The sequence below is a fragment of the Ananas comosus genome, linkage group 8 (assembly GCF_001540865.1).
Source record: "Ananas comosus cultivar F153 linkage group 8, ASM154086v1, whole genome shotgun sequence".
In the NCBI taxonomy this organism is placed as follows: Eukaryota; Viridiplantae; Streptophyta; class Magnoliopsida; order Poales; family Bromeliaceae; genus Ananas; species Ananas comosus.
This window is the reverse complement of record NC_033628.1, coordinates 9,516,384-9,588,472: the sequence shown is the minus strand read 5'-3', so window position 1 is coordinate 9,588,472 and position 72,089 is coordinate 9,516,384. Positions and strand designations below refer to the sequence as shown.

Here is a 72,089-nt window from a genome sequence, read left to right as displayed (position 1 = left end):
AGAAATGGACTCGGCGCACTCAAATAAGCAAAACTGGAGTTTTGCTAAATTCGAGTGCCCAGAACTCGCCTTGGGTTGCCCAGAAGTTGAGTGCAGAACTGGACAGAACTGGAAGCCAATTCGGATCCATGTTTCGGGCACCCGGATGTGGGTCCGAAAGTTCACCTCGTGAGTATCGTTTGCGCTGACACGTGGCTGGTGGTAGGTGAGGTCCGCCGAAGCCGGTTATGGGCGCAGCACACCGCGGCGATGGAACCGAAGCGCAACTGTAGAGCAGCCTCGATGTTTCGGACGCCCAAAAAGGGGTTTTGGGTGCCCGGAAATGGGGATTTCTGCAGAGTACCAGATTTGCAGCTTGTGTTCTTGGGGCTTAGTGGACCATCCTACGGCCCTATAAATAGGTGGGAGACGTCCCTGGTAAGCGCTTTTCCTCTCTTTCTCACAGGGAAGCTTACAAATGCATTCCAACCCCTCCAAATCACTCAAATTGCATCAAAGGTCCACAAATTCAGCTTGAGGAGTGCTGATTCTGCAGTTTTCCAGCGACGACCATCGGTGTTTTGGCTCGTGTGCGTCGTAGGAAGGTCAGATTGCAGTGAAACTTGGTTTGCTGGATTCTAGACTTCCAGAGGAATCCAGGAAGCCCAGAATTGCAGATTTTGGTTGAGGTTAGCTTGGTCGATTCTATATTTTTCTGGACTGTTGGTGACTTTGAGCTGAAAATCTATTTTTTGGGTTTTCTTGATGCTATCTTTGGAAGCAGGGGAAGTTTGGACCTGAGTTAGATATCTCAGTATGTTTAAGATAAAAAAAAAAAATCAAATTCAAATTGACAGCATACTTTGCTTGAGATATAAAATTCAAATTCAAATTCAAATTGAGGATGTAGAAGGAAAGAAATTAAGTTGTGATTTAATTATCACTTTCCTTAGAAGATTAGATGCCAACAAGGAAAGAGATAAAGAAAATATCAGTGCCTTATTTTCAAAATATTTTAAATTACTTCCCAAATTGAAAAGGTCCTAAAGCCACTATAAATAGGACCATGAATTCAAGGGAGAGGATTTTTTTTTGGAGGGAAGGTTTAAAAAAAAAATGAAAGCAAAAAAAAAAAAAGAAAAAGAATAAAAAAAAAAAAGAGAAAAGAGAAAGTAAAAAAAGAAAAGAAAAGTTGAAGCACAATCACGATGACGACGGCTACGACGATTCTGACGACGACGACGACGACGACGACGATGGCGGCGGCGATCTTGGCGACTTCCCCAACGACAATCACGACGACTTCTACAATAATAGGAGATACGCATGCATACGCATAGCGTAAGTTCGATCTTTTTGTTGGTTTGATCAACCCGACCATCTTCGTGATAGGTTTCGAACCGATCAAATCTGACATTAAATCATCACTTTCGTCGTGCGTATGTATTGTTAATCTCTATACCGTGCGGCCATTTTCGTGATCGGCTCGACATGGTCAAAATGATTGATCGAATCGGATGTTTTATTATGTAAGCCGTGCGGCCATCTTCATAATAGGCTCGACATGGTCAAAATGGGTGATCGAGCACCATTTATCTTGTTACGAAAACCGTGCGGCCATCTTCGTGATAGGCTCGACATGGTCGAAAGCGTAAACCGTGCGGCCATCTTCGTGAAAGGCCCGACATGGTCGAAAAGATTAATTAAGCGGCCATCTTCGTGATACGCTCAACACGATAAATCTGCGTACTTGAACAAAACGTGATACAATAAATGATAATAAAAAAATGGACAAGAACTGTTTTGATTCGCCATCTTCGTTCGATTCGATCATATTGCTTGATGTGTAAAATTTTGTATAAAAAAAAAAAGACGAAATTTCAAATATCTGGACAAATAAAAAAAAGAGCAAAAAAGCAAAAAAAGAGGAGTTTGACTTCTCTCTATCCGACAGTCAACACAAAAAAAAAGAGAAAAGAAAGAATAAAAAGAAAAGAAAAGAAGAACAAAAAAAAAAAAGAAGATGACAGAGAGGGAGTTGGGTGTCTCCCTCTCTCTCACAGTCGGCACAAAAAAAAAAAAGAGAAGAAAAGAAAAAGAGAAGAAGGATAAAAAAAAAAGAAAAAATAAAGAAAAAATAAAAGAACAAAAAGAAAATTTTTTTTGAGAATTGAATTTGAGTTATTTAATGGTCCAATTTATCAGTTACTCATAAGCCGGTTCAATTCAAATCAAACTGAGACTCAAAAACTTTGAACTAAATAATGAACCGGTTCGATCTGGACGGAATTACAAGTAGGTTCAACTCAAACTGAACCACATGAGGATCAAGTAGACCGAACCACGAGTTAGTTCAAATTGAATTGGACCACAGAAGGGTTCTAAGTCAAGCAGAACCAAAGCATATGCCGGGTTCAACTCAAATAAAAGCACAGGAGATTCGAACCAAGCCAAGTCGAACAAATTACAAGTCGGTTCAGCTTAAACCGAGCCATAAGGGATTTGACTAGAACTAAAGTTAATCCGATCTGAACTGAACCGAACCGGATCCGAACCGAACTGAACCATAAAGGATTTGACTTGAACCAAGGTGAATCCGATCTGAACTGAACCAAGATGAATTCGGTCTGAATTGAACCGAACCGGATCCGTACTGAACCAAACCAAAAAGGAGTCAACTCGAACCAAACTGAATCCGGTCCGAACCGGATCCGAGCCGAACCCGATCCCGTCCAAACCAAACCATAAAGTATTCAATCTGAGCCAAAGTGAATCTGATCTGAACTGAACCAAGCCGGATCTCATCCGAACCGAACGGGATCCGACTTGAACCGACTCAAGCTGAATTCGGTTCAATCCGATCAGGGTCCGACTCGAATCAAAGTAGGTCCGGTCCGAACTAAACCATGAAGGGTCCGATTCGAACCAAACTATGAAGGATCTGACTCGAACCGAACCAAACTATGAAGGATCTGACTCGAACCGAACCAAACCATGAAGGATTCGACTTGAACCGAAGTGGATCCAATTCGATTCGAACCAAACCGAATCCTGTCTAAACCGAACCGAACAGGACCAAGGTGAATCCGATCTGAACTGAACCGAACCGAATCCGAACCGAACCGAATCATAAAGGATTTGACTTGAACCGAAGTGGATCCGATCTGATCCGAACCGAACCAGATTCGGTTCGAACCAAATCATAAAGGATTCGACTTAAACCAAAGCGGATCCACTCCGAACCGAACCAGGAAGCATTTGACTCGAACTGAAGTGGAGCCTATTCGAACCAAACCATAAGGGATTCAACTTGAAATGAAGCTGATCTGATCCGAACTGAACCGAACCGGATCCGGTTTGAACCAAGTCACAGAGGATTCAACTTGATCCGAAGTGGACCCGACTTGAACCGAACCAGAAAGGAGTCAACTTGATCCGAAGTGGATCCGACTTGAACCGAATCAAAAAGGAGTCAACTTGATCCGAAGTGGATCCAACTTGAACCGAACCAGAAAGAAGTCAACTTGAACCGAAGAGGATCCAATCCGAACCAAACCAGGAAGGATTAGACTCGAACCGAAGCGGATCCGATCTGAACCAAACCAAATGGATTCAACTTGATCTGAAGTGGATTCGATCTGAACCGAACCACAAAGGATTTGACTCGAACTGAAATGGATTCGATCCGAACCGAACCACAAAGGATTCGACTCGAATCAAAGTGGATCCGATCCGAACCGAACCAAATGGATTAAACTTGATCCGAAGTGGATTCGATCCGAACCGAGCCACAAAGGATTCGACTCGAACCAAAGTGGATCTGATCCAAACCGAACCGGAAAGGATTCGACTCGAACCAAAGTGGGTCCAACCTGGACTGAACCTTAAAGGATCCGATTCCAACTGAAGTGCGCCCGATCCGAATCAAACTACCAAGGATTTGACTCGAACTAAAATAGGCCCAATCCAAACTGAACCAAAGCATAAAGGATTCAACTTGAAGCAAAGTGGATCCGATCCGAACTCAACCACAAAGAATTCAACTCAAACCAAGTATTGATGAACCAAAGCATAACGGTTCAACCCAAACCAAGTCTTGATGGGTCTCGAACCAAAGCATAACGGTTCATCCCAAACCAAATCCAAAGCGACCAAACAAATTTAAGGTCGCCCAACTTAAACCAAGTCTTGATGGGTCCCGAACCAAAGCATAACGATTCATCCCAAATCAAATACAAGAGGTTTAAGCCAACCCAAAACCAAAGTCCACAAATAAATCCCAAAACCAAAGTCCACAAATAAATTCCAAAACCCAAAATCTACAAATAAAATCTCGAAACCCAAAGTCCACAAATAAAATCCCAAAAACCTAAAGTCCACAAATAAAACCCCGAAATCCAAAGCCTCTCAAATCTAAACGACCGAAATGTCGCTAAATTAAACCCAAATCCAAACGACCGAAACGTCGTTAAACTAAATCCAAATTCAAATGACCAAAACGTCGTTAAACTAAACCCAACGACCGAAACGTCACTAAACTAAACCCAAACTCAAACGACCGAAACGTTGTTAAACTAAACCTAACGACCGAAACATCATTAAACTAAACCCAACGACCGAAACGTCGTTAAACTAAACCAAACGACCGAAACATCGTTAAACTAAACCAAACGACCGAAACGTCATTAAACTAAACCCAACGACCGAAACGTCGTTAAACTAAACCCAACGACCGAAACGTCGCTAAACTAAACACAAATCCAAACGACCGAAACGTCGTTAAACTAAACCCCAAATTCAAATGACCGAAATGTCGTTAAACTAAACCAAACGACCGAAACGTCACTAAACTAAACCCAAACTCAAACGACCGAAACGTCGTTAAACTAAACCAAACGACCGAAACGTCGTTAAACTAAATCCAACGACCGAAACGTCGTTAAACTAAACCAAACGACCGAAACGTCGTTAAACTAAACCCAACGACCGAAACGTCGTTAAACTAAACCCAACGACCGAAACGTCGTTAAACTAAACCCAATGACCGAAACGTCGATAAACTAAACTTAACGACCGAAATGTCGTTAAACTAAACCCAACGACCGAAACGTCGTTAAACTAAAACCAACGACTGAAATGTCGCTAAACTAAACCCAAATTCAAACGACCGAAACGTCGCTAAACTAAACCCAAATTCAAACGATCGAAACGTCGCTAAACTAAACCCAAATTCAAACGACCGCAAAGTCGTTAAACTAAACCCAAATTCAAATGACCGAAAAGTCGTTAAACTAAACCCAAAACTTCAATCGACCATCAAGTCGCTAAATTGAGTATCTAGTCTTATAAAATTTCAGTGGGGGTATGCCCCTGCTTAAGCCATGTACAAGGCAAATCATATTAATAAAATTTTATTTGCCTGCTTGGTCTTTTTTATAAGCATTCATATTCGGTCTCTTAATCGAGGGTTCCTTAACACTAAAAATGTAGGGTAATTAACAGCAGATTCTTGAATCTGTTGGAAGCCATAAACCTATAATCCTTATTTCAAAATAAAACATAAACAAATTTAACCTCTACCATGAATGACCACTCGCCCTAGAAACACCCTACGGCGGGGCCGGTTCGTTCGCGGCAGACACAGTATACTCCACTGGATTTGAGACCCTTCTCGCCAGATTTGGATGTGATTAGGTGAGTTTTGACATTGGAGTTGGATTAATTAAGCTTAAGTGCTGAAATTAGCATTGTTATTGATGCAACTTGGATATCCTGAGTTCAGATCTGGGAAGAAGGGTAGTTTTGAACCTGAGAAACTTACATCCAATTCACTGCTGAGGGAACCTTGCTACTGCTAATTTGAAGGTAATCTAGTGAAATTAGCATTGTATTTGAGCTAATTTAAGCTTAAGTGTTGAATTATTGAATTTTTGTGGATTTCGACGCTAGATCCTTCAAGTATTCCAGTCGCTGTTTTCGTGTGATTTCGGCTGAGTTTCACAGCAGTTCCGAGACCTCCTTGCTGTCAAGAAAGCGCATTTGAGGTGAGTGTTTCATCGATTTCACTCCTAAGTGCATGTGTAGTTGACATGTATGTTTCGGTTCTTGTATATCATATTGCAGCTCAAATTCATTGATTGTAGCATGTATGAAATCTGAATTGGGAGCATGATTATTAATTAGATGAATATACATGTTAGACTTGAAACTTGACTTAGGAGAAAACCAGCGATTCGATATGTCATATGATTCTACTACCTGATTTAGCTCTAGGAGCCGTGGTTTGATTGTATCACTGTTGTTTCAGCTCGGTGGATACCTGGGGTAGTTTAGAATGCATTTACGGTCGTGCTGGGATGTCGAGCTTATTTTTACAGCAGAGTTTAGGCTGTTTCAGATTGTCAGGTGCCGTCGGAGTGGACGGTGGACCTAGATTTCTGTTTTTGGTCTCAGATTGTACCGAGGGCACGTGGGTTTGGTTTCTAAACCTGTTTTGACCCTAGCCACTTGACTTTGGCTTGTTAGAGCCTGATTGAGCTCGACAGAGATACGCTGCATACTCGGTTGGGTAGCTCCCACGAGTGCCACTCCGGAGACGGGCGCTGTGCTTTTGCGTTGGTGTCATTCGTGCAGGTTGGACTTGCTCTCCACGGACTGGTTAGTGTGGAGGTAGCTGTATAGTCGCAATCAGGCGGGACGGGTGTGTTCACAGTCCCAGGAACGGGTATAATTACAGTCCTTATTTGAGATTGGGTCTGAGTTGACATTGTTCTACAGAGGGTTAGAGTTAGAGTATGATAGTATAGCGATATTTAACTGTAGATTTGTTCCAGCTTTCTTTACTATTCCTGCTTATCCCTGTAGACTTAGTGGGTGGACCGATGAGCTTGAGGGCGGTACCCACTGAGGACTACTTCTTTTGTAGTAGTTCTCACGCCCAGTTGTTACCACTGTTTTTGAAGAACCGTCACCTTCGGCTGCTGCTATTGGCTGATCTTGATCGTGGCAAGGGCATCGCGAGCTAGAGCCCTTCCAGTCGAGTCGCAGAGCTAGAGGAGCACTAGCTACAGATAGTTGTAGTTTTTGGGTCTTTACATACAGTTGTTGTTATCTCGTCAGAGCGAGTATTTATATACTGGATCACATGTATGTATTGAACCACAGTTTTTATATATGGTTTATTTTCCTAGCTGCTCTATACTACTGTTTGTAGTATTGTATGATTACAGGTACTACTTTTTTTCGCTTCGTATACAGAGGATATACCTATGCATACGGCGGGTCTGTTAGCGAGTCCGGAAAAACGAGTAATCCGGGGCGTGACATAGAGCCTCGTACTCATAAGTTGTTTTCAATAATAAAGTTTCCGAATCGACGATCCACTCCATTAAATATGATCTACAGTATTTGAAACTTCTAGAAAAAAAATTTCGTAAATTTTCGAAATCATAATAAAGTCCATCAAGTGGGCATAAAATGAACGGTCAAAATCGAACGACGTTCTAAAAAAAGATGATCGAATCCTTCAATTTAAGATCGGAATTATTGATCTTTATCTATGTAGTGAATAAAATTTTCTATCAAAAATTCAACAAATTCTGATTCTTTTACACCGTTAAACTAGCAAGTATCCCATACCGGTCGTTAAAAATTGTCAAATTTGTGACCTCTTGATCGTAAGGTAAATGATGTCGAAAAATTATAAATTTTGATTTCTAGAAGTTTTAAATGCTGTAAATAACGCTTAACGGTGTGGATCGTCGATTCGGAAGCTCTATTATCGAAAACAACTTATGAGTACAAGGACGGTCGTACTCATAATAGTATAGTAGCCGGACCCCTATATATATATATATATATATATATATATATATATAGCAGGACTGCTGTGCTCAGGAGCATGGAGGCCTTCGTGCTCCTGAGCCGTTTTCGATAATGGAGTTTCCGAATCGACGATCGGCTTCATTAAACTTGATCTAGCACATTTGAAGTTTCTAGAAAATAATTTTTGTCATTTTTTGATATCATTTAACTAGTGATCGAAAGAATTCAAAATCCATAATTTTTTTAATAGTTGATATCTGCCATTTTAAAGTTTAACGGTGTAGAAATATTCAAATCACATGAAATTTTGNAGAGAGAGAGAGAGAGAGAGAGAGAGAGAGAGAGAGAGAGAGTCCAGCTATGGTGCTTGTAAAAGCACTAAGTGCTTGATGCTTGTAAATTTTTTACCATTAGATCTACCTCTTTGATTATTTCTACCCGTTAGATCATACTATTTAATAGTATATAGTATGATAGCACCAATGACTTGGTGATATTAATAGTATATTAGCCTAGTTCTATATATATATATATATATATATATATATATATATAGAGAGAGAGAGAGAGAGAGAGAGAGAGAGAGAGAGAGAGAGAGAGAGAGAGTCCAGCTATGGTGCTTGTAAAAGCACTAAGTGCTTGGTGCTTGTAAATTTTTTACCATTAGATCTACCTCTTTGATTATTTCTATCCGTTAGATCACACTATTTAACCAACTACCCACTTAACCCTAGTGGTCCCACATTATCCTAACCACACATTTCTTAATTCAATGGCCAAAAATCCACACGCACCGATATGAATGGCTTTTTCAAATCGACAATCGGCACCGTTGAACATAATCTACACCACGAAGTATTTAGAAATCAAATTTTAATTCTTTTTGACATTGTTGGCCTCACCCTTTGCCGCGGCCGTCGCCCCCACCCCCGCACTGACCCCCTCTCCCTCTGAGCCGTCCTCAAATCTTGCGGCACTCTTATCGATGTTGCTATCCATGGCTATGCTCTCCTTTGCAGCCTCACCTCTGGGATATATCCCATATCCGAACCCTTGTCACTGCTATATTGAGCTCTATTTGCTAAAGTTTAGAGTGTCTAATTGCCATTCATATGGCTGTTTGCAAGTGCTAAATTTCATGAGGGCTGTTTCACGTTATTTCATATGTATCAGAGTAAGAGCTTTTTAGTTAAATTACAAATTCGAATCCCACTAGAATACTAATTTCATACAAATTTTTTTTTTAATTATGTTATGCCTTTGGTCTATTAAATTTATTGAGACCGGACTTGCAGAATGCTGTTGAATATCGAGTCTCCTAACAATTCTTTCCCAGATACACTGCCTATCAGAGATGTGAGGAATAGTATTGAGTATAGAGTCCTCTCTTCTAGAAAGAAATATCTAATTTTCAAAATGTCTTGAGACTAAACATAAGAAACAGCGAGGAATGCGGCATCCTCCGACAGTTCTCCTCCATTCCTCACTTCCGACTTGTTTTCAAAATGCCGTGGGCCTATTACTCTCACCGAAGGTGAAATTCAGGTCGAAATGCCTTGAGCCTATTACTCTCACCGAAGGTGAAATTCAAGCTGAAATAGATTTCCGAATGGACTGGAGTTTAGGTAAGCTTATTTTTCTTCCACTATTTCTGTATAGAGTTATAGAGTCGAAGTTCTTCCAGTTCTACTGTTTGCTTGATATATAGAAAGTAACTAACAAAAAGATTAAAAGTGTAAAAAAATAGTTTAAAATTTTGATATTTTTACATAATTGGTTTCGCTGTAGAATTATAATTTTGATATTTTTAAAAATTTAAATTTTGACAAAAAATTAAATTATTATAAACTAAATTAAAAAAAAAATATTTACAATCCAAAATCACTTCACTGTACCTTTCGTGCATGCGAAAACGCAGTGGATGAGACAAATGCTTGCGCAGAGAAAGAGTTAGAGGTGGGACGTACGTGAGGCGTGGCCAATGGGCGACCGTCACGTAGCAGAGAGAAGCATTTCATCTTTTTCCTTTTCTTCTGAAAAAGCCATTAAATCAAGCATGCGATTCCCAAAGCGCACTACTATCTATACTCTTTTTTTTAAAAAAAATAAATATTTATAAAAAATTAAATATTAAAAAAAGGTTCGACTGCCGTGCTTTCGAAAGTACTATCCATACAGTGCGTTTAATTTTTTAATTATTTTTTTAATTTTTAATTAATATTATTTTTTTAGAAGAAATATTATTATTTTAATTTTAAATTTTTTAATTTAAGAGCCAAAAAAACGAAAGCACTAGTAACTTATACTTATATATAAAAGCGAATAAAAAGTTTTTAGTTAACAGGGAAAATCTTAATTAAAATAAAATGATATTCTGATATAGATTATAAAAAATTAAGATAATTAATTAACTAAAAATAAATCATGTTAAAAAAATTGAATGGTTTAAAATACGTACTGCCAAACCAACAACTGTTTAAATTTAAATAATGAATTCAAAATTAACTTATACTTTAAATTTTTAATTTGATTCATATATTTAAATCATTAGTAGAAGATTAGTCATTAGTGGTTTTTATTTACGCTGCTAAAAGATTAACGAATGCTGCTAAAATTTTTAACAATATATGACACTAAATATTGCTTATGCTAATGTTGTTAAAAGCATTAGCACTATTTATAATGAATGCTGCCAATATAAATCAATTATTGTCGTTAGGAACATGCCGCTAAAAAGAATATTAAATGCTAATTTTATTTTTAAATTTAAATTTGAATTTTTTTTAGAAAAAGATAGCATGCTATCCGCTTTATTTATTTCTTCTAGAATAAACTTATTTGAAAATGTGATTCAATTAGGATTCAAACTTGGAACTCGCATATCAACCACCAATCCTTTCACCACTTGCGCTAGAGACAGTCGTTAAATATATTTATTTTTTTATATATTATATTTTAAGTTTTTAATTTTAAATTTTAAAATTTTTAATTTTAATTTCTATATTTAGATACTAAATTTAAATTTTTAATTTTCAAACATCAAATTTTATGTTTCAAAATTTTCAGTTTTAAATTTAATTTTAAATTTTAAATAAAATTAAAATTTAGAAATTAAAATTTAAATATAAGTTTTAAATTTTAATATTTTAAATTATTAGTTTAATTTTTAAAATTATAAGTTTTTAATTTTAAATTTGAAAATTCTTAATTTTCAATTCTATATTTAGATACTAAATTTAAATTTTTAATTTTCAAACATCAAATTTTATGTTTCAAAATTTTCAGTTTTAAATTTATTTTTAAATTTTAAATAAAATTAAAATTTAAATATAAGTTTTAATATTTTAAATTATAAGTTTAATTTTTAAAATTATAAGTTTCAAAATTTTAAACTTTAATTTCAGGTTTTTTTTAATTCTAAGTATAAAATAGGATATATTAATAATTATATATTAATTAGTGAGGACATTTCGTTATAAGCGCTATTATTTTGTTACATTTAGCATTCACTGATTTACGTTGCTAATTTATCATATTTTACAACATTAATAGTAAATTATTGCTAAACTATTAAATCTAGTGACAATTATCAAGTAATGTTGTTAAATTTATTAATTAGTATGATTCAAATAAATGCTGGGGAATAAATACCGCGGCATTTAGCAATAAGCGCTGCTATTTTGTTATATATTGTGTCATTACTAAATTTAGTAGCAACTATCATGTAATGCTGTTAAACATATTAATTAGTATGATTTAAATAAATGCTACGGAGTAAATGCCGCTAAATCACGAATTTGTTTTAGTAAATCTAAATTAGTTGAAAATTTAAAAACCGATTTAATTAATAAAATTAGAGAAAAATAGTAGGTTTTTTTAACTGAGTATAAGATTTTTGCCTAGTATATAAATATATAGACAGCATTGCTCTTTCATCCAAGAACTATATTATAATCTACAGCTTATACTATGCTGATTAAAAAAATAAAATAGTTTAACACTATCTTTTTTAAAAAAATACAAAAATTAAATTTTTTCTCTGAGTAGCCCTTAAAAAAAGATTGTCTACCGTGAACAACCTTCTAAAAAGGGGGTGATCAAGATATAACAAGTGCATTATGTGTGTTGTTGAGCTCGAGATAGTAAATCATTTATTAGTGGGGTGCGTCATTAGTAGGTTTCTTCTTATCTCGCACTTTCTTCTTATCTCGCACATTGGGATGTACCTCGTCTTCCCCTTTATTGAGAATATCAATATCGTTTGGAAGCGGATGTTGGAAAGATGTTCGCGGACCAACGCTTTGAAGGCTCTAAACTGGTGGCAGTCACATGGTGGATGATCTGGCGAAAAAGAAATAATAATATTATTTTCAAAAATCTACCCACCGATATTATATTAACAGCTCATTGTATTGGAGTGTTGGTAAAGAAGTAGGCCGAATTCTGTAGAGCTAGATGGCATCTGTTTTTTGGTTAGACTCATTGTTTTGATTATTGTGTTGGTTTTTCTTTCATTTTTGTTTTGAGATCTTCTTTTCTTATACTTTTTCGTCCTTCTGAGGTTCTGACGGTCTCAAATAGCTAAATTTATACTTTTAATGAATGAAGCAGATAGTATGTTATTTTTTTTCAAAAAAAATATAATAAAAACTTTTTTTTAAAAAAATCAACAGTATAGCATAACGTACCTAAACTTATTGTATATATATATATATATATATATATATATATATATATGATGTGAAAAATTTTGTATAGTTTAAACAAGTTGATTATAATCTTAAATGAATTGATAAATGTACAAAAACACTTATCGGGGAATCTCTAGGTACATGTCCCACACTATGAAAGGAGACGTGAGGAAGTAGACAAAGTATCACCGTACAATTGCTCGTACGGCAGATCACAGCCGTTGGTGTTGGCTTTTGAGTGACCGCCAACTTGCTCCCTCGGGCCCAGGCAGCTGGAAAAAGTATAGAATGTGATGGTCTCCGGCAGTGTTTTCAGTTAATCAAAATATTATTTTTAAATTTATTCTAGACAAAATTTTAAATACTATCTCTATAAAATTTTAAATATTATTTTTACGGTTTCATACTTTCTCACTTTAATATCATGTGGTTTAAATTGTATCACTTTCGTACCAGATGATTTTATTTTTTTCTTTTTGTTATCCTTTTTATTAATTTTTTTTATTAAATCAATAACAAAAATAAAACTCAAGGGTACTTAAGTGAGTATTCGATAAATTATAAGTGGGGTATCTGAAATTTTTTGTATATGATTTAATAAAAAATTAACAGAGGGGGTGACGAAAAGAGAAAAATAAAACCACAGAATACTAAATTAATACACTTTAAACCACAAGGTATTAAAGTGAGAAAGTGCAAAGCCACAATGGGTGGTATTTAAAGTTTACCCTTAATTCTATCTCATAATAATTTTTAAGCAATATTTTTATTATATTTTTATTCTAAAGAAAAAATATGTTTGGCTAGTTGTATATTATGAATGCATTTAGTAGACTTACTCGAATGCCAACTGGCATGAATACTCAAAATTTTATTTGTATCTGAATCGTTATTCAAATCTGAATATGAATTCGAATGCAAATGAGGCGGGCTTATTTAATATTGCACGGATATATATGGTTTCGAATAAGGATATAAAATAAAAAAGTTTCCCAAATTCGAATTCGAATGTTGATGTTGCATGTACGTGGTCTAACTCCCAACCCGACTTGAATCCTAATTTATTTTACCTTATATAATGTATATGAAGTTTTTAATAAAAAATTTGAATTTATTTTAAAAAGATTATATTTTAGTATAATATGTTTTGAAATATGGTTAAAAAAATGATTATTTCATATTCGGATTTCAGGGGTCGAGTAATGAATTTTGAAAATCCATCAAATTCGGATTTTAATTTTGATTGCCGGATTCGGATTTGAGTTGTTGAAAACCCACTCATTGATGTCCCTACCTGCAGGATTGTAGCAGTATCAAAAAGTTTTCTTTTTTTTTATTAAGTAAATTTTAATTTGCTCCCATTTGGTTTAACATATGCTTATTTTAGAACTCTTTGATTCATATGTTATGTTTAATTATTTTGTGATTTTATCTTTACTTTAGTGTGAATTCTAATAAGTAATTTGGATGAAAATAATATTTTTTGTCAACTACCATCTCGTACAATATAACATTTTACCATCCTATAATCTATACTTTGTTATTTATGATTAATCATTTATAGTTTTACAAAAGTATCACTTTGGTATCTGCTAAATAGCAGATCCATTCGTGGAAACAAAATAAAATAATATAATAGTTAAGTATGACTTTTTGAATTATATAGTGGCAAAATAAAAACTCGAAAAACTTCCTAGCATAGTATTTTTCGCACATTAAGGGCCTGTTTGGATACATAGTAAAATATCTCCACGAAATTTATAAATTGTGATTTCGGTCTAGATAAAATAGAGAATCCTGCAACTCTAAAAAATTCCACGGATTCAATTTTTAAATTGTTTGGATCCGCATTTTACAATTTCACAGGATTTTTCTAAATTTTAAGATTAAAAGTTAAAATTTAAATTTTCAAAAAAAAAATAAAATTTAAAATTTGATTTGTGAAATGTGAAATTTTGAATTTTGAATTTTAAATTTTAAATTTTTAAATTTGAAATTTACAATTTAAAATTTAAAATTTAAAAATCCAAATTTAATTTTTAAATTTTTAAATTTTTTAATTTAAAATTTAAAATTTGAAATTTGAAATTTAGAATTTTAAATTTAAAAAATAAATTTAAAATTTAAAGTTTAAAAAATAAATTTAAAATTTAAAGTTTAAAATTTGAAATTTGAACTATGAGACTTGAGATTTGAAATTTAAAATTTAAAATTTAAATTTTAAATTTTAAATTTTAAATTTTAAAAGTTAAAATTTAAAATTTAAAGTTTGAAATTTAAAATTTAAAATTTAAAATTTATATTTGAAATTTTATTTAAAATAAAATTTTAAAATTTTAAAATTAAAAAAAATAAATTTAAAATTTAAAGTTTAAAATTTGAAATTTGAAATTTAAATTTGAAATTTGAAATTTGAAATTAAAATTTAAATTTGAAATTTAAAATTTGAAATTTAAAGTTTGAAATTTTAAATTAAAATTTAAAATTTAAAATTTAAAATTTTAATTTAAAATTTCAAATGTGATATTTTAAATTTCAAGTTTTAAATTTTAAATTTTAAATTTTAAATCTATGTTGAAATTTAAAATTTTATGTTAAGTTAGAACTTGATGCATTTTTTTAAATAAGGGAGCTCAAGAATGGTGAAATTCTTTTCCTTTGGTTAGAGTGGATTATACTTTTACTCTATTTTTTGGAGTATAGTTTAACTATACTTCAAAAATTACGTTACTTTTTTTCTTCCCGAACGCTTCATAACATATTTTTCCTACCGCCGTAGCATAGTTTAATTATGCTACGTTTTCAAGAGTATCCAAACGGGGCCTAACTTTTATATTTGACCAACCGTTCCTAGAGCAAGTGGCAAAGGGGTTGGTGGTTCGTATCCGAGGTCCCAAGTTCGAATCTTAGTTGATTCACATTTCCAGCTAAGTTTATTTCTAATTGAAATAAACGAAGCGGGTAGCATGCTATCTATCTCTCTCTAAAAAAAAAAAAAAAAAAAAAAAAAACATTTGAAACATTACTTTAAATTCGAGAACTACAGCAAGAGATGAGAAAATTTACTACCATGAATACCAGGTTGGTGGATCCCGAATATTTATTTGATTCATGATGTTCATTAGTTTTTCTCATTTAATTACTTTTAATTCGTCGCTTTCGTGGAAAAAAGGCTGGTCGGTGGATGAAATTATCATGTGCCAAAATTTGGTACCGACATGCGAAATAGCGTTTGTGCCGACGTGAAAATTTTCACATGCTTTTTTAAATTAATGTTTTGATGAGAGAAATTTAATTTAAACACTTATGAAAAATAACAACTGCTGTGGCCCACTGCAGGAGCAGATTCTCGGGGGAGTCTTTACGCAAAAAGAAGGATAATTTCAAATATACCCCTCCAAATTATAAAAATATCATTTAAATTATCAATATCAATATTACCTATATAATTCTAAAGTAGAGTTATTATACTATCGGAAATATAGAGGATTTAATGCTTCTGACTCTTTGGCCCTTATATCAGTCTTTTTAATCATTTCTAATCTTTGGATTAATACTATTACCCTGTAGGGACCATACAATCATTCCAATCGTACAATTTTTGATCCAACACTACAACAAAAACGGTCTATAGCGACACTTTTAAATATAGGTACATGTCAAAAAAGTGCTACTAGTTAAAATTACCGACACTTTTAAAAAGTGTTGCTATATGTGGGGTCGCTAGGTATATAGTGACAGTTAAAGAGTGTCGCTATAACCTAAAAGAATGTTGCTAATTTACCAACAACTTATTTAAGCATTTAGCAACCGCCGAAACTCTATCTCGTTGGCTGCGGTGGCGGAGGAGGACGACAGGAATGGCTCTTCGTCTTGAATTTCAGTGGATTGAGTGAAGAGAGAAGAAAATATGGTAATTAATTTTTCTTTTTTTTTTTCTTTTCTGTTTGTAATCGGGCCAAATGGACTGGGTGTGGTGGGTTGAGTAGAGTAATCTTTTATTTTTGGTTGGATTGGGCTTTATATTTAGGCATTAGTAGATATTTTTTTAAGTTTTAGTATAAATGGGACACTTACTCAAAAGTGTCCCAAACATGTGTCCCTATAACCTAATTCTGTTGTAGTGCAAGAGTCGAAAAATCGGAAGCATCAAATGCTTTATATTTCCGATAGTATAGTAGCTCTATACATAATTCTATATATTATATCATAAATGCCTTTTTGGTCAGTTTTTAAAAATTTTAAATTATAAAATGATCTATTTACCCATCATAATAGTTAATTATCATATAATTTATAACTTTAAGTTTAATTTATGTTACTTAGAATAGTTTTTTTTTATTTATCAGGAACAAAATGATACATATAAAAATAATAAAATTAAACTATAAAAATATACATTTTGAAATAAAAGTATGGTTATAAGATAAATCAAAGATAAAATAGAAAACTATGAAATTATATATAATATAATATAAAGATTTGAAAAGTATGCAAAGTAAACTATACAAAAGACAAATATGAAAAGAAGACTCATCAAGCTGAAATGAAGAATTTTCAAACTACATCTACAACAATATAAAAATCTTAAAATAAATCTAACAAAAAAATATCTAATTCTTCCATTTGTAATTGAACAAATAAATGAATATATACTAATTAAATGAAATAAAATAAAGACATATTAAACTAGTCAAAATGAAGACATGTTAAAATAAGGGTAAATTTCAAATACCACCCATGTGGTTTCGCACTTTCTCACTTTAGTACCTGTGGTTTAAAGTGTATCAATTTTGTACCATATAGTTTTATTTTTCTTTTTTCGTCAGCCCCTTCGTTAACTTTTCGTTAAATCAACAAAAAAGCTTCAGATATCCCATCTATAGTTTATCGAATATTCACTTTAATACACTTTAATTTTAACTTTGTCACTAATTTAACGAAAAAAATTAATAAAGGAGATAATAAAGAGAGAAAAATAAAACTATAGGTACGAAAGTAATACATTTTAAAGCACAAGTTACTAAAGTGAGAAAATGCGAAACCACATAAGTAATTAAATTAAACTAGAATAATACTTATAATAAACACATATTATCTTGATAATAAAATATGCATTACAATAGTGGTAAGAATGAGAGAAATAAAATGGGCATTTTAGCCACATTATTTTTTGAAATACAGATAATATGGATAGTTTTGATAATTTTACTAAATTTGAGAGGCATTTTTGATATTAACAACTTTTGGAGAGTATGTATGTAAGCAGGGGTGGGAGAGAGGGCACTCATGAAATTAAGCCCAAAAAGAAGAGCTATGCCTGTCTGCACTGGCCCATCAGTCCCCCCCCCCCTGCTGCACTGAACAGCACTAATGCCGACAGCGCAGCTTTGGTGCTTTGGAAGAAAGCAAAAATTCGCGCTTCTGCATGAAGTATCAGCCTCATATGAAAAGCACCTCCGCAAAATCTGGTTATGCTCTTTATTCATATAATAATCAGTAAATACCAAAAATTCTATCTTATTGTGATCTTTCATACCTGGAATGTTATTGAGAAATGCTCTTAAAAAATCCTTTAATAACCTTATCCTAGTTTAGATTATGTTTAATCTTAATATAAATATTTCCATTATTCTATTAATTTGGTACAGCACGTGAGGGAGAAGTACGGATGTATTTTGAAGGCTAAGGTTTTCGTGAGAGAGATATGTTTTATATTCTACTTTGATTATAATAAAAGTCACTACTTTGTTTTCGGCTGGGAACAAAAATCAATAGTCGAACCATATAAATATTTATATATTTTATTTTTCTTCACTTTTTTTAATTCTCTTTTAATATTTTCGTACTTAACAAACTAAATATTTTTCGCTTCTGTCGTAATAAACTGGTATCAAAGTACATTAGGTATCAAAATAAGTTGCGGATTCATAACATAATAGTCACTTTGTTATCACAACTATAGATGGGCTGTTGCGGGGAAACAATCTCATTCTTTGCATATTTCAGTCGCAATGGGCACAACATACTCTCCCATAGAAATTCTCAGAATCAACGGAAAAAAACCTGAAATTTGAGTTGTAAAAAGTGAGTTTTGCAAATCGCAAAAAGAACAACAATCCAAAGTGAAGAAATTATATTAACCAAATAAAAAAAAAAAAAGTTACACCACAAAGCTAATAACACAAAAAATTCTCAATGCCTAACACTCGGCTTCTAGAACAGTTTATCTACCAAAGAACAAGGAGTTACGCATTTGCAGCAACAAAAGTTCAGAACATGATGTTGAGCAGGAACTGAAGCAAGTTTCGGAGCCTAACAAGGAGCCAACTCGAAGCTTTTGCTTCAACTTCAGCAGGAATCTGTTGGGAATATTTTGAGTAAGGAAGCTGTCAATTTGGTATACAATTTTCTTAAACAACAGTTCCGCAAAAGCTCCAGATGACCATTGGAGAGCCTCAAAATAGGCCAAAGAGAATATGCTAGGACGAAAAAACTGCAACCCTTTTAACCCCAAATAGCACGCCGCTCTAATTACGAAAAATTTCCATTTAACTGCATGTTAGAGTACTCGGGCAAAATGCTGTAGCACAATAAAGCATGGAACCAAACAGCAACTACAATATATTATTAAGTACTGCATTTGTATAACCATTAGGGTGCGTTTGGTTCGCGCTATCTTTTAAAGATTCCTAGTAATCCAATGGGAATAAAAAAATATGACGGTGTTTGGCTAAACGCACTAAGTAATCTAGTTGGTAATATTGGATTCACTTGGAAATAAGATTCATCCCAAATACTAATCTCATTCCCTTGAGGGATGGTGGGTATTCTCATATTAATGGATTGGGGTAATCATAATATGTCTAATCTCTTTCTTTCTTCTTAACCGCCGGCTAATTGATATTATTTTTCTTTACACTCTAACCTTATATCTCTCCCTAAACTTATTTTTCTCTCTAAAATTCAACTTTTTTTTCTCTCTCTAAACTAAGCTTTCTCTCTCTCTCTCTTTCTAAAATTTCAACTCTCTCATTCCCTCTAATTTTGACTATATTTTTCTTTCTATTTTTTTAATTATGCTCTCTCTCTCTAACTTATACTCTCTCTCCCTTTTTCTAAAAAGATGTTGAAACTTTTGGTAACATTATCTAAAATTAAATTAATTAATTAATTAATTAATTGTATATTTTTTGTAATATTAAATAACATGGCTAATTAATATTACCGTGCGAACCAAACACAAGAATTCCACATTCTTAGTAATAGGATGAATAGGAATAAGATTCTCGGATTTCTTTTATTCCTAGTAATCTTTCATAATGCGAACCAAACGCACCCTTATGGAAAAAGAAGATAGACTGTAGGAAGTGTATCCATTTATATTCAGCATAATCTCTAGAGCCTGAAGTGATTAGCTGTCCATCTTTCATACCACTGTTCTATAATTTTCCAAAGTGTAGCATAAATATCATTCTAATAATCGCAATGATATTCCAGAGTGACGAATACAGGAGGGAACCATCCTCATGTTGTCTTTGCTTTTGCTCGAGATGGAAGCAACTGCGCATAAAGATGGTACAAGTGAAATTAGAAACCACAAGATAGAAAAAGAAACTACAACAAAGAAGAAAAGACTCTCCTGATTTCTATGGAATGGTTACCTGATAGCAAGAAATAAGCGAGGTTATGAATCCAAATGCACCTGTCACTCTCGGAGTGACGTTCTTTGGCGCCAGCTGAAGCAGCCCAACAGCAACCACTATATCCATAGATGCTTTTATCAATGACAGTAGCCTTTCATTTGACTCTTTCACTTTGTTGCGGTATTGCTCATCCTAAGCCCACCGTGTTTGAGTAAACATCAAGAATTAGGCAATTACGAATCAGAAGTAATGAACGTTCAGTGAAGTGACACAGGAACATACTTTGTGTTTATCAGCATTCTTTAGCTCCTTCCCTAACTTCTTCATTGATGCAGATAACCTAGCAAGCTCTGCCAGCTGGATAAAAGATAAAAGACGGTGAAATCACAAAATATGTGTGAACACAACTGGATTACTATGTGCATATTGACACTATGATGCTAACTCCTTATAAATAGGTTAAGGATTAATAGATATAGTAAAAGCGAGTCCGTAAATATAAATGCTGAGCTATAGTTCATATTTTTATCCCTACATAGTGGTATTTTGAAGGGGGGTGGAGTTAAAAATTGGATATCAGATGTATCTGAAAGAGCGGAATCTCTTCTGCTGCCAATTAATGCACGAGCTGCTGTCTTATTACTACATAGGTAAGCCAAACCAACCAACGACCAAAGCCAGCAAAAGAGACATGGTAAAATCAACTCCGATGGTTGAGAATTTCTCTCAGCAGTAAACACATCACTATGCACATGTAGACTCTTTAACACCACAAAAGAATTAAAGGAATCTACCTCAACTAAAGTCACACAAGCAGAGGAACCCATCCAACAGAACAGTGAAATCCTGCCAATTAGTTCTGCGCGTTCTTTGTTCTGTAAAACACCAACAAGGCAAATGAATTCCGGCTTTACAAAGAGAAAAGAAAGATGAAAATTGTAACTTCGAGCGAACATTGGAAGTTTACCTTGTAAATCCCAGTTCTACCAGCCCACACAATTTGATCCAGGAACAAGAAAGTTGATAGCAATGCGTTTTTTGACTACAAAAAGGTTTACATGTCAAAAGCAGTGATTAATAGCATAAACAATAAGATACTAGATACCAGCTATAAAATAAGTAGGATGTAAGGAACCTTTCCAAGTAAGATAACTGGAAGTGGAGTTTCCTGAGAAGACGGGCTTATAAGAGCATGCAAATCGTTAACAAACTGCAAGGGTGAGGAGAAAGTGGATATCAGACTACGCAATAGAGAAAATGTCACACTTTATGGATCTTATCCTTAATTTTTTTAAAAAAAAGACCTTCAGAAGCCGGAAAACTTTCCGTGCCAAGGTAGTTGATTTGTCAACATTTTGTGCAGTACCAGGCTGTCCATTGCTCAAAAATTTCGATCCATATTGAATAGTCCTACAGATCTTATCTCTGGCCTCCGCTTTGTTCAAGTACAAAACTACGAGAGCAAGCTCTGCTCTAGTTGCATCTAATGTGCTCATCTTTTATCCTAACCAACCCTGCTGTATTAAACGAGCAACCAAAACAGTTAGAAGAGATGATGGACAAGAAAAAAGACTAGATTGGCTCTTAGCCTGGCTGTTTCAGCGACTTCTCTGCATGAGAACAAAAGGCAACAGCCATACTTTTGGAACACTTTGGTGCCTATGGGCACAAAGGTAGAATCAGCTTATAGGCCGTGAAAGCAGAATAACTAGCTTGAAGCTCAAGAAGCTGTTGGGGGCATTCTTAATGCACTAGCTACTAGGGTTCTAAATTAGATTTAGTGGATGTCCATGAATATCCCCTTGAAGATTTCCTACTGTGGTTAGAATCTTGAAGCATAGTTTTCAGGTTGGAGCTTCAGCATATGGGCCGAATTCAGATTCCAACTTCTGTTAGAAAAGCTCCAGATTTTTGTTTGCCGAATGCGCTCGACTTCTACTTCTCATATAGAGAATCAGTAGAAGCAAACCAAACAAGCACAGTTTCCAGCCAATTACTCTGACTTCTTGGACATTAGATCAGAAAAACAAGATCATTAAGTGTAAAATACTGAACAAAACATATGTTTGCTCTTAATGGATAGGAGGTATATGTTTGCTTTGTAATCCTTTCTTTTCAATGAATATGCATAAGGAATCACCCAATGTTTTAAATTCAAGAAAACAAAAAAACTGGTTTTATTTTTTTGTCATTATACTATTTAGATGATCATATAGCAATTTTTTCTCCCCTTGAAATTTAAACATAAGGTGATTTCCTATGCAATACAGATCATAAAACAATCATGTTCTCTAACAAATATTAAAACCATTGAATGAAGTTCAGGGGCAAGAGGAAGTTGATGAAGTTACAAAGTTCAATAAGTTAATTCCTGAGATATAATGTCTCTCTGCATAAGTTCAACGACTGGCTTGCAGGTAATACTAACTTGCATTAGTAATTATCATAAATTGGCAGGTTTCAGTTTGAAATTCACATGCAGAGCTAAATGGTTCTTAGACCTGAACAAATGAGATAAGCTGCTTTATCAGCCAAATAAAACCACGGAATATCGCAGCCATTACTCTAAACAGCATGTTAAACTAAAATTAGTATAAATTGTCCTGGTCTCAGCTGCAGTTATACCTAGCTACAACACATGGGTTAAAGTAATAGGAAACACAAGTGAAACACTAAATAAGATAACCGCAGACTTTCGCATTTGTAAGTTGATGCCAAATAAAAGAGAGATTGAAAAAGAAAAACCCCATCTTTTAGAAGATACACTTTTTATCATCAATAGCACTGCCAACTTTTCCGTAGTAATATACAAAATTAGACGCCATAAAACGTAGGGTTGATTGCATTTGGTAGCCCCAAACTTTTATCAAAGTTTCACTTCGCATCCTATTCCTTTAAAATGAACTTAATGCCGCCTAGTCCTATAAATATACCAATTGGCCTATTTTGTTATTCGACGTTGATTTTACTGATAAAAAAGAAAGAAAATATCACAAAGCCAAGTAAACTGTTTCTGAACTCATGTATGCACTAAAGGCGCGAATTAGAACTAATCATTTAACAAAAAGGATGGTTACAATTTTTTTAGAAAAGCTCATTTAAACAACAAATGCCCTTTTCAATGTAGAAAGAAACCTTTTAAGGTCAAGTTTTTTTTTGTCAAAAAACACTTAGTGTTCGTAACTTCGCACTGCAACCTTGTATCGACGAACTTAACATCAGATGATAGAACAGACTAATTTAACATATTATTTGAAGTTCAGGAGCATTAAGTTCACTTTCAGAGAATAGGACCAAAGCAAGACTTTGGCAAAAGTTCAGGCAGTTACTAGTGCAATTAATCCGTTATTTTACGCCAAAAAATAAAGCAAAGTCCAAACTTCATACCGAAAAAAAATGGAAAAAAAAAATGTATAAAGACCCTGACTTTAGCTCTTTTGTTAGCAGGCAATCTGAACTTACAATTTTAGCAATTGGAGCCCTTAAACTTTATCAAATAGTTCAATAAACCACTCTCTTCACTTAAACTTATAAACTACACAATTGTTTTGGCCGTATGTATGGCATACAATTCTATAAAGCTTCAAAACACAAAAAAAAAAAAATTTAATTTTGTATCCTAACATGTGAAATAAGCGATAAAAACTGAAGGTTAGTTCAACCTATTCTTCCATCATTGTACTTAATTATCAAAATTGAAAAATAATATATATATATATATATATATATATATATATATATATATATTGAACTCTTATAAGATTAAACTATTTGTAAAATTTAGTGTTGGGGTAGTGATATCAAATTCACTTATTAGCATAATTGATTTTATTTTGGGTTTGGTTCAATAATTCATGTAATGGGCTAGTTAGTAATTAGTTTGGACTTTAGTTGACCCATTTGGTATATTGGGCCAAATGATGTTAAGAGAGATTCTCTTTGGGTTTAGAAAGAGAGAGTTCTCATTTTGTTTGCTCTCTAAGTTTTCCTTTTCTTGAGATAGAGAAGAGAGGTGTAGAGAGGGTTGAAGAAAGAGCTCTTTTGTTCTTCTTGCTTGATTCAAAAGCTTCCAAGGTTGATTGGAGGAATTCTAAGAGGCATTTCGAAGCGGGTTTCACGGATTCGAAAGGTGCTTAGATGAAGGTGTAGCAAGAAGGGTTTTTTCCAATTAGAAGGTTGCAAACTTATTGTAATAAAGTAGTAATCTCTAACCAAATCTTGTAATCTCCTCATTTGATAGTGGATTTGATCTCTTCGTACCCGTGGATGTAGTCCGGTTTGGGTGAACCACGCAAATCTTGTGTTGTTGTTGTGGTTATGTTTGAATTTTTCTCATTCAACTTCATTTACTCCAATCTTGTATATTTTGATTATGGATAATTTAGATACATCATATTTATTTACTAGTGTGATTAGTATCTTCATAGTGAGGGTTTTGTCATTAGCTCACTACATTTAGGAGAAATGATTGTCAAAATTAAAAGCTTAAGCGCCTATTTACAAGAGCTAAAGTTTAGGAGGCCTCTGTACATTTTACTCCAAAAATAATTAAAAGCCCAAACTTTTGCCTCCTTTTTATTTTTTGATTCCTGAACAATCCACCCAAACATAAACCTAAACAACGTAAGAAAAAAAAAAAAAAAGGATTGTTAATAATCATATGATTCCTACGGATCATCAAGCTCTAATTTAGGAGAAATTGGTGCTAGAACCACAAAAAAAAAACTACAAATTTATAAATTCTAAGATCAATCACCAAACGCAAAACCTTCATAAGATCAAAAACTCGAAAGCGGAGGGAAAGAGAAGAGATTAATACCTCAAAAATAGCACAAAAAATAAAAAGAGGATAGATTAGGGGGGAAACGAATCGCTCCGCGACCACTTCTCCTCCTCACTACGCGATGGTGTGGATCGAGTAGGAGATGATATTTGTGGGGACGAGATTTTTCGGGGGTTTCTCTCCGCAATTTACAAATAGCCCCCTTGCACTTTAGCGTGTCTCGATTCCGTCCTCTGCGACTACTAAAAATTGTACTAATTATTTTTTTACAATTTTACCATTATTTTAGATAAGTTAAAAAATTGAGATAATTATAAAATTTAGCTGTAAATTTTACAAAACTATATTGGTGGATAAAGTCATCTACAGTTAGGGCATGTTTCGATTTTTAAGATTCGAAACAGAAATCTAGGTCGGTGGAGCTCCTCCCGATCCGCTCCGGAGAGGATACAAATGGATCTAGGTCGGCGGAGCTCCCCCCAATCTGTTTCAGGATAGGATAATAAGTGGGAACAAGAAATATAGAAAAATGTAATCCGTTTTGAATCTGTCTTGATCCACAAAGTAAATGAAATGGGAAGCAGATAACCCCTTGCTTTCATTTTTTGATTCGTCCACCCTGATCTGCCTCCAATATAGCGATAATTAAATGAAGCCCAAAAGGAGGATTAAAATTAATCAGCTTCAAAACTACTCTGATTCGATAAGAAACGAAGCAGAAGGTGGAAGCCCTTCCGCCCCCGGATACGCTCTGTTTGCATCTTTAAATCGAAATTATTCATTTTTATTATTAGTGTTTGATTTGAAAGATTGACATTTGAATTTTCGTTACAGAAAAAATCGAAACTCGAAAATGATTCCTCTTATGGATGTTGGAATCAACTTTGATTCCCAAAGGCATTTAAAAAAGAATTCTTTTCCTTCACTATAATTGTAAATCCAATATTACTCTATATCTAGTGTTAAACTAGAATTTTATATTTGATTTTGAATTATGGATTCAAATTTTAATTTTAAAGGTATTAACTTCCAGTTTAAAATTCTTAATATAAGTTTAATATTTGAATTTAGTTCTAAATTTAAGTTTTAACTTTGAACTTGAATCTGAATTATAAATTCAAATTTAAATTACGAACTTAAGTAGTAAATATAAATTTTAAATTAAAATTTAATCTTTTTGAATTTCAATTTCAGCATGATTTTAATTAGGGTTCCTTTTATGAACCAAACAAATTAGAGTTTTTATCATTTCGTTTTCGTTCAGTTCATTTTCACTTTTATTTCGATTCTGATTCCCATTCTTAGCCAAACAAGCTCTTAATACAGTAAAATTATATAAATATAAAAAATATAAAATACCAGCAAAATAGTAAATCTCTTTTCTTGATTTTCTATCTTTTTTAAGTCATAAATAAGATAAATTTTGAAATATAAAACAATAAAATATATCAATCTATTTTAGTAAATTTTTATAATCTAGCTCGCTAATAATCTTTAAATTTTTAAATTTGTTAAAAATAATATAATTATTATAATTTTTAAGATAATGAGGTATATATACTCTAAAATGTAAGGGATCCCTTTGTAATTAAAGTCGTATTTTGGACTGTTTGTTTATTCGTCACGAATTGCTATTATGACAAATGTGGTCCATAAAAAACACGAATTTTTTTTAAAAAAAATAAATTTTTTTTATTTGAGAGTCGTGAAGAACACAAGTTGGAGGTGACGTGTAACGATAAACTTTGGACTTTTTTGTATTTGATATTATCAGATTTTTTTTAATTGTTTAAATAAACCTTTTTTATAGAAACTGGTATCAAAAAGAAGAAAAAAAAAAAAAAAAACGTTACAATTAAGAAGCCCTAATTCTTCCTTACGTTTCATTTTTATTTCTATTCGAATTTTTTCTCTGATTTTTAAAATTTTTAAAAAATTTTAGTGTTAAAAATGCCCAACGAATTATGGGATGGAGTTGTTGAAACGATTCGCGTAAACTACTAAAGAGAAACTATCAGTAATATTTGTATGTGTAATAATTCGTCCAAAAATTAATTGAATTTTCATTTGACCCTCATTTGTTGGTAAAATATCTTTTTAATTAACCCAAATTTTTTGCCTTTAAAGTGTTATAAATATTGTTAAATGTATATTAAAATATAGGCCGGAGTGCTTTTAGAAGCACGGAAATATCCGTATTATCAAATCGTTTTCAATGATGAAATTTTGAATCGAGGATTAGCTTTTGTTAGATTTTATCTAGAATGTTTAAAATACCTACAAATTAAACTTAATAACTTTTTAATATTATTTATCTTGTGATTGAAAGAGTTAAAATTAATAATTTTAATGATCAAAGTGAACCTTTTCGGAGAAATCAAATAGCCCCTAAAAGTGAGAGAGCAAAGTGCACTGGTCTCTTACTTTAAAGGTGGGCTTGTAGCCCAAGTGAGTAAGATAATTGCGGCCCAGCCCGTCAATATAGGGATATGTTTCGCGGAACACAATATTACGTACGGAAACAAATAGAGTATTTTTCCAAAGTACTTTCTCACCGCACGTAACGTAATCTCTCCGCAATTCCAAACGAAGTCTAAAATACAAATATAAAGACTCATTCCGCCGGCACTAATAGCTGTCGGGCTATTTAATCATAATTGCTATTACTAAAATTATTGATTCTTATATTTTCATACATAATTCTTTTTCTATTCCTTTTCCATCCGCCCAAAATACAAAAACCTAATTATTGACCAGCTACTAACACACCAACAACTTGTTGGGCGCAAATTACCGTTCCAAAATATTTAAACTGAATTATTATTATTGAAATTCTTAAATGTCCTCTTCTTGGATGGCACATGTCTCACTATTTTCAACATTTATGCACAGAAGGATAGTAAATGTACAATCTCCTAGGTTTGCAATAGTTTCCATAGTACATGTACTTGTCAAAAAAGAAAATAAAAAAAAAAGGTTTCCATAGTGCATGTACTTGTCAAAAAAGAAAATTTTAAAAAAAAAGGTTAAAATGTCTAGACACCTCATAGACATTAACCTATTTTTGAAATCGACCTCCCCAACTTTTCTTATTTGATTTATGCTTTGTGTAGTTACTAAACATTTGATTTAGCTCCTTTTGTTAGCAATTTTATTGGGTTCTATTATAATCAAAACAAATGTCCGTGAAAAATCTCCCAAATTGCTATTAGGAGTTAAATTAAACAGGTAAAAAGTAGAGAGAGTGGAAATCAAATAAAAAAAAAGGTTCAGGAGATCAATTTCAAAACAGGTTAAAGTTCTCGAGGTGTTTACACATTTTAACATTCAACAGGGCAAGTTTTGATTTAGTTATTCATTTCTTTGATTGAGTAATATAATATGTAATATACACCTTACTATTCGCAATTCGAGCAATACGAAGCACTAAGGTTGATCATGTTTACAATCTTGAGCAATCAATGCAACCTAACTTTTCATAACACTAAATCCACAAATAGACACTCATACATTAATGTTATCAACTGTATCATCTGTAGCAATGTTCTCTGTGCTGTGCATCCTCTGCATAACCTAATTTAACTACGCAAATTTACATGACAAGTTAACTTAAGTAACACTCCATCATTACATTATGACAGTAAAAAAACAAGATGATTCTATACTTTGTTTGTTCTTTTGATTATGGATCTTACAATGATAACTTTTGTTATTCCAATCCGAATTCGACTAATTTTATTCTGGCAATAACAAAACAAGCTCTAAAGATGTCAATTCACCTGCTCAATTGCTTTCCTTCCAATCGACACAGTGATGATTACTTCATGATGTAGGGAATGAGTTTTGGTATCAACAAGATTCCGCAATTACAACAACAACAACAACAACAACAACAACAACAACAACTGTACATTTATACATACCTTCAGAAAAGGGTCAAATGTTGAGTGACAATAACTGCATCGCCGAACTTTGTGTTGCCGACGGATGTCCACCAAATATTAACATTAGGAAAAGAAAATGTTATACTTAGAAACCAAACAAGTAGAAAGAATCCTTACTGCAAGTAATCCAGTGCCTATCCTTTTTGTTATAATTATATGCAGGTTATGGGGTCCATCTCAGCAATACAAGCCGAAAGAGACTTTCGACCTAATGATCACAGCAGCAGCAAATGAGATCAAGGTCGAAAATGAACAAGATGGTTTAAATATTAGTAGATTAACAGGTGGTAAGTCCACTTCTAAAGTCCCAGTATCAGTAATCGATTGAACAACATCTACGTATAATCATGGCGAATCAAGCAGGACAATTATTTCCAATTCAAAAACAACAAGGTTAGCGCAGTGATCAGCTACAGCTTTGCGCATTTCATGTATTCATAGTGATACGTAATGAGTACCCGCAAATAGCAATAGCAATTCTAATGAAAGTAAGTTAGCAGGATAAGAGTATTTCAGGAACTCACAAGAACAAGAATTAGCTGAAGAAGACATATAAGATTACGAGCATATATTACATCTCGAGAAGAGAAAGTAATTTACCAAGGTCGCACAGCGTCAGAACTGTTTCATAGAGACCATGAAACATAGATTTTATACAAGTGACAACAAAACATTGCAGAGGGAGAAGAGGGAAAAGCGCTTACACATGAATCTACTTTCGACTGAACAAGTTCCTCAGCTTCCCTCTTTCTAGTCTCTCCAGCAGCTTCTTCGCGCCGGCCACATCCATCTCCGATAGCTTCTTGAGGTACCCGATCGCGCCGTGAGAGATCATCAGCTTCTTGCATCTCTTGCTCGAGGAGAGCGACAAGAGGCACGAAATCGCGTACTTTTTTGCGGTGTTCAGCGGGCTAGGATCGAGCAACTGGACCAAATTCGGCACGCTCTTCTCGTCCCTTTTGATATCCCTCGAGTTCTGCGGGTAGCTGATCAAGCTGGCGACGGCTTGCGCCGCGACCTCCCGGGCACCGTTCGACTTGGCCTCGAGCATTTTTACGAGCAGTTGCGTGCATCCGAATTCCCCGACTAGTTTCTTCATCTCAGCCGAGCTCGAAATCCGGCAGATGGCCGAAGCCGCCGCCTGCTGCGCGCCCAAAGATCCGTCCTTCAGCACATGGACTAACCGCGGGAGGAGGCCGAGAGAGACGAGGCTGTCGGCTGAAACCGAATTCACCAGATTCCTCAACGCGCCGACCGCGGATTCCTGCGGCAACGGCCCGTCGAGGTAGGCCAAGAGGCTCCTCAGCCCGCCCTCCGACACCACCGACCTTCGCAGGCTGTCGTTGGAGGCGGTGAGGTTCTGCAGGCACTCGGCGGCGTATTCCTTCGAGCCGAGCACGATGCCGCAGTCGAGCAGATTGATCATCACTCGGATGATCCCTTCCTCGGCGAGCGCCTGCCGCACTTCGGGGACAGCGGAGAGGTTCTTCAAGGCGCCAGCGGCGGCGGACTGGGAGATCGAGTCTCCGGTCTGGCAAATCTCGATCAGCGGGCGGACGCCGCCATGCCCGACGATGGACCGCGCGGTGTCGGCCGACATGGACAGCCGCTGGAGGACGCCCTCGGACACGAGAAGATTCTCGCAGCTGCCGGACTCCCCGAGCAGGCAGACCACGGCGGCCGCCTTCTCCCTGACCTTGGGGGCGGTGGCGGTGAGCAGCTGGATCAGGGCGGCGGCGTTGCTGCGGCCGAGGACGGAGAGCACGCTCTTCTCGTCCTCGCGCATGACGTCGAGGAGCCCGTCGACGGCGCGGTGCTTGGCCTCGGCGTGCCCGATCTGGAGCCGCGCGAGCAGCTCCCGCACGCTCTGGTGCGGCGGCGGCTGCTGCGGCTGCGGTTGCTGCGCCGCGGCGGAGGCGTCGCCGAGGAGGACGCCGGTCTTGACGAGCAGGGCGCAGTCGCGGAGGTTGAGGTCGAGCTTGCCGGAGACGGCGTCGAGGTCGCTCTGCATCTGGAGCTTGCCGAGGGCGGCGGGGTCGGCGCCGCGGTGGCGGCGACGGACTGGAGGAGCTCGCGGCAGAGGGCGTTCTTGGAGAAGCAGGGATGGCTGGAGAGGTCGGAGAGGCAGGCGGGGACGCGCTCGACCTTCGAAATTATGGCCTTCCAGCGGCCCGGGAAGCCCGGCGCCGCGCGGGCGCTCTCGACGGCGGCCGGCACCAGCTGCCGGGCGCGGAGTAGCCACTGCTCCGCAGAGTCGGCGAGGACGGGCTCCGGATCGTCGGCCATCGGTCTAATGACGACGGACTGAATGTGATCTGGAAGCAAATATTTTAGCACTTAAAAGAATCTTTAAAGAAGAAGAAGAAGAAGAAGAAGAAGGGAGGAAGCGGAGGAGGTCGAGATGATTTGTTTTATTTTATTTTATTTCAGGGGGACAAAAAGGAAAGGGGAGGTCGACTCGGTGGGATTAAGTAGGCGAGAGGAGATCGAATATTAAAGAAAAATATATAGCATATAACAAAAGCAAGTTTAGTAGTATGCTAGAAGCTCTATCTCTCACTGTGGCTCTTACTGGGAATCTCCACTGAAAATAACGTAGGACCAGCCGGTGCACGGAAGTGTGCTCTAAAGCCACTGTGCTGATAGAGAAATATTTATCTCATTTGAGTAGAGGTGGGGGGTGGAGAGAGAGAGTTATTTTAACATTTTTATTGTAATTTCAATTCACTAACCTCTCATTTGATATGAGCTAATTTAGATTTGGACTCAACATGGTTTAGATTTGGACTCAGCATCTCTAGAGAGAGAGAGAGAGAGAGAGAGAGAGAGAGAGAGAGATTGCATGTTCACTTTCAAGTTTCAACTACATGTGACACCGTATGCAACTTTATACACACAAGTTGGCTACAGCAAAGGGGGCGCTGGACGATATGCGTGTCTTATGTTTACTTTTAAGTAGGGGTGTAAACGAGCCGGACACGAATGAGCTGGGTTCGGCTCGTGTTCAGCTCATTTATTAAACGAGTCGAACACAAGTTGGCTCGTTAAAATATCGAGTCGAAAAATTCAGCTCGTATTCGGCTCGTTTATTAATTAGCCGAACACGAACTGGCTCACGAGCTGGCCAACAAACAATAAATTAAAAAAAATAGATTAAATATATATATAAAATAAATTTATAAAATTTTATCTATTAAACTTTGATCTAACAGTTGAAACTTTACATATAAATAAGTCTTTTTATAATTAAACTCGCATTTATATTTTTATTCTGCTAAAATTAATAATAAAAATATTATAATATTATATATATATATATATATATATATATATATATATATATATATATATATATTCAAGCTGTTATCGAGCCGAACACGAGCGAGCTGACCCATTCGTATTCGGCTCGTTTACTAAACGAGCTGAAAAATCCAGCTCGTGTTCGGCTCATTTTACTAAACAAGCGAGTCAATCTCGAGCTCATTTCGATCGTCAACACGAGCTGGCTCGCGAACAGCGAGCTGGATTGCCACCTTTTTTTAAGCACAGCAACAAAGGAGAGGACATTCATTTCCCTAATAATTAAGTACCATTTTTAACCAATACACCCCCATACACAGCAATAGAGTTTGGCTGCTATAAATTTTTTGTACAAGTGTTTTTGAATATAGAGTTTCAGCATCGACTCTCTATTTCAGTTATATATAATTTAGATTACTTAAACATTCTATAAGTTAAATTTTATAAATTTTGAACATCATAGCTTTATGATTAAAACCTTCAAAATTGATAATTTTTATCGAATTGTTGACGCTAACCATTAATTTCAAAAGCTCGAACTTTTAGAAATATACAACTAGTTCACTTAAAATATATAGATACAGTACCCACAAGCCTCGACTGTGACTCGATCCAACCAGTCTTACGCTACTTCGAACATGACTCGACCCAACATAACCTCCCACCACAGGAGAGGATGCTGACCCGTTTAAGCCAATAATTTTAACTGCTAGTATAAATCGTTTTATAGTTTAATAATACAAAAGAATCGAAATCAGTTGAATTTTTTTATTAACAATAAATTTATTCACTATCTAAATGAAAATTTCATAATTTTGATCATGAATTAAAAGAATTTGATTTTTTTATTTTTAAAAACTCATTGGATTCTAAAACTTTAAAATAAACTCACTTGGTGGATTTTGTTATAATTTTAAAAAAATTATAAAATTCAATTTTTAGATATTTCAAATGATGATTTGAATCATATTTCAGAGTATAAACCGCTAATTCAGCAACTCTATAATCGAATGACTTATGAATACGACAAACTCCATACTCATAAAAGTACAGCAGTATTACTCCACAAATGTAATTATATTTTGTTGTTGCATTTTATTTAGTAAGATGATGTTGCCTCTTGGTAAAACCAGTAAATTTTTGTTGTTCATGCCCTCTTGTGAAAAATAAATAATTATTGACTTCATAAATTTTTTTTTCTAATTTCCAAGTGAATAGGGACAAGAGAATACTATAACCTAAAATGGTCCCAACCAAAAAAATAAAAAAATAAATAAGTATTGGGTGGGACATTGACTAGTCCTAGCATGTTCTTACTTGTTTGCGATTCCTCTACCACCTGTCACTATTGAAACAAAATTCCAAAATCCCATTCATTTGCCCAATGTACCAATTCCAGACACAACTGTATGGAAAAAAGAGCAGCTGCAGAGGGCTTAGGTGCAGGGATTTTGCATATAAAAAGAGCAAGCATTTTTATAAATCTTCCCATTTGTGTATGTTTCAACTATGGTCAGCTAAAATAGTTTTTGAATTATCGGATTGTTGGCGTTAATCATTAATTTCAAAATTTCAAACTATTAAAAATACGTAATTAATTCACTTAAAGCGTGTTGATACAGTATCCACAAATTTAAATTGTGATTCGATCTCACTAGCCTCACGCCACTTCAAAGATGACTCGATCCAACCCGATCTTTCGTTATTTTGAACATGATTCAGTCTAACCTGACCTCCCACCGCATGACAAGATGCTAGTCTTTTTAAGCCAATATTAATCACAGAAGAATAAATTAAATTTGTGGTAACTTTAATATTAATTTGCGCTACCTTGTAAAATCAAGCATTTACCAAAACATTAGCCTTAGCTGAGAAATTATTCTTACTCTTGAATAGTTATATTAAGATCACAAAGAAAAAAATTGATTTGAACATGCATAATCTAAATAAAATATTAAAACTTTGTAAACAGTTTCAGCAAAAAGTATATATAGTACTACAGAAGATCCAATTGTCTAATGAAATAAATCAACACTCTCTCAAGAGAGAGTTGAGAAAATTAATTAGTTAGCTACATGGAAATAAGTCAAATATGGTTTTGACTTAAATTAAGTGCTTTATTAGCCCATGAGTTATAATATATGAAAATTCTTATTAAAAGTTACTTACTAGTACTAAAATGGAAAAAATTCAAATCCCACACCTGTGGTTTCGCACGTTCTCACTTTTAGTACCCTGTGGTTTAAAGTGTATCAAATTTAGTACCCTGTGATTTTATTTTTCTCTTTTTATTATTCCATCTACTAATTTTTTTCATTAAATTAGTGACAAAGTTAAAACTAAAGGGTACTAAAGTAATATTCAATAAACCTTATCTGAAATTTTTTATATACATTTTTAACGAAATGTTAATGGAGGAATTGACGAAAAAAAAAAAATCATAAAGTACTAAATTGATATACTTTAAATTATAAAATACTAAAATAAAAAAATATGAACTATAAGGACGGTATTTAAAGTTTATCCTACTAAAATTATATATGTCAAGAGTAGGTTAGGTTACCTGCTAAATAGGTCACAACCTTAGCTAACCAAGCTGAAAACATAAATCACTATTATTTATGTAGCGTTATTGTGTGGTTTGCATGTGTANGAAAAAAAAAGAAAAAAAAAGGAGCCAAATCCAAAAAGAAAAAAGGAAAAAAGTACTGAGACATCATCAACTGTAATTCGTTTTTGAAATGGGTCCTTCAACTTTACATTTTTCTATTTTTTATTATTATATTTTGTTAAATTGAAATTTTATATATTAGTAATCATATCAGCTATTACGCATTCGTTAATATTATTAAACTTGATGAAACTTTATATATTTTACAATATTTATTATTTAAAAGTGATTAAAACCATCCAAGTTAACAGAGTCATTAGTAAGTTGGTAAAATTTTGAATTTTAATCGCACAAAATTATTGAAATTAAAAAGAGTCAAAGTTCTAAAACGTACCAACAAAAGGAGGCCATTTCAAAAGCCCTGTAGTTAAGGGGTTTCCGTGTTACGAACTCATATACCAATAATTTTATATCAAATAATTAAAAATAATAAATATTTGATATATATACTAATTGGTCGAGACTTAATATGCTGAAAATATTTATTTAAATTTGATAAGTTTTATGAGATATATTATATTATTCTTAGACACATATATGCTTCATTTAGACCAAAACTCTCCAACAGATCATACGTATAAAACAATTAGTTTTATTAAAATTATTTCTCTTTTTACTAAAACTCTTTCTTTCAGAACATAAAATAAGTCAACTTAAATAAATTGAAATTAAAAATTACATTTATTCCAAAAAAAAAAAAAGAGGAAACTGAGGGAGCTGTTTTGCAATATGCTAAGGTTGAGAAGTCTCCATAAGTTTTTTGCTAAAATATCTAAGATAAAAATGTAGCAAACTTATTTGAACTGTATCATTTTGACTCCGTTATCCAATATTTCAAAATTCAAATTTTACTACTCATTCTTTCAATTTGTTTGTTTTGAATCTATCAACGACACTTTTATTTCAAAATTTGAATGCGTCGAAAATGAGCAAAGCAGAGAGCATACTACCTTTTCTCTCAAAAAAAAAAAAATAAATGTGTCGTTATCTTTGTAGATTTAATTAGTAATTTTTATATAATTCTCGCAATGATAAATTTATTAAAATAAACAATCAAGTTAAATTTGAAGCTAATGTGCTGTTGACTGGCTTAAATCAAATAAATTAAAAAATTAGAAAGCAAAATTAAAATTTTAAGATGTTAGATTATTAAATCAAAATGATTCGTAATAAAAATTTAAGTATCGTGACATAGAATTGTGCTAAAAACTTGCTAACACAATGTATGTCGGACCATATCAATGCATTTCCATCACAAAAATATATATACGTCGATACATAATAGCATGAAATATTTATTTTTTTTAGCAACAAAGTATTATAATTCTTTATTATATATATTTACCAATTCTTTGAGCATTATTGAAAAAATTACTTATTAATTTTAAAAAAGAGAATTTTGAATTGTGTCATTAATACAACGACTGTATCGTGTTGATATTTTATAAAAAAAACTTCAAATACCACCTCTATGGTTTCACACTTTTTTATTTTAGTATCATGTGGTTTAAAGTGTATTAATTTAGTATTCCGTAATTTTATTTTTTTCTCCTTTTACTATCCTCTCCACTAATTTTTTTTGTTAAATCAGTGACAAAATTAAAACTAAAAAGTACTAAAGTGAATATTCGATAAACCTATTCTAGGTAGGGTATCTGAAGTCTTTTGTATATAATTTAATAAAATATTAACGAATGAGCTGATAAAATGATAAAATGATAAAAATAAAATCACAAGATACTAAATTGATACACTTTAAATCACAGAATGTTAAAGTGAGAAAATGTGAAAGGACAAGAGTAGTTTTTGAAGTTTACCCATATTTTATTGGCATCACATAAATTTCGTACATTTTTATCCAAATAAAAAGGGCGTGACCGAGCCAACAAGAAGGGCCTAGTCCGAGTCACGCCTCGCGAGTCATGAATCGTTGGGTCATGATTCCAACTCGTCGGCGTGGATATCTTTTTTCTTTTATTATTATTATTATTTTTTCCTACCTATAAAGATGCGCCCAAGCTCACGTGAGCCGTGCGCGTAGCCCGGGTTCGGTAAAGAGCGAGAGCTACCGCTCAAAATCCCCAAAATGCCCCTACGAAAACTACCGCTCTCCTAAACGGGACTCTATTTACCATAACGCCCTCGGCTCGTACTAGAAGTTTCAAATACCCCCACGCGTCCGAGGGGCAAATCAGTCATTTTGTCACCCCATAGAACCGGCGGTGAGAGCCCGGTTCAAACCCGTCGGTGCCGGTCGAGCGAGAAAAAAAATAATCGGAATATCAATTCGAGACCCCTCAACAATAGCCCATTTTGAAACACGTTCCCAAACTAATTTAAAAATTTTGGCTGAAACTTTCTTACTTTCAAATTCTTCTAATTTATGTTAAAAATTTGAGTAAAATATAAAAACTCTCTTATAAATATCCTTTTTTTTATTTTTTCTCTTCGACTTTTTAAAATCTATATTTTATTTCTTAAAATTTCAAAAATATTTTTAGAGAGTACGACATTAATAAAAAAAAATAAAATGACTAAATTACTCTTTTTTTATTAAAAAATTAATTTTTTAATATAATTAGATATAAATTATAAAAAATAGATGGAATAATAATAAACCCTAACGAAGTAGGGCTAAATGCAACAACTTAAAATATTAAAAAACTAAAAATATAAATTTTTGAAAGTAAAAAAAAAAAAAAGTAAAAATTCGGATATTTATAAAAAAAATTTTAAGTAATTTAGCCTAAAAAATTTAGTATAAAAAAGAAACGAAGTTTTGAAGGATCCATCACGAGTATCACTATACTTGAGGGGTCCTCATACAATTCCACAAAAGAAAAAGCGAAAACACAAAGGTAAAACTTGGCTTGTAAGAACAAAAAAAAAAAAAAAGAGAAAAAGTTTCAAAGGAGCAGTGGAATCCAAGACAAATCCCCGAAACTTAAAGCAAAAGCGAGAGGAGGAACGGATTCGAAAGGCTCGTGTAAATTTACCTCTTTCGATCTCTCCGCTTGCGCGAGACGCGTCGCGAAAAGGCGTAGATCGACCGCGAACTCCTCCTCCTCCTCCTCCTACTCTCCTCCGCTTTACGAACCAAACAACAGCAATGAGAGCGAAAACAGCTGAGATAGAAGAAGCAGAGATCATCAAACTACAGCGATCGCCACGGCTCGTGTCGTAGAAATATTTTGAAACAAAATAAATGATTTTAGAGCTAGTAAAAATTGTAGGGAGAGAGAGCGAGGATAATCACCTCTTCTTGTAATAGTTTGTGTCTTCGATATAAGTTTCTCTGATCTCGTGCTCTCGTAGAAGAGAGAGAATAGCAGGGGTTTTGAATTTTGTATACGGGGTTTAAGTTTTTGAGTTTTTGAAATGGACGGTGGGGAGGGGTTCTGATGCGGGTGGGGAGGAGGGGATCGGACGGCCGTGGATGCGGGTCTATCCGACCGTTTTTGATTTTTGAAATCGAGTGGGCCCATTATTTTTTCAGAGGACACGTGGCAGGATTGTACCAGTGATTTGAATCGGGTACTACGATTTTGAAGGGTAAATTACACTTTTTGGTACTCAAACTATCAAGAACACTTTAATTCTCAAATTTTAATTTATTATAATTTTTAACTCTTAATAGTTTAGTATTCAAAATTCTATATTATTTTAATATTAATAATTCAAAATATTTATTCAAAAAAATTAGATCGTGAAACTCAATTTTAATAATTCAAAAATTTTAAAGACTAAAATATTAGATGTCTTATAACTCGAACTAAAAATGACAACTAATTAAAATTCAAAAGCTAAACTGTCACACATTTCATATAAATTATACTGAATTAAAGTTTGAGGACTAAAATGTCAAGCTTTTCATAGTTTGAGGACCAAAAGTGTAATTTGCTCTATTTTTTTCATTATTCTTTCGGGAGTTTGAGATGGGCCCAGGTGGGATCCACTGATGTGTGTTTATATTGGTTTAAGTACAATAATGTTTGTTGTTTTTAAAACTTCATTTTAATATAAGATATTTTGATTATATATTTTGCTACCTCATGTGAAAAATGGAATTGATTTTTAGAGTACACACGTGCCCCACTTAAACCAACTTTATGAGTTGTAATTGAGCTTAAGTATGACCAAAATCAGATTAAATATCTAAATTTAACTCTTTTAAATTGATCTTTTTAGTAACACGATATTAGAGCCAGTTTTAAATTTTCTCTATTCTAAGAGATTATGAATTTAATTCCCATACATGTCGTAAAATAGTATTATTTTATTTTATTGTTCTATTATTTTTTGCTATCTATTCTATAGTCATCAATATATATATATATATATATATATATGAATTAGATTGGAATATTATTAATAGTAAAACGCTTTTTTTACTATCAAGTTTTTAACCTTTGGATGAAAAATTATAGGGTCGGAATGATATTAGTCGGTTAGAGTTAAGTGGTCTCCTTAGGGTTGAGTGGTCCCCACTGGGTTATAGTATTTAATCAAATGGCTAGAAATAATGAAAAGAGTTGATCCAAAGGCTAAAAAACCGGTAACAACAATAAAATTTTGCTACTAATAATAGCCCAGTCCAACTCTCTCTCTCTCTCTCTCAATATATATATATATATATATATATATATATATATATATATATATATATATGACAGGATAATAAATACAAAGCAATCTGCTGTATGATTTGATATTAAAGTATAATATATACAGTCATAGATAAGGACTGCTAAAATTTTGTTACGGCTAGAATGTAAAGTTCAGAGATGATTTTTTTTTTTAAAAAAAAATTCCATTTCCAAATTCATTTAATATTTTCATTTTTACATATTTATAAACAAATACATGCAGAGGAGAACCTCATATGTGGGGTTTAGTTTATGTTGCCTAGTAATCACCTACAATGTAGTTATTACTAATTATTAGGGCCCAGTACAAGGAACAACAATCATAGACACAACAACACCTCTATAATTAAGGCCCTTTCACAAATGAAGAAGTTCCAACTCATTACACCATATCACAAATGAAGAAGATCCAACTCATTACACCATAATTAGACCTAAAAGAGTGAGCAATGATTTCATTCTTATGTAAGGCACTCCAAGAATATGATGCAAAATTGATGTGAATTAGTTTGATCACTTAGCTGTGCTAATCATTTTTCTCTTTTGAAAAAGCAATACTATCAATAACACTTATTACTGTGTAAGTGCATATCTTACAACCTAGCCTCCAAAGCATCCAGATTTATTCACATGTTCTATCCCTTTTCTTTTAGTACTTCAAACCTTTTTTTATTTTTTATTTTTAAACCCTTAGATGATGAGGTGTAAATATACGTACGCTCTACAATAAAATGTACATATATCATTTTTCTTTCTAAAAAGAGTAAGTATTATGATAGTCATCAAAATTCAATATTTCGAATCCGTTTGGTACAAGAAACAACCCAAAACTATTAGTCAAAATGGAATTAGAATGAAAACATAAAAAAATATGCTGCTCCCTTTTCTAATGAGACTGTAAATTTTTGTTAACCTACTTATTATGATATGTACAACGTAATACGCCTACGAAAACAAATATGATATTTTTTTCACCATATTTTTTCCATTGTAGGTAACACAATCTTCCCACAATCAAACTACAGGAGATTTTAATTCTGAATAAAAACCACAAATTAAATGACTACTTGCAGTATCAATTTTTTAAAATAAGAAGTTTCTAAATGTTCTGCTAGAAATAAGTGAAAAAACTCAGCACCCAAGTATAGCACAGATATCAAAGTTTCAATATATGTTAAGAGGGGCTCAAGCCAACCAACCAATAAATCCAATAAAAGATAAGGCTATCTTTATCACATAAAAATATCCTCACCATCACTTCTCTCACTACTAGCCCAAAGCCACTTCAGTGGTTATTGAATAGAGAGAAAACAATGGCTTTTTTGAGCTATCCTCTTCAACCCACATCATGCAATAAGATCTCAAAAAGAAGCAGTGTGTCCCCCATTTTCACTTGCTCCATGCAACCCTCTCAAAACAACATTAAGGTATAATACTCTTTATACAAGAGGAACTATGACTCTAATTAAACCATGGACTAAGATGCTTTTATGTTGTTGGGTGTTCTTTATTTCTTGATGGGAAGAGGTTGTGATCAATGGCGCGACGAAAGAGATCGGGAGAGCCGCAATTTTAGCTGTGACGAAAGCGAGGGGAATGGAGGTGGCTGCTGCTGTGGACAATCAGCTAGTAGGGCAAGATGCTGGAAAGGTTCTCTATCTATACATTTGGTTCTTCTCATGTTGTGTTCTGTTCATTTGTAACTGTACTTAAAAAGAGTACTCTTTTGTTTCAGATAAGTGGTATGGAAGAGCCTTTGGAGATCCCAGTGCTCAATGATCTCACAATGGTTCTGGGATCTATTGCACAGGTACTTTACTGTATTATTACATTACTTTTCACTCTATTTTCTTAGGATATTATTAATACTAACCCATGGATAGTTTACTCTGCTTGTTAGTCGAGAGCAACGGGCGTTGTCGTAGATTTCACCGAGCCTTCGACTGTGTATGATAATGTCAAACAGGTACGAAGGAACCACACAATGGTTGCTGTCGGTTTTTGGCTTTTGGTGCTCAAGGCCCTCAAATTCGCTACCTGCAAAGGATTAGAACATATTCTGACTCATCAATCTTGTTTACAATCATGTAGGCAGCAGCATTTGGATTGAGCAGCATCGTTTACGTTCCAAAAATTCAGTTAGAAACAGTTACCGAGCTATCGTTGTTTTGTGAGAAGGCAAGCATGGTGAGATTGTCACAGCACACTGTTCCATCAAGTGATGCTTATTAACTATGGGCAAAATTTTTATAAGGCTACTGCTATATCTTTGTTGTTAGGGTTGTCTAATTGCGCCGACGTTGTCTATTGGCTCTGTGCTGCTCCAACAAGCTGCAATTCAAGCTTCATTCCACTACAACAACGTCGAGATTGTGGAATCAAGGCCTGATCCAGCAGTATGTTTTCCAAAACCTATAAACATGTTGATTTCATTTAAATAAAGGAATAAAGTTCAAAATGCCAAGTTAAACAAGCTGTAAATTACCTTCCATAGCTCTTCTAGCACAAGTTGCAGTGTCTCGGGCGAGAGATCAACATACTAATTGCTCTGTATCGACAGGACCTGCCATCGCCGGAGGCCATACAGATTGCAAACAATCTTTCTGATCTTGGTCAGATGTACAATAGAGAAGATATAACAACAGACAATCCAGTAAGTAAAGAGACCACCATTTTTAACTCTCATGGTTTCATAACAAAGTATACAAATCTCATTGGTAATAAGGTCCGGTACATGCTGTTAGCTACTCTGTGTTAAGTTGTTTGGCTCATACATTGACTAGACAATCACATTCCAATATTGATATAAAACATTTAAAAGAGCTATCATTAGCAATTAAACGAGCTCGCTCTGCGATAGGTAACAGCACTAATTATACTCAATAGAAATAAAATGTGTTTGAGAAGGCAAGGGGTCAGATCCTTTGCGAGGATGGAGTACGAGTACACAGCATGGTCCTTCCAGGTCTTCCTTCTAGTACAGCAGTGAACTTCTCGGGACCAGGAGAGGTATGTCTGCCATTGCATAAATCCATAATCATACTTCGCAATGTGAATTTTAAAGCAAATCATACAATATTTTCAGGTATACACCCTAAAACATGATGTAACAAATGTCAAATGCCTCATGCCAGGTTTGATTTTAGCCATCAGAAAGGTGGTACGCCTGAAGGTAATCATCACATTAAGCTTTTCTAAGTTCTGGACTAGCTCATGCTTTCCACGCTAAACAAGATCATAATTTCGCAGAATTTGATTTATGGACTAGAGAAGTTCTTGTAGCTATTATGCAATGCAATGAAAAGCATTGGGATTTCTCACCTGATCGTTCCCAACCTGGAGAGAGTACAAGGGAGCAATTTTGTGGCATCAGCATTGGCTACTTTCAAACCTTGTCTCAGCTCCCATTCAAGGACGCTGCATAAACACCTATGAGATACACGGAAGTAATATATTTCGGTGAAGAAGTTGTAATGCTCTATTGCAGAAAATCGCAGATATTTGTGCTGCAGAGCTATGTAAATGTTCTCTGGAGAACAAATTTTTTCAAGGAAATGAGGGAAACATTCTCCATGCAGAAGATGGAAAACATTCATGAAAGTTGGTGTCCTGTGATTAAACAATTGAAATGACAAAATTGGTTCTCATGCAATTCATTTAGCAGCATTTTGATTCTTTTTGTAGGAAGGGGCTTCTAAGGTGTAGCAAGTGGCTCCTAAGTTGCAATCCCATATTTAACCAAATGATTAGAAAGGGGATAAAAAATAATTACAAGCTTCTTACATGAGGAAAATAAGAAAAAGTTCATGGCTCTTGTTGTTCGCATGGGGCTTTACCTCTGTACAGTAGTTCAATCATTTGTGCTCATAAGTCATAAGCCACTCTAAAAGTTTCCGTGTTGCTATTCTATACTCGTTTCCTGAGCCTCTAGTGAGTTATAGACAGAGTTAGAAAAGATCAAATCTTTGATGATTTCATCATACATGATTGAGTTGCAAAGACGTGTGAATAGGAATCCTACATCTGAACTGAATTCTTTCTGGTTAAAGAATCCCTTTCTAGTTGTATACAGGTATCTCAATATCAATAGCTATGTCGCCTTGGTCTAGTTCAACAGTTTTCCTCACACTTGTGATTAAATCAAAATACTGACGAATGTTAGATCTTAATTACCATTTATTCTTGCTTTCCCGATGGTTGCGGCGCTCTATCTCCTCCATCAAGTCAATCTAGAGTAACATCCTAGCTGGGAAGGATCTAGCATTATGCGTAATATTCACTTGCTTAATACCTAAAAGAGTTCATAATTCTTCTGTCACAATTATTTCAAATAAGGATCACTTTTTTAAAGAACGGAAATTTACCCAACAAAAACCATGTATATCATTAATGGTTGGAGATAGAAGACATACAAGTTCCCAAAGAAATTTTTGCACAGCAAAGAAACAAAATATAGTTCAAGAAACAGAATAGATTAGTATGCTTGTACAACACCTAGATGCCTTGAAACTCTTTGACGGTCATGTCTTGAAATTTACTTGCAACTGCTCGTATCCACGCTCTATCTTTATCACTGTATGCATAATTTGAATTGGAAGCCAACAAAACAAAACCTTCAATCTCTGTTGTATCAGTGGTTGGTTTGGAGGAGCTCATAACTGGTTGTACTAGAAGAGAAAGAGTCTCTTTGGGTAGAATCCTCCCAAGCTGAGAATCTGAATTTCACAAGACAGTAGAAGAAATAAGCATGCAATGCAACGAAAATGTACTAAGTAAACAAAACAGAAAGCTCTAAAAGTGACTTGCCAATGTATAACTTTATGTGGCAAAGACTTGTACATATTTTGAGCTACATTGTAACAAATTTTCTTAATCTTTGAAGGGTTTCTTTTAATATCAAACATCTGCATGGAGGTCGAAACCAATTTCAATTTTTGAGAACAATATAATGACATAACAGTAAGCAAGTTACATACATACAAATGGTGCCTTTTAGGTCATCATTTCAAGCAACTGAATTGATTAAGTCAACAGAACGCAATATGCAAATCATTCATATTCTATGCGATGTAAGTACACCCTCAACATCGTATTGCCCTTTCCTAGAAACAGAAACCTCAAAGAATATCCATTTACCTGTGAATTTGGGAAAGTATAAAGCATCCTTCAGATCAAGAAGCCCGCTTTGCTGAATCTGGCTTTTAAACAATTCAATCATGGCAACTCTTGAAACATCTTCAGGCGTGTTCCAGTAGCCACGTATACATAATGCGTTATTAACTCTTATAAGCTGGCGCAGAAGAACAGTCCATAAGAACAATTACAGGCGCTAGAACTGAGCCATCTCTTTTTAATGAACTTAAAATATTCATAAACCTAAATGAGAACCAAATTCACATTTTTCCATTAAAGCGCAACAAGCCAGCTTGAGCCATATCAATAAGAAACAATAGCCTATACATCAACTATATGTGGCAATAAAAGAAAAGTAATTCAAATGATAAACATAAGTGCCTGAAAATACCACCGACATCGTGTTGGTGTTGCGCAATATCGCATACGATGCCCAAGCCATATCTTCCTTCTCAGTATCTGACAGCTCTTCAGACATGATAAATATTTGCTTACTTCCTTCTGGAAGTGACTGACGATCCGCTGAATTTATACCCTACACAAGATTTACTGAACGATTAGTAAAAGTTCGCTTTAGTCCGCTAAATAAATTCAGGTCCATAGCTATCTCTCGACATTGAAAAACGTACACTCTTTTTATATGAATCTATAGATTTGACAAAGAAGCATTGCATGCTATGCATATAAAATCTCCATTTCCTAAACAATGGAATTAATTAGGGGAAACTTCAATTTGCTCACTTGTGCTTTCACGCATTTTCACTTTTCTACCCTATTGTTTGAAAAGTTCCACTTTGGTATCTTGCGGTTTGGTATTTTGTATTTGTTTCGCCCTAAAGATCTCTAGGGTACCAAAATGGTATAATGTATAAACCATTGGATAGTGAAATACTAAAGGTAAAAACGTACAGAACTTTACATAAATTATGGACCATTTAGAATCAGCTACCCAACCTTTCAAAATTTTGATTTAATCAATTTTTTAATTTGTTTGATTTGAGTTAGTCAACGGTACTTTGACTTCGAAATTTAAGCTAATTACTTACTTCAATGAATTTATAGCTGCGAAAATTGTATAAAGAATACAAACCAAATCAAATCTGTGAAGATAAACAATACATTCAAATATTGAAATCAAAGTATCGTTGACTGACCCAAATCAAACAAACTAAAAGGTTGAATAGTTTATTATTTGTAAAAACGTACAAAACTTACCTAAACCATAAACTATTTTCGATGGGCTGCCTAATGACTGACCCAAATCAAACAAATTGAAAGGTTAGATAGTTTATTATATGTAAAAACGTACAAAACTTACATGAACTGTAAACCATGTTGGATGGGCTGCCCAATCTTTCAAAATTTTGATTTATCCAATCTTTCAATTTGTTTGATTTGAATCTGTAAACCATACTTTGATTTTGAAATTTAAACTAATTACCTACTTTAATGAATTTATATTTGCGGGAATTGCATAGAGTATACTAACCAAACCAAATTCGTGCAAATATTGAAATCAAAGTGTCGTTGACTGATCCAAATCAGACAAACTGAAAGGTTGGATAGTAAAATCAAAATAGTCCATAGCTCAGATAATACATTTTACAAACCACAGAACGGCAAAACATAGCATTCTAGTACTCGTATCGGCAATTCAACAAACACATTGCGGGCACTGCAGTCCCTCCCCACCTCAAGGAACCTCCCGAGATACGGAAGCGCGAGCGAGAAAGCGGCCAAGCAAAGGCCCAGAGCCTCAGATCGCTGCACTCGCATAAAAGAAGGGAAAAACCCAAATAATCAGAACAACAATTATTCCACACAACAACATCAAGAACGAAGAGAAAGAGACTCACGAGCTGCGCCGACGTCGCCACTGCGGAGGAGGAGGACGAGAGGAAGTGGTTGAGCAGGATGAGGGACCCGAACCCCGCGCCGATCCATCTGGGCAGGTACGACTCGTCCAAACCGGGTATACCTGCAAGATCTCTCTCCGTTTAGTATTCATTTTTTACGCATAACTGGTTTATCCTCGGCCCGATATCAGAGCGAGCAATAGCATAGCATAGCGTGTGATGTTTAAGTTAGTTGCTTGAAAGAAGAGCAGTGAGGGAGTGTTTGTTTCGCTTGCCGAGAGTGAAGCGGAGGACGGAGAGATTGAGCTGCTGCTGTGGAGAGTGGGAGTTTTGGGCTCTGATGGCGAGGCGTCTTCGGCGACGGTGGTGGTGGTGGTGGTGGTGGTGGGAATTGGAGTTGGGGTGGAGGTGGAGGTGGAGGTGCGAAGCTGGGGTTCGGAGGGGATTTGAATGGTGGGGAAAAGAAGCGCGACGCATTTGCTCGCCATTTCTGTCGTCCGGTTTATTTCTGTCCCCGGTTTCACGCAATTTTTTGCTTCCATTTCTGTCCTCGGTTTCACGCAATTTTCGTTAGGAAGCAGAAGGCCGCGAGAGGAGTAGAGATTGGGATGTAAAACGGGCCGGACGGCCCACGCGTCTCCGGCCTGGCTGCAGCACCTGACTGATACTGTAGAACTCGTGCCTGGCCAGACAGGCCTCGGGCAGTGCAGGCCGGGCACAGGGCCGGCCCGCGGCCGACCGGACCAGTACGGCCCAGACCCCAATTGCCTTGGCTGTGGTCGAAGCTCCGGCGGGGGGGGGGGGGGCGGGGGCGGGGCGGTTTTGGTCATCGCGACCAACTTAAACAAGTTCGTCCGATGGACCAAAATCACTTAATGATATTTAAAATAATAAACAATAATTTATTAATTTTTTAGAAAATTAAAATATTTATAAATTTAAAAATTTTTAATCACAATATAAATTTAAATAGAAATACTTATTAATCATAATTTAAAATTTTATATTTTTTTAAAAAAATTAAAAATAAAATTTTAAAGGGCCGACCCGAAGTCCGGCCTGGCCCGAACCTTCCGGGCCTGAGGTCGTGCTGGGTCGGATGGTTGGTGCATCCGGCCCGACACAGCTCGGCCCGGATGTAAATCCGCGCCGGGCCGGACCAACTCCTGACCCATTTCGGCCTGGATAATGTGGGTCGTGCCGGCCCGGCACGGCACACATTACACCCCTAAGTAGAGAGGAGGAAATCTATAACGTCACACTCAGACCACGTCATTATTGATAAGTGGAAAAACTTCAAATACCACCCAACTATGTTTCACATTTTTTATTTTAATATTTTATGATTTAAAATATATTATTTTCATATTTGGTAATTTTTTTATTTTCTTTTAATTGTTTTCGTTAAATCAGCAATAAAGTTAAAACTAAAAAAAATACTAAAATGACTATTCGATAAATTTAGATGTAGTAGTATATGAAGTTTTTTGTATATAATTTAACGAAATGTTAACGGAAGAGCCGACGAAATAGAAAAATAAAACCACAAGTTACTAAATTAATACACTTTAAACCACGGGATATTAAAGTAATAAAGTGTGAAAACACAGAGGTGATATTTGAAGTTTACCCTTAATAAATTAATCATATTTTTGAAAATATATATATAATTAATTTTTTTATTTATCATAATGGGACAGGTGAATCTAAAAGATATAATCTAATTAGTTGGGAACACCATATCAGTAATATAAGTGATGCATTCAAGATTTTTTTTTGAGTATGAGAAAGTATACTCCTCTCGGCGAGGAAGTCTATTATGTCACACTTACACCACATCATCAGTAACAAGTTAATTATATCTCTCTTTAAAAAAAAAAAAAGGTAGAATAAAAATATTTTTTTATTAACCATTATTGGATGAGTGAACTCAAAGGACACAATATAATTGGTTGGAGACGCCACGTCAGTAATATAAGTGGTGTATTCTAAATTTTTTCCAAGGAATAGACCCTTCTTGTTTTTTTTTTTTTCTTTTCCTAAAATACATAAAATCCCACTATAAATTTTCATTGTTTTACTTTTTCTTTACGACTTTTACAAAAATATATTTCGTTCTCTTAAAATTTTATAAATATTTTAAAAAATTACGGTATTAATAAAGATGATAAAATGATCAAATTATCTTTACTTATTTTATAAAAAATATATTTTTAATATATTTTTATTGCTTTCAAGAATATTTTCAGTATATATTATAAAAAAATAAATAAAATAGTAAAGGAACTCTGATAGAGATGCCTAAATACATCACCTTAAAATTTTGAGAGGGGTAAAGTGAAAAAATGAATATTCTAAATTTCTTTTATTAGTTTAGCCTTCCTTCTTAAACTGACTGTATGTAGCCATCATCGCCGCCCCCGCTCTCCCCTAGCGGAGATGATGCGGCAACAACGATGGCGACAATGATGGAGCTGAGGAGAGCGGGGATACGGTGACGATGGTGATAGTAGAGGGGGAGGCGTGGTTGATGGAGACGAGCGAGGCGGAGAGGGGGAGGGGTCGACGGAGAAGGACTCGAATTTGGGCACCTCACGGCCGCCGCACTTGATGATCTTGGCAAACATAGCGTCGGCGTTGGTGGTGGTGATGGTGGAGCGGAGCAGAGTGAGCCTCGCGCAGGGGAGGTAGGTCATCTCCAGGTTTCAGCGCTTCGAAGCGATGCGCAGGGTGGAGGGGCCCGCGCTAGCGAGAGTGATTGCTGTGCTAGACAGTGGAATTTTCTCTGAAACAGTATAACTTTTGTCAAGTACAACTTTCGTTTCAAAGAATGTAATTTTCATCTCAAAGAGTGGAATGTTCATTTTAAACAATGCAATTTTTTTTTGTGAAACAGTGCAACTTTATTTTAATAATACAACCATCATCTTCTTCTTTCTTCTTCTCTGATTCATTATATTTTCTGTAACAGTGATGATATATAATAGTCTTTCAAGAAAAAAATTTTTCTTTATTTTTTTTTATTTTTTATTTTTTTTTCTATCCTATGTATCCTTTTTCACTTCTTGGAGATGGGCGCGTCTTCGCCCTTATTCTCACGGACCGCAAACACCTCCTCGGTAACGACCTCATTGCTTCCGTCCAGTCCGCCCTCATCCTCGCATACTCCGAGTTCTCCTCCTCCAGCGCCACGTTGACGCCGGCGCCAATAGAGGTAGAGGTGACTCCGAGTTCTTTTCCTCTGGCGCTAACATTAGTGTCAGCACCGGCGCCGACGGAGGTGGAGTCAATGAAAGAGAAGGCAGTACCACCTTCGTTACCGTTGCCGAAGACCACGAAGGTGGTGGAGGAGTGACGGAAAGGAAAAAAAAAAAAAAACAAAACAAAAGAAAAAAAAAAAAGAGGAGAGAGAAAAGGGAATAAGAGTATTTTTGTTAGATTACTAAAAATTCAGTCATAATCAGTAAAATCTAAAATAGTGACCCACTTTTACAAAATCGCAAAACTAGTGGATTTTTTATGCTAATTGACCATATAAAATTTAAATACGTGCTTTAAACTAAAAACATCAAAATTTAATTCGCATTTACTTTAAAATTTTAAATTTTAAGTTTTAATTATGATCCACTGTAATTAAAAAATTTTAATTGTTAATTCAAATTTGATATTAAAAGTTAAATTTAATTCATTATTTAGACTCAAATTTTAATTTAAATAGATAAAAATACTATTTTTTAACAAATTTATCATAACCATCTATTTTTAAATTTTATAGATAGATAGAAATATTATTTTTCAATAAATTAATCATAACTATTTATTTTTATTTAGAATACTTTTTAACAAATTAATCATAAATATTTGTAAGGAATATTTTTTTTATTTCTTTTTCGATTTCGTCAGTCATTGTGAGAACTCCTAGATGATGATATTAATAACGGAACGAAATGCAACAGTATGGATTTTGCAGCGGGTGAAATACTAACTATTCTATAATCCCCAAAAAAAAACAAAAGGGGCAAAGCAGATCATCCTTTAGATCAAGTGCTTATTGTAGAAGCTTCCAGAAAATGTTGATCACAGACGACCGAAAAAACCACAGCAGCACTTATGACTGATAAAAAGAAACTGAAAGGGGCAGATATCTCAGCAAACCTATACAACTTTACTTCATTTGGGGCGTTTTGTTTGTGAGCATCGGACAAAACGCACCCCCGATATGCGAGACGAGTATAGTTAGTGCTCTTCGACAAACAACAAGTGTAGCGCGACTATAATTACTTTTCAGGCTTGACCGGCAAACCGTAAGGATAGGGGCCAAAACGCCGCAGCTATTAACTTACAATGCTGGTTCGGGAAAAGAGTCTTCTTCCCCCGAAACATCGCCGTCATCGGCAAACAGTACAGGCTCGAGCAGTGTGTTGAGGACCGCTTGATTGCATCCTCCCGCGGCTCCCATCTGCCCGTGTCTGGCGCCAAACGCATGCCAACCACCCAAGTCCCTGGCCCCGGGAAAGTACTTGAGAATGGAACCACCATCACCCTCTAGAATATTAACGGCTAGGACAGGCGAGAGCGGCCGACCGATCACTTGGACATGACACACGCTGTACCAATGCAAGAGAACATAAAAAGAGTGAATATCCAAGAGGGATTACGTATAAAATATTATTCCTCAATAAAAAAACCTGATTCAAAATAGGCAAGAATAAAGCCTCTTAAAATCACTATGAACTAAAGCTATCAAATTTCGGAGCAATGAAATTTATTTTCATTCTTGTTTACTAACAACTACCCAGGCAGATATCAACTTTAGGGTGAAATGCATGAAGAAGATGGACTCATCATCTGCAAGATAAAATATTTAAAAGAAAGGACGAGCAAAGCTAGAATACTGTCAAGTGTATAGGAATAGTGTTTACCACTTAGTTTATGGCCTTCTGATGCCTTGGGTTTAGGTGGAATAGGTGGAATAGTAAATGATCCAAGGGCTAAAAATTAGATAGCAAACACTATTCATCTACTATCGATAGTAGCATAGACGGACTTCGAAAAGGATAGGAATAGTATGAGAAAGTCTAAACAAGGCAATGAAGTTTTAACTTTTTAATAGGCCTTTTCAGTGAGGGCTAGTGTGGTGGTGCCGGTGCAAGTAGCCATCTTAGTAACTTAGCATCAGCCTATAACCTTTTATTTTAGCTTTTCTGAAAAGTTTCACGTAGATTGACTGTCGTAAAACATAACTAAAAGAGAAGAATAGAAAATCGAGGAAGAACTGACCATATGTAATACAAATCATCAATTGCCTGTTTCTGAACCCTACCCAAAAGTTCAATCTTCACTACACCGCCAATGCAAAGAACCGGACGCGGAAGCTTAAAAGATTGCAAAATATTTTCCTGGAACATACAAAAACCCAAATTTATTAGAGAATTTCAAACAAAAGAGAGGATATTTTTAAAACTTGTCTCAAAGAAAAATACAATCAATAAAGGAATATCTTCAAAACGCTGATGACACTGCGACAGCACAAGTTCATTAAACAATTTTCTATTTCAGAAATTGATTCAATCTACAGAGAGACGAGGGAAACAGAAGAACATGAACGGACACAAGAAAGAAACGAGGTGAAAAGGACCAATTTTCTGGACAGTCAGTCTAAAGGAGCCTAACATCAGCTGCCGAGGGAACACAGCTTCTGATGCTTCTCTCAGCTTCAGTAGTTCAGGCAAAAGCTGTCACATAAATGTACAGAAGCTTTATTTTATAAGCTCGTGTCTTTCTTAATAAAAGGTGCAGGAACTTTCTCATCATAAATGTCCAACTTCTAAAAAGCATCCGGCACGTTACCCAGAAATAGTGGTCAGCAGATTTGGAGAATGATGCATGTCAAATTGAATGAACTAAGAAGTCTTTTCATTTTTCGGTGGTTGTATTGGAAGAGAAGAACAGTATAGCCACTTACACAGTATAAAAACATGCCATATTTTATGAAAAGCACTTGGCTTTCCAAATTCTATACAAAATTGTCTAACAAGTTGCAATAAAAGTGAATGCAACATATCTCTCAACTTATGGTGAAGGAACATATACCATAAGGGCATAATTTATATGTTGGACCAAGTTATAGTATGACAAGGAGATAAGTTCTCTACTGTGATTAGTGATTACAGTATGGGAGTATGACAGTCTAACTTAAATCTTTTTTTTGCACGACCTATTAGTCATATTCTTAGAACGGAAATTTAACACCTCTTACTTCCATGTACATACATCTTATCATGTCTCTCATTACTTAAGTAAGAAATGCCCAATAGTGAATCAGAACAGTTATGTTGGATAAGCTGTTGAGGCATCCAACAAGTCCAAAATATCCAACTTGTGTAGGAATAAGCAGATGAAATGGATCCAGATTTCGATAGGTTCCCTCATAGGCTCCTAAACCATATCACATATTCAACTTCATAATCCACGCAGAAAACTAAAGTAAGAGCCCAATATTAGCTGGGCCTTATACAATTCTCACGGAGAAAACATAGCACAAAGATATCGTTATCCCCAAAACCTACAGATGTAAGTCAGTTGGCAAAAACTTATCTACCTATCTCAAAATACAGTTAATGAAGCAACACCAGTATATTACCCTTTTGCTGGTGCAAACAGCATTTCGTGATATAAACAAGTCACGGAAATATTCCTAACAGAAGTTCGACAACGACAGAGGCAAAGACGCGACTGATCTTAGCTTACCTGCAACATTGGAAACTCTGGTGATATATATGTCCATACATAGTTGTCAACAGCAGTTAGTTGGCCTTCATTCTCATCAGAGAGATACGATGCTGATTCCAATTCTGGAGAGAGCTTGGAATGACCCATCCAAAAGCGCACAGATTTGGCAGAATATATGGGATGACCAATCTGGAAAAATGCTGAATAAAAACAAGAATGGACAACAGGATCAATTACCCATAAAAGGAAGTGTTCCCATATGAATAGTATAAAAGACTAACCTTTGAACGGCTGTATCTTAATTTCATTAATGACGCATAAATCAGAGCCTAGTCGATAAGTTAGACTCTCAGGTACTCCAGGATCTCTCTGCCCACTACTAGACCAGTACGATGGTCTCATATCCACTCGGTCGCTTGGTTCCAATGTGTTTTCAATGCTCTCATCTGGAAAATTATCAGTGCTGGAAGCACCTATACAATGAAGGATGCAATCCCGGAAACCTTTAGGTGAAACAATGCAGTGAAGAAGATACATATAAATCCTGTGTTCCCTCTCCATTCTTCTCCATTCTGTAGCAGTGCTAGACCCAACTTCCGGATCTGTGGTTGAACTATTCACTTCCACTATCTGACTAAACTTTGAAGCCTCCGGACAAATTTTTAGGCAAAGATTCTTGCTAAAACTGTTCATAATTACTGCAAAGAAACATTTGATATAGTTAGCATGGAAAGCATAGAACACTGCACATTTGGCACATACACTAGAAATGGAAAAAGGAAGTGCCACTAACTCTGGAAAAGAAAGGAAATACCAGATAACCGATCAACAACTCTCCGTTCATGTGGAAGAAATAGGAAAAAAAAATTATATCAAAATAGTAAAACATATTACAAATCCAATAAGGAAATTACCATTGCCTGCACACAAGTGGTCAAATTTCTGTTATGAACATTTACTGTACAGTAGCTGTAAGATGTAAAAATAAACTCCCCAAAAGAAAGTGATAAAAAAAATCAAGACAGCAATATACTTTGTTTTTCATGCTTGAGCTAGCCATGGAAGCCATCTAAACGACTAAACGAGATAATAAAACAAAGAAATCGTAATGATAGACCACCACAAGAAACTACGTATGCAGTCGAATAGATGTGGTTAAAGAAAATGTTGGCATAGTCCTCTCACAAACACTTGCGGTATCTGTAGGATAAAATCAGCTTAAAACTTATTGAAACAATTACATGCAAGTACCCAAAATCTGATGTGTTCGCTATTCTATTTAAGTAACAAGTTCACCAAAATCAGCATAAACCCTTTGATAAGAATTTTAGTGCAGTCCTCTTAGCGCTCTATTACCGAACCCTCACCAAATTGTAAATGTGTAACAATTGTCGTTATCCACAAAGTAGATATTGCATCTAACATAGCAGAATTCTATGTACGTATCTAGTACTAATTACTTTTATGCCAACATGAATTAAAAATCAAATCTATCCCAAATATATCCGTTGTCGTTTATCGACCACGTAAACAATTGACTGGTAAGGAAAAGGAGAAAAAGAAAGGATTTTGTTTAACGGATTATATTCAATGACATAAAAATTTCCATCACCAAAGGCGCCTTTTTTCATTAGCACTCCATACTGACTAACAATTGAATCAACTAAAAAGAGGAACTTGCAAATAAGCCTTGATCATACCAATCACAAATTCAGTGACCACAAAATTTAATCTAAAGCACCGCGAGACAGCATCAGCACACAAAACCAACCCAGCCATAATTGCTTTCGATCACTGGAAACGAACAACAAACCATAAGTATCTAAAGAACGACCTCTAGATGATCAATTAGAGGTCCAAAACCACGGAATTTGCATTAATTCTACTAAAATCAACAAAAGAAGAGGGAGCAAAAACTCATCAAATTGGCGCCACGATTAGGACAACGACCACCAGATGATCAATTAGCAATATCGAAGCACCAAAAATCGCATAAATTTTACTAAAATCAGCAAAAAGAAAAAAAAAAGAGGAGGCAAAAACCCACCAAATTGGCGCCACGATCGGGACACGGCAATGGCGCGCGCGAGATCGGCGGCATCTTCCAATCGCATGAACACGGTCGTCGAGGTATCCGGGCCCAGCCATTCCAAGAAGTCCCAGCGATTCTCCATCGCAAACCCTAGAATTAGCCACGGCACGCGCATCAAAACCAAGAATTCTCCGAGGAACCCCTAAAAATGGGAAAAAGGAGCCGGGGGGGGGGGGATTACCTCGAGAACGAAGCGGACGCGGCCCCCGAGCGATGTGAGAAACCCAAGGAGAGGGTGATCATGTGATGAGTATAAACCCTAGCAGGGCTAAAAAGAAGGGAAAAAAAAAAAAGGGAAAAAGGGGCGAAAAACTCGCAGGAAATGAAAGCGTCGCGGGAACCGACGAGACCTTTTTCGAGAGAGATGATGAAGACGCAGTTTGGCGGAACTGTACGGAGACCCCTCAAGTATAAACTATTTCGAAAGAGACTCCTCAGCTTTTTATTTGCATATTTTATATGAGTTTTGCTGGAATACTATCAGTACTAAATGGTTCGATTTACTACCGATTTATTTTCGATAATAGAGCTTCCAAATTAATGATCGGCACCGTTAAACATGATTTAAACTATTTAAGCTATCTGGAAATCAAATTTCACACATTTTCGATATTGATCTCTTGTCCATCAAGTGAACAGAAAAATGAATAGCTGGAAATGAATATTTTTCAAAAAGTGATGATACAATTTTTATATTTGAGATCTAGAGTCTAGATCTTATTTTAAATAGTTTAAAAAATTTTTTAACAAAAATTTAGTTGATTTGAACTCTTCTGTACCGTTAAACAAGCAAACGCATCATATCGGCCATTAAAATTATAGATTTTGTGACCCTTTGATCGTTCAGTTAGTGATGCCAAAAAATCATGAAATTTGATTTCTAGATAATTTAGATGGTTTAAATCATGTTCAACGGTGCCGATCGTCAATTTGGAAGCTTTATCATCAAAAACAAATCGGTAGTAAACCGAGCATTTTACTACCGATAGTAGCCCAGTCAAACTCATTTTATATTATAATTTATAAACTTTTTCACCTTCCATATAGTTATTTAGGGAAAACTTCAAATACCCCCTTTGTGGTTTCATTTTTTCTCACTTTAGTACCCTATGGTTTAAAGTGTATCAAGTTAGTACTATGTGATTTTACACTTTTTTCACTTTAGTACCCTATGATTTAAAGTGTATCAAGTTAGTATCCTGTGGTTTCGCACTTTATCACTTTAGTACCTTGTGGTTTCGCACTTTATCACTTTAGTATCCTGTGATTTAAAAACCACATAATACTAATTTGATACAAAAATAAAAACACAGAATACTAACTTGATACATTTTAAACCACAAGATACTAAAGTGATAAAGTCAGAAATCACAGGGTACTAACTTGATACACTTTAAACTATAGGGTATTAAAATAAAAAAGTACGAAACCATAGGGGCGTTTTTGAAGTTTTTCCTAGTTATAACTAGCCATATAGTTATTACTAGCGATGTAACCCCCCTTTGTCACCAATATGGTGGGTACGTTCTTAATTATATTTATAAAATAATAATATATATTTCGATTATATATATATATATATATATATATATATATATATATATATATATATATATATATATATATATTAAATACATATTTGTATCAATATTTAATTTGAAAATATAAAATTTTGCTATAGATTTTGTCTCTAGGTATTCGATAGTTCCTATATAGATTCTTAGGATTCTGTAAATTTTCAAAATTTTTTGAAGCAAAAAAATTTTTGTAATATGCTTATTTTTAGGCCAGTTTGTCCAAAAGATACATATCCTCTTTTTGTATTTTTTTTAAATTATTATTCTTCTAATTCTATTCAGATCATTTTTGTCGACACATACAAATAATATCGAGAATTGAAAATATTATGATAAAATAAAAAGTAGTTACTTGATTCGTATGTTTTTAATTGACTGTTAAAATAAATTAATTCTTTTGTATGTACAATTAATTATTAATAAAAATGGTTAATTTATTTTAAATTTTACAATTGTAAAATTTTAAATTTAGAATCGTATACAATTTATAACCAATATATATATATATATATATATATATATATATATATATATTGGAGGAGAGATGAGGGGAGGGTTTTGGAGGACGTGTCACTTTGATACCCTCTAAACCCTTCTTTAATGTCAAAAAATATATATATAACAGATACATCTAAGATCCCCCATAGACCATACATATGTCCATAATCAACGATCTATGGTGCACCAGGAGCACAAAAAAGCAACCCCAAGACACCTGGTAGTACAGTTGTGTAGAAGTTCGATTCTGAACCCACCTTTAATATATAAGAATATACATGGAACGCCCAAGATCCGCCCATGCACTCACAATGGTCTATGATGCACTAGGTGCACCGAAAGAAGCCCACAAACACGTGGCAGCACAATAACCTAACTCCACATGCTAGTAATAGATTTTTTGGGTAAACTTCAAATACCACTCATATGGTTTTGCACTTTTTTTATTTTAGTACCATGTGGTTTAAAGTGTATCAAGTTAGTACCATATGGTTTAATTTTTCTCTTCTCATCAGCTCCTTTGTTAATATTTTATTAAATTATATACAAAAAGCTTCAGATACTTCCTACGAATATTCACTTTACTCCTTTTTAGCTTTAACTTTGTCATTGATTTAACGAAAAAAAATTAGTGGAATGGATAATAAAAAAAGAAAAATGAAACCATAGATACTAAATTGATACACTTTAAATCATAGGATATTAAAATGAGAAAGTACGAAACCACAAGGGTGATATTTGAAAGTTTCTCTTATTTTTACAAATGCAACACTCAACTATTTTTTTAGTTTCTACATTAGAAATAATAAATTTATAATTTTGAATGAAAACTATTAAAAAATAATGATTGAAAGTAGTAAAATATATATTCAGATTATTTTAACATAAAAAAATAAAATAGTTATAGAGAATAAAAAAAATAGATGAAATAATTTTATAGCAGTTTCAGTGAGTGCATTATGAAAATTTATTTTATATTTTTTGTCTCTTAATAAAGTTGTTAGATTTTATTTAAGATAATAAATTTGTTCACAGTAATGCAGGGAATGGTGATAAAAAAATAATTGAGTAATATCTATTAAAAAAAGGTACAAAATAAAAAAAAAATTTTAAAAACAGAGTGGAGATTGATAAAATATAATAATATAATAGCATTTTTTTTAAAAAAGATAGTACAATATTACAGATGAAAAAAAAAAGACTAAAGTACAGTGTAGGCCTTTATTTTTAAGGATAATCTTCAATTTACACTTGTGTTGTTATTATATTTTTATTTTGTCATTCTGCAATTAAAAAAATTATATTTAATTTTTTTTCACCATAAAATTATATTATTAGATATGATAGTAAAGAAATACTTTTGCAAATTAGAGAACGATATAATTAATATTTTATTATCCTCCTATATGAGTTTTATCATCTTGATTTACGAAAATATCTGAGTTCGGCTATGGTGTTTTTAAAAGCATCAAGCACTTGATACTTGTAGGTTTTCGGCCATTGGATTAGAAGATATGTGGTTAAGATGATAGTTGTCCCGTAGGATTGAGTGGACGATTGGTTGAATATTATCATCTAACGGATGAAAATAGTGACTAGATCTAATGGCGCAAAATTTATAAGCACCAAATGCTTAATACTTTTAAAAGTATCATAGTCAGACTCCTAAAGTATCACTCTACTATTATGTGTAACGGTAGAGCCTTATGGTAAAATTAAATTAATATTAAGAAATAGTTTAGTATAAATTTTAAACTATAAAGTAGTAAAGTAAAATGCGCTAAACCTCAATAGAACAAAATTAAACTCTATTTCAACTTGTATATTTTCAAAAGAAATATTATCTGTACGTCCAAAAGTAGGTGTAAGTTTTACACACAACTTCATCCGAGGGTTCGATAAAGTCGGGCTCCTATCAAATTGGATTTTAGTAAAATTTAAAAAAATTAATGTGATAAGAATGACTTTAGGATAGAGTGGGTGTAAAATGTATACCCCACTTTAGGGTGTATCTGTAGCATTGCTCTTCCTTAATAATTTCAAAAATAAAATTTAATATATCCCAAGGTTTAATATGTTTTTGTCTTGTCATTCTATCGTTCGAAAAAGTTACATTCATTACATTCATCTATTCTATCGGTCTATTTTTTTATTTTCTTTTATAATACTGTAAAAAGTTTAGTTGCACTGTAAAAATCTCAGTCCTTACAAATACCTATCGTAACTAATCAAGATAGAAAATTATATAAAATAATATATATATTATCGTCATATAATTTGTATTTTTATTCTGCTACCATATTTAAAGATTAGATCTTTATCGTGAAATAAAAATAAAACCATATATTATTACTAAGTGGAAATTTTTGAACTATGGAATGAAAAAGTGAAAATATGTTAAATCATGGGGAGCAAATTAAAGTTTACCCTAATTTAAAGAAATCCATGATTAGTTTATTAATTAAACTGCGGAAAAAGAAAAGGACGGATTATAATAATTATAATTAAATTGCGAGTGGAGTGATAAAACCACCCACTCAGTTTCGAAATATACTCTTCTTTGTGAGTGATTGAAGGCGTAGAGTGGGGCGATTTTATGCATAATTAGCGTGTGATTAACAACCGCTTACCTACTCGAATCCTAATCCTTCTACTAACGTCGTCGACAAGAATGAAGAATTTATGAAAAAGTCAAAAGGTATTTTATATAAAGGGTAAATTACATAAAGGTCCCTAACCTTTTACTTATTTTTAATTCAGTCTCTAACCTTCAATTATTGCCCTTATTTTCTTTACTTTTTATCAAAAGTTTCAATTTAGTCCCTTATATATTTTTTTAATTAGTTTGATCGGATTCTTTCATTAAAATCTCTGCTATGTTGGACGAGTTTGCAATGTTTTATTTCCAAGGCCTTAATATGGTACATTAATTTTGGAAAGTAATTTTTAATATTATTCTTTATTTTTTTAGATATGTGTACTTTATGCATCACATCAAAAATTTGATAATCCACATGTTAAAATTGAAATTTGATGCATTAAAAATGGTTTACAATATTTAAAGATCTTATCTAGAAAAATTATCAGAACCAAGAGAACCGAACTTACCTTGTTGCGAATTGTTAAGAGGTCAGGGATCGAAGTGCGATTACAAGATAGTTAGGGACCAAATTGCAAGTTGGCGAGAAACTTAGGGACCTCCCATAAAATTTACCCTGTATCATAGTGACGTTAAAGTGACATGTGGGACCCACTTTTTTGTTCAACCCAACGAGCGATGATAAACGTGCGCTCATTTAACAAATCTCCTTATGATCAAATGATTTTTAAAATTATCGTTTGATATCTTATTTAAGATTTTCATATCTTGGAACATTATCCTCTTATTCATCAACTCCTATGTTGATAAGGACATAAAATATATAGATTATATAAAGGTAAATATAGTAATAAATCTATTGAGTGACTAATTTTTGTCTATAATAGTATAACATTTTTTTAAAATAATACAATTTTATTATTATTTTTATCAATCGTTTTTTTTAGATCTCGTAATTGGTTTCAGTTTTGTTAAATTTTTGAATCTTTGAATTTGATGAAATTCAGAAAATCGTAAAGAAAGCATTCATTTATTGATTACTTTTCGTATTTTGATGTTTACTTGTAAGTAAATAAAATACCGTAAGTGACTTCACCCTGACACGAGAAAATGTTATTACGAATTCAAACGGATGCGGAATTTGACGAATTCAAAGTTCAATTTGACCACTAATCCACTTCCACCACCCCAGTCATGTTGAAACAAAAGACCAGGTCATGTTGAAACAAAGAGACCCCGGAGTAATTAGAGATCCACATTCCACACCATGAGAACAGGATATTTTGCCATCCATTTATCAATTTGCGTCGCAACATAATTCAATAGGTAAAAACGTGCCGAGCTTATTTGAACTATAGATCATTTTGAGCTTATTTGAACTATAGATCATTTTGAATTCACTGCCCAAACTTCTTAAAATTTTAATTTTACTGCTCAACTTTCCAAGTTAGCTGATTTGATTTAGTCAATAATACAGCACCTTCAAAATTTAAACTAATTACTTTAATACATTTATAGTTGCGAGAATTTTATGAAGTTTATACTAACTAAATTTATAAAGATAAACGACGCATTTAAATTTTGGAGTCAAAATGAAAAATTGAATGCTGATTCCAAATAGTTCATAATTGGAATAACTGCTGAGCATTTTTACCAATTCAATATCATAATAATACGTTGCACAAGAGGACATGGTGAAATTGGCTAAAAAGGTAATACCCTTACTCCTAATGAGGCCATATAGAGAAGCATAATTTAGTACTTTTATCATGAGTAGAAGCAACACCAACTAAAAAAAAAAAAATTATTACTGGTTACTGAAAAACAGAAACAGAACCACTCAAACATATGGGATCAGACAACTATTCTCTTGCAAACTCTCTTTTTAATTCACAAGAAAAGCCCCTCACAGCAGATCAAAACTGTTTCTACAAACTAATATATACATGTTACAGAGCATACCAGATGCCTAGGGAAAAAGCAGGCCAGTACCCTAGTATGCATTCCTGTTCCAGTAAACTACACTGCCCACCCCTAAAAGAAATTACATGCAAGCTGTATAAGCCTTTCCCTGCCTAAACCCCTTTGGGTATATTACCGCGGAGTCGACGCAAAGACCGCCTTTCGTGTGTGTGCAATCGATTTGCGTCATCGAGAACTTGAGTTTGGTCGGTACACTCGAGTTTGGTACAATGAAATCGCCGACGTGGTACAAGATCCAAGCGCCGGGCTCGGCCAAGTGACAATGGGTTCGAGCGTGCTGACCATCTGCGGTGGAAAGCTGAAACTGGACGGGCTTTTTCTCCCAGCCATGGACGTGCTCGGAGTTGCAGAGTCGGCGGCCCAATCGCCTGTAGGCCCGGCCCAGATGGAGTCTGAAGTACAGGCTGTATTTACCTGCCGGGAAGCAGAAGTCGACTTCTCCGGCCGCTTCAAACCACCAAGTTTGCATGAGGTATGCCACGGATCCGAATCTGCGTGAATTTGTTTTCCATTAGTTGAATTTTCAAGTGGCACCAGTAAAGAGGATTGATTATATGGCTTCATGATAAAAGAGAAAACAATTACATACAAGCAATTTTTACGTGGGTAAAGGTGTGTTCGCTCTTTTGTTAGTGTCTCAAAGACAGTTGGCAGTGAAAAATAATAGTTATAAATAAATGTTCGCCAAGTAGATGAGGTTGTTCCAAAATCAATAAAGGGAGAGTTTAGATGTTATACATGATATACAAATTAAAAAACGATATTCTCTTTTTTTTTTTGAAAAAAGAAGAGTATATTAATTAACATCAAAAAGAGAAAAATATAAAAGACTCCATTTGCTAATCAAACAATTAGCTAAAATGTACTGCATAATGCCCAGACCCACACTTTTTGTTTGTATGCTGAAGCCGAACAAAGGACCGTACCAATACTGATAAATAGGTTCTGAATCAATAACAATCATACAAGGATGTGCTGGAGCAAATCCGTATGCCGAAAGGCTTCAGAAGAAAAGTTGATGTTAACGTTTCTATTTAGCGTATGAAAGTCCAAAAAAGCATTATTGATTGACTGTAAGTGTAGCACAAAATTTAAACAAGGTTTTGATCTTAGTTTTTCTTAGTACTTTCTCCCATGATTACCTGCATCGCCAATTATTAGAACCAACAAAATTCTTCCTTATATTGTTTTCAACATAAAACTAGAAACAAACAATATCAGACTCCCTTCTTAATTCCTAAAACAACAGATGCGTGAAACCAGCTAATTGCTTTTCCACACGACAGACCCAACAGAATGACAAGATTCATAAAAACCCTAGATAAAAGAAGAATCTACTAGTCTAGAAAGTAAAAAATAAATAAATAAATTGCAAACAACTATGAAGCAAACCTATTACGTTTGTAAGCAATTAGTTAGCTTAAAAAGCAGCTTCTAAATTACAACTCCTAAAAGTTGAATCTACTTGAGAAGAGTGTTTTAACATTTTAAACTAAACACTTTCCCCACGTCTAGGCTCAAAACTTTTTAATAAGCCTCAGAACTCGAGTTTGAATTAATGGGCAGAGGCGGGCTTTTTTTAAAAAAAATTAAATAGCAGATACCATCTGAAAGTTGAAACTGTCTTTTTCCTTTCTTTTTTTCCCTAAAAACTTAAGCCACTAGATGACGATGTACAATGTTTTATAGTTGGCACACACAGAAACAACATTAAATAGTTGAGATTACCTTATTCTAATGGACAAACCAAACTATATACTTGTCCGAAAGGTACCGGACTCTATTGCTGTGCTTACAACAAATCAATAAGTTCATATCAGGACAAGAGCCTCTATTAAATGACTAATTAAAAGACAATACACATGTCAAGGTGGAGAACAAGCATGCCTAGGCTACTAAAACAACCGAGAATTCTAGAAGTCAAAAAATATTATATGAGAAAATTTGGATTAGGATGCTAGAAAAGGAAAAATCACATGTAAAAATTTGATCTTGAACTTGAGTTTTCAATTAAAAAAAAGGGCTTAATTACAAATCACTTACTTTGGGACTGGCTTTATTTTCCACGATTTACTAAGTTTCTTTCCAAAGACATCATTTTACACTCATTTTAACATAAATCTATTCATCCAATTTGGTGGAAAAAATAAAAAAGCACCATTAAATGGCTGAAAAAATTATTGAGAACAATTCACTGGATCTATCTCTTTTTCCCCCAAAATGGATTGAAGGTATGATCTCTGTTACCTCCAACCAATGCCTCCGAAGAAAATTGCTCTTTTTCTATCTACAACAATAGACAACAGCGTCGAGATTCGCGAGAAAATAATATTTTAGTAGTGTCTTAAGAAGGGATAAAAAAGAGTACAGCTTATAGCAAATGAACTAATTCTCTAAAGTAAGTACAGTGCAGAGAGATCCCTGAGAAAATAATAGTTATTTAAAAAATTAAAAGTTCGAATAGTAAAATGATATCGAGTCGTAGAAAACACATAGTAAAAATTGGTACATATATCCAAAACAAAATAAGAAAAAATTTAATACCTAGATTCCTCTGTTGAGATGTGATTCCAATATCTCCTATCATCAACACCAGTGATCGCCAACCCCTTGGATGAAATCGCCATGCAAATCCCGCTCCTGCGCTTCTCCATCCAAAATTCCTACAAGAAACCACAACAAAAGCACCAAATCAATCAACACCCATCAACAAATACTATAAGAACCCTAAATTTGGGGGAAAAGAAAAACCAATTTACGGATGAAATTCTACAAAAAAACTTGATCTAAGGATCGAACACTCACCTTGTTGCCACCATCGAAGCGAATCGGGCGACAGAGCCTCGCGTAGATCTCCTTCTTACACACGAAACCCTTGCCCCTCTCCGCCCCCTCCGATACGAAGCTCATCAGGTACCCGTGGTTCTCCGGGAGCTTCGCCTCCCACACGAAGTCGGCGGCGGCGGCGCCCCGGAACGCGCGGCTGAGCCGCGCCGCGTCGCAGATCTCGCGCGGCTCTAGGCGGAGGAGCACCGCGGCGACGCAGCTCTCCGGTAGGTCGCCGAGCCCCGTATCCGCCCCCTCCGCGCCCACCTCCCCCTCCGGCCCCATGATGCTCGACACCCCAGCCCCCATCCCCCCCAAACCCTAACCCTAGCAACTCCCCCCGCCGCCGCTCGCGCCGGAAACTAGGGTTTTGGTGTCGACGAAACAACGACGATGGCGACGGCGAGGAGAGGTGACGAACGGAGTTACGAACGCTAATCGATTTTTTTCTGCTGAGAATGGCTTTTATATTATTTTCTTTTCTCTTTTTCGCTACATTCCTATTCCCATTCCAATCCCAATATTATTATATTAATTAAAAGAAAAAGGAATACGCCGAAAGTAACAGGAGAGATTTTTTCTTTTTTTTCCCGCATCGCGACTTTTATAATGCTTGAGAATTTTAGGTATTGAGGTCGTATGTTTATTGAGAAATTGTTGGATGCATGCAGTGTACTCATATATCTCGTACACTATACAATCTTAAATAAATATGCTTTTTTATTGTAGGTAAATAAATATGCTTTTTTATTGTAGGTAAAGTTACATAAACTTCATATGAAGCATGTGTCTCATTTTGATTTTTTTTTTTAATTTATCTTAATTTGAATTGGACTAACAAATTTTATAACAAAGAAATGTTAATTTTTTTTGAGAGAGATAGGTAGCACGCTACCCGCTTCGTTTATTTCATTTTAGAACTAAACTTAGCTGGAAATGTGAATCAACTAGAATTCGAACTTGGGTATCAGGTACCAACCACCAAGTCCTTTGCCACTTGCTCTAGGGACAGTCAGTAGAAATGTTAAATTATTTAAATTAAAAAAATTAGAGAAGTTGATAAAGAAATGTTAAATTATTTAAAATGTTGGTTTAAAGGAGCCAGCATCCTATTACTCTGTTGCAGGAGTCAAGTTGAGCGGAGTTATGTTTGAAATGATAGCAAGTCAGATTGGTTTGAGTCATACTCAAAATAACGGGAGATTAGTTGAGCCGAGTTACAGTCAAGATTTGTAGGTAGTATGCTCGTACGTTTTAAATGAATTAATTATATCTTTTTAACAACTCAAATTTTTAGAATTAATAGTTGGTGTTAACAACTCGACAAGTAGTATCAGAGTAAAAAATCACTGACTTTTGAGATTAATGATTAGTGCTAACGATCCGACAAAAAATACATTATAGTTCACCTACAGAATATCTATCATACATATTTATTTTATAAAAATTATATAATATTTGAAAGATTTATATATTGAAAATTATAAATTACTGGGTTTTTCATTGAATCAAAGAATATCAAATTTTTAAAAACTCGTAACTTTTACACATGCACTCCCAAGTCCTAACTATTATACACGATACTATATTTTCGATTAAATTAAAATTTTATTTCGAGGTACTGTGGTGCACGAAACACAAGTGTACACCGGGTGCAGGCAATAAAAATCCCTGGTTCCTGTTCCCATCGAAACGACGGCGACGTGTCGTGGTCAAGGTCGGGTTTTGGACAGCTGGACGGCCCACGATCATCACATTTACCCAAATGCCCCTAGTGGGCCCCGCCATTCCAGGGTCGAATTCGGAAACGTCGCATGCGGACACCCGCATACATCCATGCATGCAATGGCACATCGCATAAATGCATGCGCACCTAATTAATTAATTATAAAGCGGGTGAAAATGATTCGGACTTATCTTAATTATAACTAATCTTGGTTAAACCGTCTAATCTTTTTAAAATTTTAATTTAATTATCTAAATAAATTAAAATTTTAAGTAAAATATAATTATACAACTATTATTTTATTAAAATAGTGACTCTAAAATTCAGATAAACAAAATCATAAAATAATTTTAAAATCTTGATATTTATATTTATACCTCGCATAGGTGATGTAAATTATACTAAAAGTAGTTTTTCACAAGCCCTTTTCCACATAGCAAAAAATTTATTGATTTTTTGTGAAAAAAAGAATTAAAAAATGTTGATTTAGTAGCATAGCTCGTGATTAAATTATGTTACTAGTCTCTCTCAAATTTTATTTTGGTTGTTTAACTTTTGGATTCAACATTTTAGACCATAAACTTTCGATAAAATTTTCTTTTAGTCCCTAAACTTGTAAAAGTATTTTAGATAAAAACATATAAAATTTACCTAAAATATATATCATTTTTATTTGGATATCCAATCTTTTATAATTTTAATTTTACTACCCCATCTTTTAATTTATTTGATAAGTCAGTCAACAACGCTTTGACATCAATATTTAAGCTATTTTCTTTAATAAATTTATAGTTGCGAGAATTGTGTAAAATATACTAATTAAATTTTTAAAAATAAATAATACAGTTAAATTTTGAAGTCAAAACGTCATTGACTAATTCAAATCAAACAAACTAAAAGATAAAATATTAAAATCAAAATTTTGAAAGACTGAGTAGCTAAATAAAAATGGTCAATAGCTCAAATAAATTGGTACATTTTTAACAATATTTTTTTTATAGTAGTCCTTTCATTGAAAAAATTAGTCAATATCTCAAATAAATTCTATACATTTTTACCAATATTTTTTTTATAGTAGTCCTTTCATTAAAAAAAAATATTGCTTGCACGCAATTTCAATAAATTTTTATTCAGCTGATACATTTATTTAATAATTCAAATTCTAAATAGTAAAAAAAATTTGTTATTCATAATTTGGTTTAAATATATAATAAAATAAAAGATCAATAAATATATAGTACATAAATATTTTTAACAGTGTCCATATTTTATGATGCTCAAATAAATAAATTGGTTTTGTGGAAAGTGAGGGCTATGTTGCACTAGATTCTAGAGGCTTCTACCCGATTTTGAATCCCTCTCCATACTTTAGCCCTTTGATTAGGACATTTTCTTTTAATAACTTCGCCTCCATAAAATTTAAAAAATTTTACATTATTATCATGTGATTGTTTTTATATATTACTATAATATTATGTAACATAGTGTATGGTAAAATATTATAACTTCCCAAATATATTATATTGTTAATATACACTAAACTCTCAAACGAATGTTACCGACCGTCTCTAAAACAAGTGGCAAAGAGTTTGATGGTTGGTATCTGAGGTCCAAAGTTTGAATTCTAGTTGATTCACATTTTAAGCTAAGTTTATTTCTAAATGAAATAAACGAAAAAAGTAGCGTGCTACCTATCTCTCTCAAAAAAAAATAATATTATTAAATAATTATTTTAATATTTTATATTCAATACACTCTTCCCTGCCCATCTCTCTCTCACGTGTGAGCTCGATAGCTTTTTATTTGTCCAAGTTCATAACTTGAATTCAATAAGAACAATTAATTATGTTAACGGCTTGGTAAAATTCGAACTTAGGATTTTCCGCTTTAATATTATGTTACAAGAAAATGGTGTTTTAATATATACTAGTGTAGAGACCCGCGTGATACGGCGGATAGATAATAGAAGCAAAATTTTAAAATTTTAATAAAATCTATATTTACAGCTTATTGATGTATAGAAAGCTATACCATATTAAGCACAGTCAATTTGCATGACTAAATTCAACTACTAAAAAAATAAAATTATAGTTAAAAGCTTATATAATTTTTAAAAAATCATCAAAATATAGTAAGAGATATACAGTTTTATTATATTATGTGCCTCTTGAACATTCCATTATGAAAGATAAAAAAGAGCTAGCTCCAACGCAGTTGAATCAACCCAGCGGATACTTATATAGGACATGGCTCGACTTTCCAGGATGATACTTTTCGAAAGAGACAATATTCTTTGCACGTTCTTCTTCATCGTCCTCATCATCTTCATTAACACAATGAGAGAGAGAGAGCTAGATAAGTGTGGAGTGAGAGATTAGCTGATGACGTTCTTTTTTGCATGAAAAATAACAGGTCATACAAAAGAGAGAGGCGCGGGGGATTAATGGAGGTGGGAAATGGATTAGAGTTATAAAGCCCACTCATTGGTGGAATACGGTGCATATATTTAAATGTTGCATTTTAGATTAATTAATTTTCATGATTTCAAATTGGATTAATTAATTTTCATGATTTCAAGGGAGGGAGGTGAAGGGTTTAGCATTGAAAAGAAGTTTGAGGAAGAAGAAATGACCAATATATTGAAAAAGAAAATAAGTAACGTACATTGAATAGAGGTCACTGAACAGAGAGGAGGGGAGGGGAAAAGCCAAGGTCATTGAATAGGAGATGAGGTTGAAAGAAAACTTAACCACGTGATAAAAATATTAGGAATTCATATAAGTTAATAGCTTTGTGTATTTAACAATAAAAATTGAAGTTCTTACAAAAAAAAAAGAAAAAAGCAATTATTTATATACCTCCATGAAAAGTTCATATTCACATTCCAATGAAAGTGTCAAATTCTCTTATTCCATCAAATTAAGTATCGAATTCGATTGGAGTTTATCACTTTATCCTAACAACTTTCACTCCTACATGTGGCATTGCTATAATAAATAACAAACAAGAGGCAAATAATAATAATAAAATAATTTTAAAAAATTCTGGGCCCCGCCCATAAGCGTGTATCCGAGTCAGCAAAAGTCAAATATAGATTCTGTCGCTCGTGCTCTATCCGCAGCCACGTGGCGCATCGTCAGCGAGACAATTACGACAATTACGCGCATGAGAAAAAGCATAATGTTGGTGTGTTTAATATTTAATAATAATAATAATAATAATAATAATAAAATCAGCTCTGTTTTTCAAAAAGTTGTGGTCACAATTAGTTGTGTACATGTTAGCTTTATCATATAATTTAAGTAATTTAATAAGGTATTTTAGTACACAAAAAAAAGTTTACTATCATTTTTTTTTTTATTTCTTTTGAATACTGTCGGTCAGTTTGTCGCATATGTTGATTTTCTAATTAGAGTATAATTAGAATTAATACTTTCGTAAATAAAAGAGGGAATTTTATTCCACGTAATTTTTGACAATTAATAACGTCAAATATTATCTAAGATATTTATTTAGTATTTACGTGATTCTGAAAGTGATAACAATGATCCGCATGAGATGAAAATTTTGAAACCATTTTATTATTGAACAAATTTTACTGTAAATTAAATTGTAAAATTCATTCAAATAAACCAAATTGTGTGTCAAATACTTGCTTTTCCGTCTACTACCTAATCCTGATGCAATATTAAGTAACACGACGATAGAGGACTTTTGAGAAGCTTGTCGAATACAGACGGATATTACGAAAAAGAGGAAAGACTTTCTAACCATTGCTGTGGTGGTTGGAAAGTAATAACAGAATATTTCAAAATTTGAAAAATAATATAGACAGTACTCTAAGAAAAATCCGTAATTTAAAAGTGCTTTGGAAAGATCACTATAGTAGCTGAAGGCAGTTGATGTATTATTATTCGTAAACTGTAATTTATTTTTTATTTTTGGTTTTAGTTTTTTTGCTTTTTGGTTGCTATTTGTTGTTTTTTTTGAGACTCTGTTGTCTCATTTATGTAGCCTAATTTATTTTCTTATTGAACTAAGCAGGTTGCATATTACTTTTTTTTTAAAAAAAGGAAAAAAGCGATGCTGATCACATATAAGTAAACGATACATTAACTTTTCAAGTTATTTTAGCTTTCAAAATAGTTCAGTAAAAAAAATCTAAATAAGCCCTCCAATATTTAAAAGAATATTAAGTTTATTGTATGAGTTTGTGGGAGGAAAAAAGAAAATATTATGTCTGCAACATAAATAATAACTTCGATATTAATTATTTTACAAACTGTGTTATTAAAGATTGGATTTCTTTCTCGATCTTGTAAATCATACATATGTCGTTCGTAGTATGCATCTTTATTCCAAATAGCTATGGTTGTATATACATGTTTATAAAATGGTATAAAAGTTGTAAGGAAGCGTAACAATGCGCGCATTATATGCTATCTGATCGTATCTAATGTAGTTGGCGAGATTTGAAGTTCGAAGCGTAATTGCTTAATATTTCTAGCTAAGTTTATTCTTTTAAATAAATAAACTAAGTGGATATCTTATTATTGTTCTCTTTCAAGTTAAAAAAAAAAGAAGAAAAAGAAAAACCATTGGTTTTATGTACAAACAAACTCATAAACAATAGTTTTTACCATTAATCGAAAGCCAACTTATTTGGCCTGATTTCTAAAATAATTTTTTAACCCCTAGATACAACAGTCAAATATAAATATTAATTTTTTTAAAAAAATGTAGACGCAATCATTTTTAATATAAGTGGCAAAAGATTTGATAACTGATATTCTAGATTGAGACTTAGTTGCTTCACATTTCTAGATAAACTCATTTCTAAAATAATGAACGAAACGAGGAACATACTATTTTCGAGTATCACAAAACTAGAATGTTCGAATATAAATTTCTACTAATTGCTTCTCCTGATACAAACGACTTCTGCAATCAATATGGCTCGGGATCAAATTTTTTTTTTAAGCAGAAAGTATGCGTATGTGTGATGTAAAGAGTCATATATTAGGTGAGTTAACTTATAACAATGGTTGTTTTGGAAATGCATTATCTCCATGATTACCATTTATCACTTGCATAAGTTTGGAAAGAATTAATTGCCTCACGGGTCCCTAATCTTTACCCAATTTTACATTTGGATTAATCACACCATTGGTCCCAATCTTTTCTTGTTTTCTCAATTAGTTCTTTAACTTTTTTTTTTTTTTTGTTAACTGAGCTTTCAACCCTTATAATTTATTTCAATTGAGTTGTTGTTGTTCATGACTCAGTTATCTTTATCATTTTCTTCTATTTCTTGAAGATATTGCAAGCTCACACACTGAATTCTATAAAAAATAAAAGAATCAGGGAGATTGAAAAAAATCTCTAATAGCTTAAAACTTTTAAAAAATAACAGTTATTTTATATAATTTAACATGATATCAGACCAGAAATATAAATATTATTCTCTGATAGTTTAGACTATTGAAAAATAACGATTGTCTTATCTATGTATCCAATTTGGTTCCTACCTCATCTGCCATGTGTGCACCCATCGTCAAGCTCAATCTCGCCACTCTCAATATT

General features: G+C 34.0%; 5 protein-coding genes and 1 pseudogene across 8 annotated transcripts; 1 reads left to right on the top strand and 5 right to left on the bottom strand.

Moving 5' to 3' along the window:
- LOC109714272 (peroxisomal membrane protein 11C-like) lies at positions 19,768-25,091 on the bottom strand. 2 transcript variants are annotated; one of them, XM_020238814.1, is made up of 8 exons: positions 24,960-25,091; positions 21,445-21,657; positions 21,276-21,350; positions 21,108-21,182; positions 20,935-21,015; positions 20,423-20,497; positions 20,159-20,332; positions 19,768-20,057 (listed from the first exon to the last, which is right to left on the bottom strand). In XM_020238814.1, the coding sequence occupies exons 2-8, from the start codon at positions 21,634-21,636 to the stop codon at positions 20,022-20,024; spliced, it is 708 nt and encodes a 235-aa protein (XP_020094403.1). In that variant the 5' UTR covers positions 21,637-21,657; positions 24,960-25,091; the 3' UTR covers positions 19,768-20,021. The 2 variants fall into 2 exon arrangements, with proteins under 2 accessions (XP_020094403.1, XP_020094404.1); XM_020238815.1 differs by having other exon boundaries at positions 21,445-21,654.
- LOC109714529 lies at positions 29,337-31,449 on the bottom strand (annotated as a pseudogene).
- LOC109713868 (dihydrodipicolinate reductase-like protein CRR1, chloroplastic) lies at positions 40,682-43,150 on the top strand. Of its 2 annotated transcripts, none has more exons than XR_002217191.1 (10): positions 40,682-40,911; positions 41,012-41,134; positions 41,220-41,294; positions 41,385-41,450; positions 41,576-41,671; positions 41,764-41,880; positions 42,045-42,137; positions 42,345-42,493; positions 42,570-42,656; positions 42,734-43,150. XR_002217191.1 is itself a non-coding variant. In XM_020238129.1 (10 exons), exons 1-10 carry the CDS (start codon positions 40,798-40,800, stop codon positions 42,764-42,766), a joined length of 906 nt encoding a protein of 301 aa, XP_020093718.1. In that variant the 5' UTR covers positions 40,691-40,797; the 3' UTR covers positions 42,767-43,150. The 2 variants fall into 2 exon arrangements, 1 of the variants encoding a protein (XP_020093718.1); XM_020238129.1 differs by having other exon boundaries at positions 40,691-40,911; positions 42,392-42,493.
- Positions 42,139-47,009, bottom strand: LOC109713867 (protein COFACTOR ASSEMBLY OF COMPLEX C SUBUNIT B CCB2, chloroplastic). Of its 2 annotated transcripts, none has more exons than XM_020238128.1 (8): positions 46,749-47,008; positions 46,474-46,595; positions 46,310-46,381; positions 45,009-45,152; positions 44,621-44,774; positions 43,979-44,199; positions 42,806-42,913; positions 42,139-42,499 (listed from the first exon to the last, which is right to left on the bottom strand). In XM_020238128.1, exons 1-6 carry the CDS (start codon positions 46,948-46,950, stop codon positions 43,979-43,981), a joined length of 915 nt encoding a protein of 304 aa, XP_020093717.1. In that variant the 5' UTR covers positions 46,951-47,008; the 3' UTR covers positions 42,139-42,499; positions 42,806-42,913. The 2 variants fall into 2 exon arrangements, with proteins under 2 accessions (XP_020093717.1, XP_020093716.1); XM_020238127.1 differs by lacking the exon at positions 42,139-42,499 and adding an exon at positions 43,658-43,775 and having other exon boundaries at positions 42,825-42,913; positions 46,749-47,009.
- Positions 50,480-55,651, bottom strand: LOC109713866 (F-box protein At4g00755-like). Its single transcript, XM_020238126.1, has 6 exons — positions 55,479-55,651; positions 55,253-55,387; positions 53,487-53,903; positions 53,224-53,405; positions 51,754-51,872; positions 50,480-51,080 (listed from the first exon to the last, which is right to left on the bottom strand). Exons 2-6 carry the CDS (start codon positions 55,377-55,379, stop codon positions 50,813-50,815), a joined length of 1,113 nt encoding a protein of 370 aa, XP_020093715.1. The 5' UTR covers positions 55,380-55,387; positions 55,479-55,651; the 3' UTR covers positions 50,480-50,812.
- LOC109714544 (F-box protein PP2-A13) lies at positions 61,762-65,369 on the bottom strand. Its single transcript, XM_020239217.1, has 3 exons — positions 64,760-65,369; positions 64,499-64,617; positions 61,762-62,445 (listed from the first exon to the last, which is right to left on the bottom strand). The coding sequence occupies exons 1-3, from the start codon at positions 65,087-65,089 to the stop codon at positions 62,016-62,018; spliced, it is 879 nt and encodes a 292-aa protein (XP_020094806.1). The 5' UTR covers positions 65,090-65,369; the 3' UTR covers positions 61,762-62,015.

Coding starts and splice junctions, on each gene's coding strand:
- LOC109714272 (XM_020238814.1), bottom strand. CDS start 21,636: ATGAGCACATTAGATGCAACTAGAGCAGAGCTTGCTCTCGTAGTTTTG. Junction 21,351..21,444: donor AAGTTTTCCGGCTTCTGAAG/GTCTTTTTTTTA, acceptor TCACCCTTGCAG/TTTGTTAACGATTTGCATGC. Junction 21,016..21,107: donor GTAGAACTGGGATTTACAAG/GTAAACTTCCAA, acceptor GGTGTTTTACAG/AACAAAGAACGCGCAGAACT.
- LOC109713868 (XM_020238129.1), top strand. CDS start 40,798: ATGGCTTTTTTGAGCTATCCTCTTCAACCCACATCATGCAATAAGATC. Junction 42,494..42,569: donor ACTTCTCGGGACCAGGAGAG/GTATGTCTGCCA, acceptor CAATATTTTCAG/GTATACACCCTAAAACATGA. Junction 42,657..42,733: donor GAAAGGTGGTACGCCTGAAG/GTAATCATCACA, acceptor ATAATTTCGCAG/AATTTGATTTATGGACTAGA.
- LOC109713867 (XM_020238127.1), bottom strand. CDS start 46,950: ATGCGTCGCGCTTCTTTTCCCCACCATTCAAATCCCCTCCGAACCCCA. Junction 46,596..46,748: donor CGTCCTCCGCTTCACTCTCG/GCAAGCGAAACA, acceptor GAGATCTTGCAG/GTATACCCGGTTTGGACGAG. Junction 44,775..45,008: donor ACACCAACACGATGTCGGTG/GTATTTTCAGGC, acceptor CTTCTGCGCCAG/CTTATAAGAGTTAATAACGC.
- LOC109713866 (XM_020238126.1), bottom strand. CDS start 55,379: ATGGAGAATCGCTGGGACTTCTTGGAATGGCTGGGCCCGGATACCTCG. Junction 53,406..53,486: donor TAAGATACAGCCGTTCAAAG/GTTAGTCTTTTA, acceptor GTTTTTATTCAG/CATTTTTCCAGATTGGTCAT. Junction 51,081..51,753: donor GATGATTTGTATTACATATG/GTCAGTTCTTCC, acceptor GCATTGGTACAG/CGTGTGTCATGTCCAAGTGA.
- LOC109714544 (XM_020239217.1), bottom strand. CDS start 65,089: ATGGGGGCTGGGGTGTCGAGCATCATGGGGCCGGAGGGGGAGGTGGGC. Junction 64,618..64,759: donor GCTTCGATGGTGGCAACAAG/GTGAGTGTTCGA, acceptor GGTTTCTTGTAG/GAATTTTGGATGGAGAAGCG. Junction 62,446..64,498: donor ATCTCAACAGAGGAATCTAG/GTATTAAATTTT, acceptor AAATTCACGCAG/ATTCGGATCCGTGGCATACC.